The sequence below is a fragment of the Malaya genurostris genome, chromosome 2 (genome assembly GCF_030247185.1).
Source record: "Malaya genurostris strain Urasoe2022 chromosome 2, Malgen_1.1, whole genome shotgun sequence".
Lineage (NCBI taxonomy): Eukaryota > Metazoa > Arthropoda > Insecta > Diptera > Culicidae > Malaya > Malaya genurostris.
Genome location: NC_080571.1, coordinates 320,381,301 through 320,453,389, shown reverse-complemented (window position 1 = coordinate 320,453,389; position 72,089 = coordinate 320,381,301). Strand labels below are relative to the sequence as shown.

The 72,089-nt window shown below is 37.8% G+C and overlaps 3 protein-coding genes and 1 non-coding gene across 4 annotated transcripts; 3 read left to right on the top strand and 1 right to left on the bottom strand.

The window, feature by feature from the left end:
- The first annotated feature begins 6,929 nt into the window (after window positions 1-6,929).
- On the top strand, window positions 6,930-8,774 carry LOC131427659 (matrix metalloproteinase-19-like). Its single transcript, XM_058591049.1, has 2 exons — window positions 6,930-7,140; window positions 7,204-8,774. Exons 1-2 carry the CDS (start codon window positions 6,952-6,954, stop codon window positions 8,491-8,493), a joined length of 1,479 nt encoding a protein of 492 aa, XP_058447032.1. The 5' UTR covers window positions 6,930-6,951; the 3' UTR covers window positions 8,494-8,774.
- A 29,317-nt stretch (window positions 8,775-38,091) lies between these two features.
- Window positions 38,092-40,012, top strand: LOC131429316 (uncharacterized). The gene is made up of 3 exons (XM_058593380.1): window positions 38,092-38,829; window positions 38,876-39,387; window positions 39,838-40,012. Exons 1-3 carry the CDS (start codon window positions 38,092-38,094, stop codon window positions 40,010-40,012), a joined length of 1,425 nt encoding a protein of 474 aa, XP_058449363.1.
- Window positions 40,013-48,279: 8,267 nt separating this feature from the next.
- Window positions 48,280-49,909, bottom strand: LOC131427658 (stromelysin-1-like). Its single transcript, XM_058591048.1, has 2 exons — window positions 49,307-49,909; window positions 48,280-49,241 (listed from the first exon to the last, which is right to left on the bottom strand). Exons 1-2 carry the CDS (start codon window positions 49,907-49,909, stop codon window positions 48,570-48,572), a joined length of 1,275 nt encoding a protein of 424 aa, XP_058447031.1. The 3' UTR covers window positions 48,280-48,569.
- A 16,838-nt stretch (window positions 49,910-66,747) lies between these two features.
- Window positions 66,748-66,820, top strand: Trnaa-agc (transfer RNA alanine (anticodon AGC)). The gene has a single exon. It is a non-coding gene; the product is annotated as a tRNA-Ala (tRNA).
- Window positions 66,821-72,089: the final 5,269 nt, after the last annotated feature.

Sequence of the window (72,089 nt, the reverse complement as noted above, 5' to 3'; positions counted from 1 at the left end):
AATCCATCAGCTTTAAATATGAAATCTATTGATAAAGCCACAACTATCGGCAACCAAGTGTCGCTTGATCTTCCTGAACAGTTGATCATTTCTAATTCAAATCAGAATCGGTCATCGTGATTTTTGGCAGACTGTAACGCATTAGTTTCGAAACCGAACCTTGAACCTTGCGATCAATGGATATCGCTGTCGTCGATCGCTTACCGACGCAGGGAATTTCCAACAACAAAAAATAATACGTGCGAAATAGGAAATCCGCTCCGAGTATCAAACTGATAAGGATGAACGAAAATTTTGTTTATTATTGTAATGAGTAAGTTAGTTCATTTCAAAGTGGTTGAAATTTTGTTGTACATCAGTTTACTACCGTTTATCACAAGATTAGTAGTTTCTATCCTTGTCGGTTATAACACAGATATTCAACATTAGGACAAGAAATGTAATCATAAAACTCATATTTTAATTAATTCGGTGTTTTAAAGCTATCAGAAGACGTTTTTCAAAAGTAAAACTAGCAACACTCCAACATGATCATCGAATCCCGAACAGATAAGCGCAAGAAAGTTGTGACAATAATGCCAATATTGTGAATATTAAGACTCTAGCGCCAAAAATTTGGACAGGAACTTTTCACTCACACATTATTATCAGTACAAATGGCACAGGCCGTTCACATCAGGGATGCCTTTCAAATTTTTAGGCAGATCTTTGAAAAAGTAGTGCTATTAAACTGCATCAAAGGTAGTGGAATAAAATTGATTTTTTTTGGCCAGTACTCAAATGTCAAAAATGTTCATTTAACATTCGATAACTTCAGAAATCTTCAAAAATCTGCGGACCAATTGATATATGCAGCGTTAAATCCATGAGAAAAAGATCTCGAATTTGCTAGAAACATCAATGTAGAAAGCCGTAGATACACGGATAGACCGAATTCAGCATTTTGGCGAAAAAATTAGTTGATTTTCTGATTTTAGTTAGTTATTTTTTGAGACAACTAAAAAAATCTTACTTTTGCTAGTTTTGATTTTCTATTTCTGATTCCCTTAATAATAATAAAATATTTGTTGAAATGGCTATTTTTTTAGTTGAATTCACCAATTCAACGTGATATCATTTCTTAGCTAAGGCACACTTCATTTACATTCAACTAATTTTTTAGTTGAATTAGAGAATTAAAACGTTGTTTTCAACCAACATAAATGGTGGAATTGGCTTCTGCAATTTGCAGCTATGTGGCGCACTGTCACCGAAAAAAACGTTAACACCGTAATGACTACTAGCCACTAGATGGCACACTACTACCGAAAAATATTTCAGTCGCGGTAGTGTTTTCTATATTGGCAGGTATAAATACGATGTTGTATTGGAGAAAAAGACATAAGCGAAACATAAACTTCTTTTTGAAAATTTTTCTTCTAAATCGCTACTTTCTTCATTCGACTTCGCGAAATCGACTCTCTCACTGAAAACTTTGGGCACTCGGGAAACAAAAACCGAATACAAGTAATACACCGGACGGCGTAGCCCGGAAGGTTGGAAGATTCAAAAAACATCATTTGACATATACAATTAGAGTGCAACATTCGAAACTCACTTCACTGTTCCGCGTAAAAACATTATTTCGCACAATCGCTTCAAATGCGCAGAAATTCTGAATAAATAAAATACAAATTAAATACACTTTCCAATAAGAGTTTACGTCATTTTTACAAATCGAATCAGAAATTTATATATGGATTGCAAGCAGTTTCAGCAAGACTGTCCTTTTTAGCTTTTTAATGGATTGTTTGCTTTGACACTTCTCATGGGTTTTTGGCTAATAAACTTGTTAATTAAACCAATTTCATTTTTGTGTTCTTTGTGCTGTCCTTCAGTAATGATAGTGAGTGATAAATAGAAACAAATTTTCTGATTTTAATAACAAATTAGTTGTCAATGAGAATTTCGTGTTGGATTGAAATATTGCTGGTTATTGTCCAGGATATTCGCCAACTAAACAAATTCTCTAGAAGTAAGAGTTTTTTCCAGCAAAGTAAATTCTTAATTTTAACTAATTTCATAGTTATTTTGGAAATTTTGTTGTTAAAATCAACTAATTCAAAAACAGTAATACGAATTAGGCACAGAGCTAATTTCGGTCGTTCCGTGTATATTTCATACTTCTCATATTATAGGCCTATTGTATCATTGATCAATCCAGCGAATTAATGCTTTTTTTCATTGAAGGTTTGTAATCGGTTGTGAACGCTGTAGCTACGCCAACCATATCAGTATCTTATCCGCGGACAATAGGTCAGCTTGGAAATAGAATTCTTTTCAGAATTACCATTATTTTATTATAAAGAACTATAAAAAGTACTTCGTAATATTGAATTGTGTGTCAGAATGTAAGGATGGCTTTCATCGTATCAAAGAACGCTCTCTACCAACTCTTCACACGATTCAATCAGTACCGTCAAAGAGAGACGGATATCACCAGTGCGAGAGCGAATTTCTCTCGATGACCTGTCTGAGCATCACGAGTTAGCACGCTGATGTGGTGATTCTCTCTAAAGCAACAAACGATCGCTTATTATCGTTTCGCGATCCGATTCTATATGGGCAGTTGATAATTGCGATAGAATCATTTTACTATTGCCGCTTCCGCTGTTTTCCCAAAGGTGGCTGTACCTGCTGAGGCTGGTCAAAATACATAGATGATAATGCCTTTAAACTGAGTGTGTACAGTGCTTAACGAATTGTCATCGCCGTTTCAGTGACAGTTGTTCTTGTTTTCGTATTATTCACGCTCGAAAATGTCTGTTTATGTGCCCAATTCTCGCCATTTGCGGGAAGTTTTACTTTTTTGTTACAATTCGAAAAAAATGCAACTGAAGCGCATCGAATGCTCTCAGAAACTTACGGTGATGCTACTCTGAGTAAAAGAACGTGTCGGGAGTGGTTTCAACGTTTTAAAAATGGTGATTTCGATGTCGAAGACAAACATGGTTGTGGAAGAGAAAAAACCTTCAAAGATTCAAAGATCAGCTCGGTGTGATTTACTACGAGCTCTTAAAACCGGGTGAAACCATCACAGGAGATCGCTACCGAATGCGCCTTAGTCGCGCGCTAAAAGAAAAGCGGCCACAATATCAAGAGCGACAAGACAAAGTCATCCTCCAACACGACAATGCTCGGCCTCACGTCGCAAAGTGGTCAAAAAGTACCTGGAAACGCTGAAATGGGAAGTCTTGCCCCACCCGTCGTATTCCCCAGATGTCGCCCCTTCTGACTTCCACCTATTCCGTTCGATGGCACACGGCCTGGCAGATCAACATTTTCAATCCTTCTAGGAGTTGGAAAAATGGATTGCTTCATGGGTAGCGTCAAAAGAGAACTCCTTTTTCGATCCGGGATCCGAAAATTGCCGGTTTTTTTTCGATTATAGAGGTTTTGACCTTGAGGTCATTCGCCTCTTCGGATCAGAAAAACTTTCTGACCCTATGTGCGGGGTTGGGAATCGAACCCAGGCGGGCTGCGTGAAAGGCATGGACTTACCCATCACACTATACCCGTCCCCTAAAAAAAAAATTGCCGGCTGGGAGAAAGTTGTCGCTAGCGGACAATACTTTGAAAAAACATCTGTAGGCACTATTTCGCAATAAAGCTTTTAATTTTGAAAAAAACAAAAAAAAAAGGCGGAGGCAAAGTTGTACACCTGATAACTATGTGCATATAACCTTTGTATAAGTTGTGTCTATAAAAATGTATGTGAATGCTCCACACAAGGGTTTTGAAATATTGCAACCTAGATAATTGTCAACTTGCGATTCTCTCCTGGTAAATTCCATATAGCAATAGTCATTATCAGACTGTAATTGTTTTTAAGGGCCGTGAAATACTCAGAGTATGAAGTGGAGCGAAAAAATGTAGAAAAATTTTCTCACGGTTCATGCATTGAGAGACACTAGCTCTTGTAGCATCTTCTACTGGATTGAAAATGTTGTATACAATATAAAGAAATATTGAGCAGCTTCTGTCAAATTATCGGCAATTACCAACACTGTCAGAATGTTTAATGTAACTTATCCGTACTTTAATGTAGGTGCATCGTTTCAAATTCTACACACTTAAAAAATCCCTGTGATTTTAGACCTTATTAGATGCACATAAATGGAGCGTTGCAGTTCACGCAAATTCACGTGGAAGAACATTGAATATTGAAAGAATACTGATAGCAATCGCCGCGACTTGAACCGAGAATCGTTGAATCGCATGTACGTCTGTTAATCGACTGAGCCACAGAAGCACACATCTGCTTGGTTGGTAAAAGGTGCATTCAAATTCATACAGTCGCACCTGCTAGCATAATGTAAGTTACAGTCGAAACCAGTAAAATTCAAGCTAATCTAACTTAAGTCAATACAAATGAAATTTTCCGTCATTTGACGAATTAGGTCTTTAAGAATTAGATTAAGTCACCTGTAAAATTCAATTTTTTTTTTGGTGTGTACCGATTTGAAACATTTCGTTTTAAAGTTATAATTATTTGAAAATTTTATTTTATTTTTTGCATTTTTGTTTAAATTTTTGGATTCGTTCTGCAAAAATTTTCCAAAAAATATGAAAATAGAAAAAAGTTAGACTTTAGTGTTTAAGAACGCTAATTGTAAAAGTTTTTCACGGTTTGTGGATTGAAAGTGCTACATGTTTTCATATTTTTTGAATATCTAGACTTTTTAACATGATATACGAAAAAATTAGGCGAGCGAAATTTTTCGTTTTTGAATAATAATGTTTTGAAAATTTCAAGTTCAAGTTTAGTCGATAAATGCAAGACTTGAAATTTTCAAAAAATTGTAACTCTAACACGAAACTTTTTCGGTGTCGTTTTGAGTCCAATTTAGACATATTTTTACGTGTTGTGTTTCGCTGTTTTAAAAGGCGGTATAAAATCTTTTACACACTTTACCCTATAATTCCGGAACCGGAAGTAGGATCCAAGAAAAAAAAAAGTTTGTCAAAATTGATTCTGCCATTCCCGAGAAAACCTAGTGAGATTATTTGACATACACAGACATTACGAATTTCTGAGAGGTCCTGTATCTTTTTCTCGTGGAATTACAGTATAAATCAGCAAACGTGGCAGCACCTCTTGTTTTCGTATACTGAGCTTATTTGTATGCATGTAGTATGGAAAACGGGTTGTTCAAATAATTTTCTCGTCGGAGCCTAAACAGGTATTAAATGCGCAATAAATGATTTTTTTATTTTTTTAATAAAGCTATCTAGTTATAGGGTCATTCGCTTCTTCGGGCCAGAAAAACTTTCTGACCCTATGTGCGGGGTTGGGAATCGAACCCAGGTGGGCTGCGATGTTTTATAGTTTATAGTTCTTGCGGCTATCATTTCATTTCTCATTTTTTCTCTGTCATTTTTTCAGCGATTCACCCGCTTGCTTAAGAACTGATTTCATGCATTTCACAGCAGCTGCTTGTGTTAATTTAGTTTCTTATCCATTAAAATTTAAAAAAGCCCAAACGCGTGAGCCATAAGCAGGAGTCATTGCGAAAAATCTATGGAAGAGCGAATCTATGAGAAGATTGCAAAGATGAACAGTTAAGATTTATTCATTAATCAAAATTGCATTTCAATTCAAAGCAAAAAGTAAATGAATGACGACACTCAATGCAAATTCCCTAGCAGGTGGTCCAATTAAGGGGCGGGTAGGGTCTAACACTTTTGAAAAATCATTTCTTATTTTCTTTATATTGTCTTATAGTAAAACATTTGAAGAATTTTCTGTGAAATTTTCAAGCTTATTGGAACGAAACTCTGGAAGTTATGGACCTTTATCTATGGCTATCTTAATCTACGAAGAAGCAAGAGCTCGGCGCACAGGTCCAAGATTTCTACTTCGATTGACTTCAAAACTTGACAAAATATTCTTGAAATGTTTCGTTGTAATAAATTATGAAAGAAAAAAATGATTTTTTGAAAATGTTAGACCCATTTCCATTGATTTTATAGACAAAAAACTTTGAACGCGTTTTTTCTCGAAAGCAGGTTTTGAAAGTCCGTGTCCATCGTCATTCAAAAACTACTGCACCAATTGTTTTCAAATTTTGCACACACTTTCTACATATAAAAAACCAGACCCCAACGTTTTCCTTTTCGTTGTTTGTTACGTTGGGGAGGTTTAACAGCTACAAAATGGCGGATTTTTTCGTGAAAAATCGTAGTTTTCACTTTGAATAACCACCAAATATTGTAAAAATTAAAAAAAAAATCAAACAGAAACGTTGGGGTCTAGAAAAACTTCTACTCTAACAATGCTGCGTTCGTTTGTTCACTTCCGTTTAGTCTGCGCTGAGATACAGTGGACACCGCAAATCATGATTTTTAAGAAGCATTCTCGAAAATACCTCTTCACCGACTTATTTCTCAATATTTTTCCACGAAAAAATTACAAAATGTTCGAATGATGCATTTTATCATGCAAAACATTTGAATTTATTTTGTTGAACGATAATTCTGGGAAAAATTCGCAAAAATGATGATTGTTTTCATTGTTTAGACCCTAAATTGCTGGAAACTTGTTTCTGGATTGAATATCTTAATCAAAGACATCTTTAGGTAACACCAAAATTATAACCTCCTTTACTTATTCGCTAAAAATTGATGAACTATTTTTGAACTTACATGAGTTTTCTTTTTCTAAAAATACAACTATTTGTGTGATATTAAAATATCTGATATTCTGTACCAGATTTTGGAGCATTTTTACTTTAATGCCACAGGCGTGCGTATATTTTTGTTCTTACCAGGCGGGTAACGCAATAATGAATTGTCTTATCAAACCCGCAAAATGGCAACACTCGCTAACCACTGGAAGTTCGATGCTTCAGAACATAATAAATGGAGCATCAGTAACAGCGTACCGTCATTACTGTTATCATTGGAAAGTTCATGATGTTGCTCTTAATTTTGGTGTTGTTTGGAATTCCCGAATATCGCTACTGCGCACCAGCTTATATCGATCCTGACACTATCATAAAACCTGAACATATTCAACGGGATGTTTTCGAGCTGAAAGATGATGTCACAAGGGCTCTGGATCCTAGACCACCACCGGAAGTGTCCGATCAGGATGCACAGGTAAACAAAAAAAAATGCCATCTCCTTATTGTACATCATCTCAAATCATTACGATTCAACTAGGAATTTCTTAATGATCTTGGCTTTTTGAATGGAACCTACCCGTCAGATGAAATTTTGACGCGAGCTGATCACATTGATGGAGACGCGATCGCTACTGCGCTGAAACAGTTTCAGAAGCTTTATCAGCTGCCCGAATCCGGGTTACTGGATGACGACACCAGGCGTCTCATTGCGGCTCCTCGTTGTGGCCTAGCCGAGTTGAACATAGTACCTGACAGGTGGACAAAACAATTGCTAACGTACAAGATCAGAAGCTTTCCAGCGAACTTTGATCCGTCAACGGCACGGCACCTCATCAGGCAAGCGTTTCAGCAGTGGAGCCAGCATGCCAATTTGAACATTGTTGAAGTTTCGGGAGCTTCTGCCGATATCTATGTCAGTGATGAACCAGCCCTGCACCGCGATCGTTTGGGACAACAGTGCATTTTCAACCGGAACACTACGCTGGCACATGCCTTCTTTCCGGAGGTCGGTGATATTCACTTCAACCGAGATCGGATCTATTCGGAGGAAGAATTTCTCAGTGCTACCATGCACGAAATCGGTCACTCGTTGGGTCTCGATCACAGCATTTCCAAGTCGTCAATCATGTTTCCAATGCACATTAGGTATCACACGGAGATTCCCGAAGAGGATCGCGCAGCACTTCAAGCCTTGTATGGAACCCGGCGGATTTTCAAACAAAGTATTCCTTCCGCTACCACGAAAAACACATTGAAACCACCTAAACTATGTTCACTGGAAAAAATCGATACTATTTTGAACGACTATCATGGTCAGATATACATTTTCGCGGGGGAATATTACTTCGCGTTGGGCGAACGAAATCCAACGGGACGCCCAATTTCCACCAAATGGCCGAGACTTCCAGCAAACATCGACGCTGCCTTCACCTGCCGGAATAGGAAGACATTTTTCTTCAAAGGCAGTAAACTTTGGGTTTATGCAGACAATCAACTGGAGGCAGGTTATCCGAAGCTGATTGCGGATGAGCTACCCGGGCTGCCGAATCATCTGAATGCAGTGTACGTCACGAAAGCCGGTAGTATTCTGGCGATCCGGAAGAAGCATTACTGGTTCTACAACCCGAACAAGCGACCGCAAGTGAGCTCTCATTTTCCCCGGTTGATTTACGACTTCAAGAATATGCCACCGAACATGGATGCGGCATTGTTCCACACCGACGGAAGTGTTTATTTCTTTAAAAATCGGGAATATTTTACCATGGATATGACAAATTTTACTGTGAGTGCTGGTAGTCCACTTGAGGATAAGTGGTTCAACTGTTAAACATTGACAAACGCTGTGATTGTCAAACTCGATCAATTTAGTATGTGTTGCTAATGTAGGAGTCCAGTTTTTTTCGACATCTAGTATGGACGCTAAATAGAGTTGAATTTCAATTCAATTCAAACAATTGTTTCAATGCTCTTCAATTATTAATCTGATAAAATAAGCTCTTATGCGAATAAAATAAACCATAAGATACTTCACTATTCGACGTTCCTCTAAATTAAAACAATACGTTTAATTACCCAACCAGAAGATCTTTAAGGAAAATAAAGATTTTGCTTGCAGTTAAGTTTTCAATCCTACTATATAGCAAAGTTACAACTAACAACGTTTTCGTTTCCTTCACTGAAGTAACACTAGATCAAGGTGGAAAAAGAAGCTTTAACCATATCCAAATTCAACCAAGTGTAGTCAGTTCAGTCGTTCAGTTATTTTGTCGATTACGCAACTTGTCTACAAAACTTGAAGTGTTAGTCATACAATGCTCGTATTCGACCAACAGACCCAATTACCGGCTGCTCGGCCATCCATGGAAGTTGACCATCAATGTTAACTTCCCTCTCTGAGCAGCCTAGATAGCCGTGTAGTGTCGGTAGCGGTTTCCCAACTGGCTAAGAATAACGCTACGGTCCACCTGTACCGGTGGTATAAGTCCACCAAACAGGTAAGCCGTGTGGCATCCGGCGGAATTATGTTTTACCAAGAATTGATCCACTGGTTTCCTGTTCCATGTCGTAAAAGGCCACAAAAATAGGAACTCCTAAGTCAAGGTGTATTTCCGTGCCGATGGCTGAATGGCTGCAGGAGGTTAAACATTGCAGTCGTGAACGGAATATCTTGGGTTTTTCCTCAAGGTGGTGTACTATCCCCACTTTTATGGAACCTAGTCGCTGATGGTTTGTTAAGGAAACTTAATAATCTTGGATTTCCGACTTATGGTTTTGCCGACGATTATCATATATTGATGACCGGTATAAGCATTAACACTCTCTTTGATTTAATGCAGCAAGCCCTGCGATCTGTTGAACAATGGTGTTGTCAGGTTGGATTATCTGTAAATCCGGGCAAAACATCAATGGTGCTTTTCACTCATCGTAGGATAATTACAGGAGCTCGTCCGTTGCAGTTCTTTGGTTCAGAGGTCACTGTGGTCGATCAAGTTAAATACGTCGGGGTTATTCTTGACTCAAAACTGAATTGGTTTGCTCACATTGACTTCAGGATTGAAAGAGCTTGCATGGCTTTCGGCCAATGCAGACGAGCTTTTGGAAAATCATGGGGACTCAAACCCAGATATATTCATTGGATCTACACAACTATTGTTAGACCAATTTTAGCATATGGATGTCTTGTATGGTGGCAGAAAGGAGAAGTCGCGACAATTCAGTCAAAGCTAAATCATCTCCAAAGGATGGTCCTAATGGCGATGACAGGAGCATTCACGACAACTCCTAATGCTGCTCTAGAGGCGCTACTGTGTATTAAACCACTACATGTGTTCCTAAAACAAGAAGCATTATCTTGTGCATACCGTCTTAGGGTTACAGGGCTTTGGAACAGTAACCCATTAGATTATGCTACCAGCCACACTCGCTTGTGGTCTCAAATGGTTACGTGGGATGAGTATTTACTCGCTCCTAGTGACCTAACTCTCACATGCAGTTTTCCTTTTAAAACATTCAATGTGAGCTATCCTCTTCGTTAGGAATGGTTGTCTGGTTGTCTGGAACGACAACTTGATGAACACATAGTTTGTTTTACGGACGGTTCTCTGTTGAATGGTCGTGCTGGTGCTGGTGTCTACTGTCGTGAAATGAGGCTGGAGCAGTCTCATTCACTTGGTAAATACTGTACTGTGTTCCAAGCAGAAATCTACGCGATTCTGTGTGGAGTACAATCGGCACTTCAGCAGAGGATCTGTGGTAAACGAATTTATTTTCGTTCCGACAGTCAGGCAGCCTTAAAAGCACTCAGTTCGAATGACTCACGGTCGAATCTAGTGATCGCATGTCGAACTCAAATTGAAGACCTCAGCATTTCAAATGCTGTTTACTTCTTATGGGTACCCGGCCATTCTGGTATTACTGGAAATGAATGGGCTGATGAGTTGGCTAGAGCTGGTGCAACGAATGATTTCGTTGGTCCTGAACCAGCTTTACCACTTTCAACTAGTTGGATAAAGCACAAGATACGTTCTTGGGTTGCATCCAAACATGCCAGCTACTGGCGCAGCTTGCAAACTTGCGCTCAGACAAAAGCATTTCTACCAGATTTAAATCTGAAAATGTCAAAGTGTCTACTGCATTTCTCCAAGTATCATTGAAGTATTCTGGTCAGAGCTCTGACTGGACATTGCAAACTCAATTATCACATGGCTACTATTCAACGTGCTGAGTATTATTCGTGTAATTTGTGTAAATGCGATTATGGTACTTCATATCATCTGATATGTAACTATCCCGCATTGACGCAGCTACGTATCCGGGTTTTTGGTTCTCCATACATGGTTGAGTCTGTGTATGCGGAGCTAAAATTGAAGGATATTCTCTCGTTTCTCACCCAATGTGGTAGGGAGCTATAGTCAGAGGGGTTCATCGTTCTTCCTGGAGTGAATGAATCCCTTCTGTATTCACCTTAAATAGGGTTTAGCAGATTGTTTGGCATCCTTTGGGGGGTGCCGAATTTACTTCTGCTCGTACATACTGCGAGTCGTTCTGCATTCTTCCGGGAGTGCAGAATGGTGTCGCTTTTGTAAGATCTCTAAATCCTCTCGGGGGTTGGAGGTTTTATTAACAGCAGACTGTTCGGGACCTCGTAGAGGTTCAGAATTTCCTTCTGCTTCCACTAAATGTGATCCTCAGCAGATTGTTCAGCATCCCTTAGGGGTGCAGAATTTACTTCTGCTTTTATGTGTTTTTGTGTCGTCAATTTTTCCCATCCTCCTAGTCCAACCCTTACCATTTCCTTTCAATCCTTCCCTCTTATATATCGGGAAAATGATGCTAAACACAAATTGATGGCAAGGCACAAATCTCCAAATATCAAGGGGAACGTGCCATTTGAGCCAATTTGTTCTGATTCTTGATTCCCAGTTCAGTCGTTCAGTTATTTTGTCGATTACGCAACTTGTCTACAAAACTTGAAGTGTTAGTCATACAATGCTCGTATTCGACCAACAGACCCATTCTAGTCTCGAACGAGGCGAAAATTATGGACATAGGTTAATCCATATAGGGGTAGATGGGGTAAAACGTACCCTTTAAGGAAATGTAGCTATATCTTAACTATAGAGAATAACACGGAAGAGTTTCATGCATGACTATCTTCCCTAATCCTTATTTCTCAAAATTACGTACAAATACTCACTGAATGCATTGAAAATTACATGAAATATCTTATTTTTCAAAACCCTTAAAAATTCTCTATTGAAATATATGCGGGGCATGACGCCCGATCGTGGAAAACATGAAAAATATACATTTTAAATTACGCGAAGTGACGATTATCTGAACATAGAGACAGGATGATCTTAAGCAACGGGATCCATCATAATAACGGATTAAAGCTCATAACAACCACGGGGCAATATGCACCCTCATAAAGCTTCTTCTTCTTTTTTAAAGAAATCTTTAGAATTTTTCGTTGACGAAATATTTACCAGGTGGAAGATTGTTCACTATTATTTATTAAATTGATAACTTATGGATAATTTTTGTAAGCGAATTCTTGAGTATTTTGCCTCACACAATTCGGGTTGTTTTGTCCTTAAAAATATGAGACGATAAATTTGACGATTTTTCTATAAAATTGCAAATACATCGTCTGTATTAGAACTAAGTTTAGAAACCCGAATGATTGGCAAAGAAGTTCACTGGTTACATAATAAAAATCGTCTTCCTCACCCTAGAAAATAACTATGGAATGAACATCAAAAATTACTTATAACAGAGAAATAATTGTTTTTTCTAAAATTTTTCCAGACATGATTGAACCATCGCTACCAAAATTTCATATTAATCTGTTGTTATGGCGGACTTTCAGTTTAATTAAAATTTCAGTGAAAAAAATTGGTAACTTTTGAGGAAAGCAAAAGGTGCATTATGCCTCGGGGGTACATTATACCCCATCTTCCCCTACAGGGTCCGCCATGTAACTTTTGTTTTTAAGCACGCAATAAAACACAAACGGTTCATCCGATTTCAAAATTTATTTTTTCATATTAAAGTACAATCCTTCCGGTTAATTGTGGAATATAATTTCATTCAAATGGCTGCCTCGGCTGGCCTTGCAGTACGCCATACGGTCGGTCCAGTTTTTTAGTACATTTTCGATTGTATGCTGCTTTATTTCAACTATGGCTGCACGAATGTTGTCCTTCAAGGCTTGAATTGTCTCTGGCTTGTTCACATAACACTAATCTTTGACGACCCCCTAAAAAGAATAGTCTAACGGCGTCAAATCACAGCTCCGAGGCGGCCAAACGATATCCGAATTTTGACTGATAATTCGATTTTCGAAGACTGTGCGCAGAAGATCGATCGTAGCGTTGGCTGTATGGCACGAAGCGCCGTCTTGTTGGAACCAAATAGTGTCCAAGTCTTCCTCTTCAAGTAACGGAAAGAACCAATCGCTAATCATGGCGCGGTATTCACCTATTCGCCATTCACCTTGGCGGCGGCTTCTGCCTCATTTTTGAATAAAAATGGCCCAATGATGCCGCCAGACCAAAATCCGCACCAAACCGTCACTCTCTTAGGATGCATCGGTTTCTGCATGATAACGTGCGGGTTTCCCGTCCCCCAGATGCGACATTTTACATACCCGCCGAGATGAAAATGTGCATCATCCGAGAAGATGATTCTTCAAGCTTATACCCAACCATTTTCGTTCAGCGGAAGGATAAAACTATAGACCATGTCCGATGTACGTTCTACTGTGTCTGACTGGCGTTTTAGAGTGACTAAAACAAGATTCAGAGTGGCGAAATGGTAGCGTTTATGCACGGAATGTATAAGAACGCAGGTTCTCGAGTCCTGTCTCTGAGCGTATCTTTTTCCAATAAATCATCTTTCCTGTTTTCATGCATTTGGCTTCTCCAATATATGTTTCCGCTCAGTCTTTGCAAAACTGGATAAAACTAAGTTTCTGTCAAATCAGAAGTGACATTAATATTACCAATGCCGAAATAACCGGTAGTTAAAAAAATGTTAGATGGCGGACCGTACAAGTAAAATAAACGGTTATGAGTTTTGACGTTCACGACACTTATATCATTATATCACCGGAACGGTAAGTGTCTGACATTTGAACTTCAAACCCGTTTACTGAACTAATACTAGTTTTCAAACGAGCCTAACTTTGTTGAAATGGGTGCAGCCATCTCCGAGAAAATTGAACGGAGAAATAATAGTGCATTTTTTCGGTTACTATTTATACCATTATACCTTCGGAAACAGAAGTGATAGCCATTTGATCTCCGAACTTGATCAATGACTCAATAGTCGTTTTTGAATCTATATATATATATATATATATATATATATATATATATATATATATATATATATATATATATATATATATATATATATATATATATATATATATATATATATATATATATATATATATATATATATATATATATATATATATATAAAGGGTGATTTTTTAAGAGCTTGAGAACTTTTTTAAACAATAAAACGCATAAAATTTACAAAATCTCATCGGTTCTTTATTTTAAACGTTAGATTGGTACATGACATTTACTTTTTGAAGATAATTTCATTTAAATGTTGACCGCGGCTGCGTCTTAGGTGGTCCATTCGGAAAATCCGCTTTTTTATCGACAAATTTTGTTCAGCGATGAGGCTCATTTCTGGTTGAATGGCTACGTAAATAAGCAAAATTGCCGCATTTGGAGTGAAGAGCAACCAGAAGCCGTTCAAGAACTGCCCATGCATCCCGAAAAATGCACTGTTTGGTGTGGTTTGTACGCTGGTGGAATCATTGGACCGTATTTTTTCAAAGATGCTGTTGGACGCAACGTTACAGTGAATGGCGATCGCTATCGTTCGATGCTAACAAACTTTTTGTTGCCAAAAATGGAAGAACTGAACTTGGTTGACATGTGGTTTCAACAAAATGGCGCTACATGCCACACAGCTCGCGATTCTATGGCCATTTTGAGGGAAAACTTCGGAGAACAATTCATCTCAAGAAATGGACCGGTAAGTTGGCCACCAAGATCATGCGATTTGACGCCTTTAGACTATTTTTTGTGGGGCTACGTCAAGTCAAAAGTCTACAGAAATAAGCCAGTAACTATTCCAGCTTTGGAAGACAACATTTCCGAAGAAATTCGGGCTATTCCGGCCGAAATGCTCGAAAAAGTTGCCCAAAATTGGACTTTCCGAATGGACCACCTAAGACGCAGCCGCGGTCAACATTTAAATGAAATTATCTTCAAAAAGTAAATGTCATGTACCAATCTAACGTTTAAAATAAAGAACCGATGAGATTTTGCAAATTTTATGCGTTTTATTGTTTAAAAAAGTTCTCAAGCTCTTAAAAAATCACCCTTTATATATATATAAAAATGCAGGAATCATTCTTTGTAATCGCATCACGTAAGAACGGATGGACGGATTGAGATGCTTTTTTTTATTAGTTTTTACCCCCACCGGGTTCGTACATCAAAAAATTAGGAAAACTTACCGGAAAAGTGAGAAAAACCAATAAAGTTATTTTGTATGGACAATGGCATTTTCCACTGAAAAAGTCGCCAATGATTGCTAGATCTACGATTGATGTTTGGCGCGCCACGAGTAGCATAAATGCTTGTTCGTCGACAGAGAGAATACTATATCGTTGAAAGAATCTTTTGGCGCATAACGAGTTGTTTTGGGTGAAGTTTTCGCATGCGTACTTTATTCATGTTATTTGTCATTCCGAGCCACGTGCTTAATTGGGTATCAACATTATTGCTTACTAATGTCGTTTTCGCTTGAGAAAACTGAAACTGACCCAAGGTAGTTTTATCAAACACTTTTTAACGAAACTGTGTTGGGTTCGCACTTAGCAACGAGGATCTGAACAAACCTGATATAAATACCAGGTTCGAAACTGATTCGATTTTTAGTTCAACAATGTTGAAACTAGGTTCGAAACTAGCTTCAAACAAACGGTTTGACAGCAGTTAGGGAAGAAACTGGGATAAATTTAGAATTAAACGAAAACGAAATAAATGACTGGCGGAATGTATACTGTTCTAGAAATAGGCAGGAGAAAAGTACTGATATCGTTCACCAGTTGATGGATTATGTGTAATGGAGTCAGATGAATAATATTGGTCATTCTAAGTGTGAGTTTAACAAATCTGAAATTTTTTGAATTAATCAATGAAAATATTGAAGCGCAAAGGTCAAACTAAGAGATTTTCTCTGAATTTTGCTAATTAGATCAATTTTTTTTTTCAATTATATAATTTATTAAGGCACACTGCTTAAGCTCTAAGATGCCAAGGGCTTTTTCTAATTTTAATTAACAAATAACTTAAAACTAGGATAGTATATTAAGATAATGTAATGACTTTGGCAGATCCCGTCTTCAGCTGGCAATCGGCACCGGCCGGCGTACTGAATGTAACACGTTGGTAAGTATCTTGGTATTAGCCGCTTTTTCTGTCCGTGTGGGTTCGCGGGGAACACCCCCAGGCTACGAATACCAGGCGGGTGGCCCATATTCATCTCATAGACTACAGCGGCCGTCCGTGGGCAATGATGATGATGTTACGGAGGAAAATGAAAAAAAAAAAAATATACAGAGTAGTAAATATTACGGAGAACAGAGTAAAAAGGGGATATGGGAACAAAATGACTAAGAACGACAAAGATCTAATTAGTTGACATCGAGATGGTGAAAAAACGTGGGAGAATTAGATCAATGTCCAAGTAGATTACCATAAAGGATTGAGACTGACATTTTCTATGCATTATTCTGTGAAGAATGCTCAAACTTGTAAGATCAATATCAAATTAAAATTTAAGCGTCGTCTCACCAAGCAACAAAAAGTTCCACAGTACCTGAAAAATATCCACTTTAATAGAGCTATAGAGTACGCGTGGCACTTTTTGGCAACTTGAACGCATTTCTGAGAAAACTTTGTCGCTACTTAAAAGCTTTACAAGGAACTGTTCAAAGTTAGTTCTGTTGTGTTGGGTAAACATTCAAGTATGAGTGATTCCCTAAAAACGGACTGTTCAGAGTACTTCGTATGTTTATTAAGGCAAATCTTTTTTTACGAAATCTTCGTTACTTTGGCTAAATACAAATTGTGAATATATTCAACCAAATGAAGAACTCTAGAAAAAAAACTCTTCAACATATTGTTAAATTTGTCAATCCAAAACTCTGGTTAGTGAGCTTTTTCATCGATGACCGAAAGCAAGAATCACATCTGGAAGAGAAAACGTGGAACCGGTATCCTTCATGTCGAAGCCATTAGAGAGAGATCTCTGTTCAGTTCTTTGATACAAAGGATGAGATGATAATCTGTACCTTTGCTCAATTTTCGCTTAACAGAAGTATTTCACATTTTCACAATAATTTTTGGTTATATTTCTTTTTTGGGCTGGAGCGAATGTGTGTCGAATTACGTTGATTGTAGGTTAATCAGAAAAATAATATAGATAAACGTTAACCACTTAGTCGACAATTCTGCTGTCCGAAAACATAAATTCGAACAAATATTTTTTGGGCGAGACGAAGTTCGACGGGTCAGCTAGTTATACATGTTTTAAAAGTGTTGTGAGATACATACTGAATGTGTATAGTGACGTGATATACCTATAGTAGAATTCAATGAGGAAAAAAATTTTTATTCGATCACAAAAATCTCTTCCACAGCTCTACGATCACTGCCGATAATATCAATGTTGTCAGCAAAACCATGAAGCATGTTAGATTGTTTGATGATGGTAACGTTTCTCTGCTATCCGGTTCTTCATATTGCATCTTCGAGCGCTATATTGATCGACACATTAGATCCTACTTCGATCCATCTCGATCTTGACTCTTGATTTTGATCAACCAGTCAAACCAGCTTTGTCGGATCTTGTTGCGTAACCACTGTAAACACTTAATAGTGTTCTGTTTGTATTCAAATCTACTAACAGATGATGAATCCAAAAGGTGTATTCCTAAAACATTCCAAGCATTTGTCGCAAGGCAAAAATCTGGTTCATCGAAGAACGTTCTTCTCGAAATCCGGAATGCTGTGCTGGTTTCCAGTTGATTCATTATGTTACATCCTTTTAAGTTTGTCGGGTTTTGAGTTGTGATTCGGCGCCTAGTTGGGATAGGCAATCCATTCGAGTATATCGGAACGATTGCTGGTTTGAGAAATTAGGTAGAAGTGGCATATATTCGTGATCTTTGGAAACACATATAAAGGAGAAAGACAGATTCAATAATAGTGAGTACTTTTTGTACCAATAAAAAGTACTCACTATTATTGAATCTGTTTACCAAAAAATATAATTTGTTGTTCTCAAATTATTTTAGAAGGTGTAGAACTATCAAGTTCTGAGCGGTTCTATGAAATGACTGACTGACTGACGACACACCACACCGCTGAACTAACAGACTATGTAAATTGTGTTTTTTTTTTCTCTGTGTAAGATTGGACACCAATAAACCTGTGATGATATAGGCCCACCATTGGAAGTTGATTCACAAATGGGATCAAATTTCGATGTATTCAATCGCTTTCATGTTGAAAGTCAAATATAAATAGTCGCTCTGGGCGGCCTTTCCGGATTTGATTCTCAACCCCGGTCATAGATTCTGACCCAAGAGGCGAATTGCCAGGTTAAGACCTGTTTAAAACAAATTGTTTCGCAACGACAGAACGTGGCGACAAAAAAAATCACAGTTTTCTCGATAAACCGAACAATGGCAGCTTTTTAAAATTGCATTTCGGCCACGTCTCTACGACTGTCGGAGGACCTCGGATGCCGGTAAAACTGTTTAATCCAAAAGGACTAATTTTGAAGGTTGCGGTGAATTTTCGTCGTGTACTCAATAATTTAGCACGACAAGCGAAAGCGTATTCCGAAGCGACGGAATTGGTTCTTTTAGCCTTTCGTCAGCCTCGTGGAATCTGAGCCGAGAGCCAATTTTACGACGTGAAAATTCTTTTTTTATTTCACAGTAGCATATCATGAAACCAAATAGCGTTCATCTACATTCAACGATAGCGGTTTCCCACCAAGCACCGGTGAGCGAGTGTTGGGTACGGCATCTATAATTCAATCCGGGAAGCGACCCTTTAGTTGCGACTCCACTATGCTTGGGTCGTGAATTTTTTATTTGAGGTTGGAGTCGTGGGAGTTCCACGTTCATAGCTTCGATGACAAACGAATTCCAAAGCAGTAAAAAAACGGCTGACCGAGTTTTTGTTTTTATTTTGTTTCTAACACTAGCGAAATTGAAAAATACTGCTATTTTTTTTTACTTATCTCCTATAATGGATTCTGCCGTTTCTTCATTGTATCAACCAATCATGGAATAGTTGAGTAGCTTTGTGCTCGTTCCAACCGTCGATTAGGATATACTTTGTTCATGATTCATTATTCTGAACACTCGATTGCACCCAAAACTTTCCTCAACGACGACTTCGCAAAAAAAAATTCGCTGCTTTTAATTTAATTAGGAATCCGCCTCTTCTTGCTAGTGCCAACCGTTGAGCTCTGTCCGGAAGCAGCTTTGTTAATGCACAATAGAATAAAAATAACACCAACGGGAAGTTGAAACTTTTTATCAAGCACTGAGCAATTGCCTCTATGAACCAAACAAATCATTCGCTGAGGGCGAGAAAAGAACTAAAACAAAAGTAGCTGGCGTCGTGCGCCCCTTGTGCAGTATTTACAACTTTTTTTTATGTTCTTACCCATTCATTATGCTTCCTCTCGGTGATATCCGCTTGAGGAACTGACTTGCGATGCAACTCGGTGCACAACAACGAACTTTTCCGCCATCACCACTCACCGCCGGAGGACTCAAATTGCACAATGATACAACTTCAAAAGCTTGCACCGGAATATTTCTGCAGTCAGCTCAATTCAGTCCGATCTTCGCAACTCGTTCAGTCAGCTGGCAAATTGAACAAGTTTAATTTATAATACTTATTTAGAGATTTTCATGACCGGATTCCACTTCTTTGTTTCGCAACTTCCGCAAACACAGTTTTTTTTTATTATTCACTATTTACCTATCATCCCTCCCCCCCCGCAACTCACCTGCTCGAGTGGAATTTAGTTCCTCGCATTGTTGTCTCGTTTTCCGCTTTGATGCTCTATTCAGATCCTCTTCTCGGCGAGCAAAACTTACCTAGACACTGATAGAGTTAACGGGAAGCTCTTCCCTGATGGAAACGTCCATTAGTTAGGATTACGGATTCGCAGATGAACTAACCACCCTCCCCATGCACACGCATACATTGAATGTTTCACCGTGGAAATATGCAGGGGTCCGTTTGGAGCTCACTGGATAGTTTTGACGATGGAATGGAGATGGAGGATTTCTTTTACAATTAAAGCTTTTATTTTCCTACTTCACGTTATGGTTTGTTGTTATGCGTTCGTTTAACGACCGGAGCAACGCTAGAACTTTTGATCACAACGTTGTATTTCACAGTAAAAAGAACATTAATGATACTAAATTAGTAAAATTTTTGCTGGTGTTAGACAAATGTTGCGATTTTCATCACATTAAGGTTGTTGCCAGAGTGAGTGCGAAATGAACAGTGTTTGCGTGTCGCGTTAATTTACTCTGACACATTTCCCTTTAATCGAATGTGACATGCTCGTATGTGCGTGTTGTCGCTTCGTGGGATGTTTGCACTCTGACAGCAACCTTACAGTAAAGCCAGAGTGAGTGCGGAACGCAAAACGATTCGATGCGATGTACTGTAGGATGTACGATGTATGTAGAATGCAAGTGTCACGCGAAGCTTAAAGACGCATCTGCGAGCTAGTTAAACTTGATCAAAACAACCTGTCAGAGTGAATGCGATGCGCCAACAGTACACATGGCACAGTGATGCCAGGCCGACATATTTTTTATTCATATGTAGCAACAATGCTATTAAAATATTCAAGCAATCAAGAATCATTGTTCGAAATTTGAAAATTTTGTCATAAGAAATTCACTCTGAAGAAATTGTTTTGAATATTTTTTCCATTCCTTCCATAGAAAATGTATGGCGCAGAAACGATGTTGTGTATCTAGAGTTTCAAATGCGTATAAAACGTCCGCAACTATTCCAGTAATAATTTTGTTCTCTATTGTTCTAAAATATATGGGTCACTCTGGACATTACAATTTTTCACAATTTTTCGCGAGATCGAAAATTTCTGTATTTTTGGTCATTGATTAATTTTGCAAACTTTCAATACTTCACGTGCAGAATTCTAACAATATAAGACCGATTATCCCTTACACAACCCATTAAATGACATTAAAATGCAATGTTCAAATTTTAATTCATAAATTCATTTCAATTAGAAAAATCCACAACAAATTGGGATCTACATATGTTTTAAAACAAAAACTAATGAAGCAATCTGAATTCTTCTAGTTCAATTTGAAGTTGCAAATGTACCTGTGATGCAAAAACAAACAAATAGTTTTCGAGATATCATGGGAGTAGTGTGGCAAACAATTTGTTTTTTTTTTGCATGATTGTAGAATCTAATTGAACTCAAGGCTGACAATCAATACTCTGAATACCAAAAGTGTAAAAAGGTGGAAATTTTGACACTAATTTTGACTGACTATATCTCACTTGTTTTCGGTGCAGATTTTTTCAATTTTTTAGCAACTTTTTATCAATTTTCATCTGGAAATAATAGCTTGTATCAACAACAATTAATGAGAATTCAAAAGTATTTGGCTATTTGCTTAGCATTCCTCAAAATGTGTCGAGTATTTCTTATATTCTAAAACTTAGAAGCAAACATCTATTTCCGTGAGATCTTAAAAAAAAATTCAAAACATAATTCATTTCTTGTAGCTGGTGCCGAATGCAATATATTGGTATATAAAAATACTAGCGGACCCCTGCACACTTCGTAGCGCAATAATATTAGATCAAAACTACTTTTCAATTTCAATGACTATTGAAAAAAAAATCATTATAATGCTCTATGATAGTGGCCCCAACCTTTTGATATCGCGGACAACAGGACAAAATATATAAAACGGATTGTTTTCCGAAACGTGTAAAGGCAACATACAATTTACCATCTGAAAAAAAACTCTAAATTCACGCTACAGACTCATAACGAATATTGACGGTAATAGAAAAGTTAAACGGGTGAGAAAATGACGATCAAATTGAAATGACATATCAGTGGGCATCATTGGAATGCGAGGAATTCAAAATTGCTGCTTCGACAACATTTGCGATTACCTTTTGAACTTTAAACTTTTTTCTGTACTTGTTCCTCGATTTTCTGCACTTTATTTTGTACTTTGTGTGCTTGTTTCTGTAACTTGTGTGTTTGTTCCTGTACTTTCTGTACCTGTTCCAGTATTTTCTGTATTTGGTCCTGTAACTTCTGTACTTATATCTGTACCATCTGCACATGCTGTACCCTTTTCTGTACTCTCTGCACTTGTGCCAGTACTTCTTGTACTTATTTCTCTCATTTCTGTACTTGGTTTTGTATTTTCTGCACTTATTCCAGTACTTTTTTTCCTGAACTTTCCTTATGTACTTGTTCCTCTTATTTCTGTATCTTCTGAACTTCTCACAGCTCAAATATTATCTTTGGATGGAAATTATTTCGAATATTCTAAAGTCAAAATAATCGAACGATCCTCATGATTGTTCGGGATCAGTGAAGTGGAATAGTATTTTTCTCGCACAGTATTATCCTTCATGTTCCGTGAAAATGAATAATTTGACAATTGTTTTTGATTCGATCTCATCATACTCCCCCACAGGTACACACGTACACTTCGCACTTTAAAGCAATTTTTTCTTGCTCTTCTGGGTCGTTCAAATAGGTAAAACATGTCGATGAGTTACCAAATCTCGATTCCATCTATATTATTTAATAACAGGAGGCAAACGGGATGGTTCGAGTACATTGGACGAAACTGTTCTTAGCCCACTCAAACGCAAATAGTTTGAAACTTCGAAGTACTCTGGATTGATATAATTTGGATCGTGTTTGGGCCAATTGAAGACGTGGACTCAAATAAATAACCGAACTTGCAATTTGAAGCAATTGACGAAATTTTGAGGTCGTTTCAAGAAAACTTTACACAAAATCTCGTCCAAAGAATCCTTTAAAAATAGAACATGGGAAATGCTTATGAAGAATTTAAACCGAAAAAACAGAAAACATCATTCTAATTCGAATGGAATTGTTCCAAAAAGTAGAGAGCTGAACAGTTTCGGTGTTTGAGTTAACGTTGTTAATATGAAGTGGCAGCACACCTCAATCCTGTTGTCTCTGAACAAAATTTTCAGCGCATTGTGACAGCACTAATTATATCTATCGTGAAGATAGGATTCACATTTCTGAAGTCAGCAAGCATTTCACAACTTCATACATGCCAAAAAATCATCGGAGATCTAGCATGCATTGAGTGGAAAATTTCCAATTCCAAGCGAACTAATTTTCTAGTTTTTCTATACTTTCCCGAAGAATTTTCCTTATATACTATAGCCTAAAACCTCCGCATAAACGTCACCTTTCGAAAAAAAATCATTTGAAAATCGGTCCACGCATACCAGAGAACATTGGCAACACACACTTTTTCCGCTACTATTTTATAGATACGAGGTCTGTTCAAAAAGTTCCCGGAATTTTTTATTTGCGCGCGTCTGGAGAGTCCGGTGGTCAAAATTTTTTTTTATTGTGTTGGTACATATGTCCCTAATGTATGGTGAAATTTTCAGCTGTATTCATTGTTTACATTCTGTCTTGTAGCGGCTGGTGTAGACGTGTTTTTTTGAGCTCGGCGATTTTTGTTAGTTAAAACAATGGAAGAATTGAAGAGCCAAAGAGTTTGTATTAAATTTTGCGTGAAAAATGAAATAAAGTGTAACCAAGTGTGCGAAATGTTACAGAGAGCCTATGGTGAGTCTGCTATGAAAAAAACAAGTGTTTACGAGTGGTATAAGCGTTTCCAAGATTGCCGCGAAGACGTTGAAGACGACGAACGCTCCGGTCGACCCAGCACGTCAATAATCGATGAAAATGTGGGAAAAGTGGAAAAAATGATTATGGATGATCGCCGAATCACTATTAGAGAAGTTGCTGATGAAGTTGGCATATCAGTTGGCTCATGCCATCATATTTTTTCAAATGTTTTGGGCATGAAACGAGTGGCAGCAAAATTCGTTCCAAAACTGCTGAATTTTGATCAAAAAACAAACGCATTACCATCGCTAAGGAGCTGTTAAACGACGTCAACGACGATCCAAATTTACTTGAAAGGGTCATAACTGGTGATCCTGTTCCCAAAGTTGAAGAGACCCACGAAAGGACAGCGTTTTTCATCGATTGAAGAGATAAAGGCAGAATCGCTGAGAGTGCTACAGAGCATTACAAAAAGTGACTATCAGGAGTGTTTCGAAGACTGGAAAAAACGCTGGCATAAGTGTATTATATCTAGGGGGGATTACTTTGTAGGGGACCATATAGATGTAGACGAATAAATAAATATTTTTTTAGGAAAATGAGAATTCCGGGTACTTTTTGAACAGACCTCGTTTATATATATACACTGAGCCAAAATCTCCCATTGGATTTACGTGAAAAATCACATACTTATTGAAATAAGCCCACCACATTATATTTATATGCATCATGTAACATTTCTATGTTAATTTATAATATTTAATTGAAATCTCGATAACTTTTAAGTGTACAGCACTTACGCCTTATGTGTGAAGCACGTAGGTTGATTTCATGTGTGAAGCAAATATAAATTACATGATTGTCAGCTGTGAAAATAGTTTGAAATAAAAATTGCGGTAAGTAACGAAGAAGAGAGTGCTCGCAGATTTAGGATTAGAAATTGTTTGTTTGTGCTTCTACGTAAGTTTTTACGAGCTATCAAAAAATAATTCTAAAAATAATCATATTTAACATTTTTTAGAATGCGATATAGTTTCAACTGCGAACAATACGGTCGGACAACAGTGACTTTTTCGTTTCGTGTAGGCAACGGAATGATACTTTTATATGGACTCTACAGTGTGCCAGTTATTATAAGCATCAATTTAGCTTACATATTCGTTATTATAAAAATTAGAAAAACTCATTTTAAATATATAAAGAAAACGTAAAATCATTTTCATTCAATAAACATCAGCCATACAGCCAATAAATCAATAGACTAGCATTTGATTATCATTGGAAAAATTCATGGAAGTTAAACGAAATACAGATAAATAATATATGGATTTCAAATAAGACACATGTGATATACTAATAATAGGTAAGTGAAATTTACGTAAAACGTACGTGTTGCCAACATTGATTTTCATTATGTGGGACACATGGTTGTCATATATGGGAAAATGATTTTTACGTGAAAAGTATTATGGATAATAATCATATGTTCTTGCATTTGAATACTAAGTGATGTTTATTTTCAGTGTAGATACATGCCATCGCTTTGAATTTGAAGATATGTCTCAAACACGAAGTTTTCCGCTGTCTATGATTGGACTTTCGATTGATTTTTTAATTCGGTTGAGATGGTCGGGTAAGCTTTGTTTCAAACCCGAACCTGACCCGTACCCGATCGAAAATAAAATACTTTTACCCGTACTCGACCGAATCCAAGATTAATTTTTCTTCCAAGCCCGAACTGGACCCCTACCCGATAAAAAATAAAAATCTTTACCTGTATCCGACTCGAACCCACAAAAAGCCCGTAACCCGAAAACAACCCGAAACACGACCAATAATTGATAATGAAAAAATTTGGCACCCGTACCCGACCCGAATCCGACAAATGTATGTTTTTTGTACCCGAACCCGTCGGATTCGGGTCGGGTACAAAAAAAAAAACAATTTGAATGCATTTGCAAAATAGAGATGGGAGTTGGGTTTCTATACTTGTACCAGAAAATTCGAACAAAATGAGTACACTGAGGTCTTTTTTTATGCGGTTTTTTTTACGCGACTTTTTTTATGCGAATTTTCAGAGTTATGCGGTTTTTTTTATGCGAATTTTTAGAGTTATGCGGTTTTTTTTATGCGAATTTTCAGAGTTATGCGGTTTATCCTTTTGCGGTCTTTTTTATGCGAAGTTTCAGAGTTATGCAGTTTTTTTTATGCGAAGTTTCAGAGTTATGCGGTTTTTTTTATGCGAATTTTCAGAGTAATGCGGTTTTTTATGCGGTACGTAAATTCGCATAAAAAAAGACTTCAGTGTATTTGTCCGGTCCGAAGAAAAAGATGGGTTTGGGTACCAATTTGTTTCATTATCACGGGGACGGGCGGGTTCGGGTTAAAAAAATTGGTTTGGTTTCGATTTTTTTTCGGGTTTCGAGACTTTTTTCGAATTCGGATCGGGTACGGGTAAAGAATTTCATTTTTTTAATCGGGTAGGGGTCGGGTTCGGGTTTGGAAGAAAACTTAGTCTCGGGTTTGGGTCGGGGTTTTGTGACTTTTTCCGGTTCGGATCGGGTATGAGTAAAGATTTTTATTTTTTCTCGGGTGATATGTGCAAAAAATATGCACTCAATTTTATTTCAGATGCAAAGCAAAGTCTTGGCATTACATTCATCATATTGTGGAATTTGGCCATTCTGTTTCAACAGACTTTGCAGGCGATTCTTAGCGCACAGAATCATTGCATGGCTAGTACTACGATCCTACTGACACTATGAATCCTTCCAGGTCGGGACTCGAACATAAGACAATCATGGTTTGTAAGACCAGCGCCGTATGCATTGAATCGCCAACCCGGGTCAATTTGAGATGGCTTAACCGATTTCATAAAAATTAGATACAAATAATACCGTCTTACGATCACATAGAATTTTTTGAATTTTATTTCTGTATGATTTCCGATTCCGAGTTAGGAATTAGAAGAAAAAAAAAACAATTTTAAGAATGGCGATGTAAAACAAATAAAACTTTTGCATTAACCAAAAAAACTTTTGTATTTTAATTTTCTTGTTATTTGATTTTTGAAGTATCGGTTTGACTTCAGATGTATCGGCTCTCAAATCCCGGGTTCGGAAGTACCAAAAATAGTGGTCGAAAACTACCAAACGGAACTGACTTTATTTTCTCAGTGATGATCGATTTTCACAAGCTTAGGTTAAAATGAAAGGTCTTATAGACTGCTTATAATTTTGATCCGGATCGGACTTCTGGTTCCTTTATAATAGGGTGATACGTGCTTAAAATTTCAAACCGACCATACAACTGTGAAAACCGACCATACAACCGAGGCCGAGTTTCATATACCATTCGACTCAGTTCGTCGAGATCACAAAATGTCTGGGTGTGTGAGTGTGCGCGTGTGTGTATGCTTGCATGTGTGTATGTGACAAATAATGTCACTCAATTTTCTCATTCACTCGATTTTCACAAGATTAGATTTAAATTAAAGGTCTTAATGTCCCATACAAAGTTCCTGAATTTCATTTAGATCCGACTTCCGGTTCTGGAATTACAGGGTGATATGCACCAAAAATGGGAAAAAATAGTCACACACGTTTCTCAGAGATGGCTGAAACGATTTTTACACACTTAAATAATGAAAGGTCTTATGGTCTCATACAATTTTCCCTAATTTCATTGGGATCGGACTTCCGGTTCCGGATTACAAGCAAATATGAACAAATTTATTAAAGAATGCGCACTCAATTCTCTCGGAAATTTCTGAACCGATTTTCACAAATTGAGAAGCAAAGGTTTTGAAATTCTTTAATAAGTTTCCGAGGAAATGATCCAGATCCAACTTCCGGTTCCAGTATTATAATGCGATTAGTGAAAATTTACAATTTCATGAGTATTTTTTACAAGCGATGGCGAAACGAAGTGAACATTTTTATAAAACTTACTGCTAAATTCATCTAGTTGGCAGATCTTGTTAGTTAGTGAATACATAATAGTGATAGTGATAATAGTGCAGAAAATTTCCAAAAACGGAACTCACTTCGATTTCTCAGCAACGGTTAGGCCGATTTTCACGAATCATGTTTCAAATTGAAGCTCTCATTATTTTTAAATATACTGTGCAATTTCATCCTGATCCGACTTCCGGTTCCGAAGTTATCGCCCAATAAGTCAATAAGAGTGTCAAAACATTCAAATCGTCATTCAAAATGACGATGCAAAACTAGTACGCGACGGTACCTACGGCTTTGCTCCGTTCGCAACGTGTTCCATTTCGTATAGCGTGCAGGGTTGCCACATTCAAATTGATATTTCTCAGGTGAACAAAATGTTAATTTTTAATTATTTTATTCAATTTGTATCTACTTGTTAGTAACAATTTATTAATTTTAGTTAGTTTGACGTAAAGCCGGCATAACTAAGTTCAGTTTTTGCGATGACTGAGCGGAAACATATATTGGACAAGCCAAATGAATGAAAAACTAACAGAAAAGATGATTTATTGGAAATAGATACTGTGTCTCTATTCGTGCAAAATTGATTGAAGACGAGTTTCATCAAAATCGAAACATGACGAACTCCAAAGGTTATTCCAAAGGATTTTATCCTTGGATATCGTAGCTTGTACAAATATTTCTTCCGACGCATAGTTAGCCATCTATTTGTGATCCCTATGGCTTTGCTTGTGTTAACAGAACTATTCAATGAATTCCAATACTCTTCTTCACGATCCAGTTCCCTGACATACGTGCATTACTCAGTTTCATCCCTGACATATGGTACATTACTCGGTTAGTTGATTTCAAATCAATGTTTTGCATAAATAATGTCGATGGTTTTTTTTTACAATTTGCGGTGAAGTCAATTAATCTTTTTATTTACACAGTCATCGATACGAACGCTTTTTATTCGGTGTCCTGATTACTACCGAAAGCAAATTTCATTGAAAATTTCCGCACGTTGGTCGCATTAATTCGGTTTGTCATTATTTCATTCTTTATTCCTGATTGTCGGGCGTGCAATAAATCAGAACTCGTCCAGATTTACTTTCATCATTACCATTATCAGAAATGCAAGGAACAAGCTCGATAATGACATATGGTTGGGTGAGTTTGTTACAATGTCAGTGAGATACTCAGTTGTGATTTAGATGCTGTGACATTTTTTTTAGCAATAGTTTCGTTTCTACAATGTAGGAACGTTAAAAACGGTTTTAGTGTCGATGTCAGCATTTCCAAAGCACTTTAGCTGTCAGTTGTCCAGTGGCCGGAACAAATGTGCGGAAAATAAGACCCCGATCGGAAAAATATGAACGCGTAACACACTGCTGACATGTGTGATTGATAAATTCGTTCCCAATCGGATGGGCGTGCAGCAATAAAAAGCAATTAAAAATATTCAATAATTCATGGCTGACTGGACACCGGATCGGATCTGTTGTCCGCGATCATCAGCCCCTGTCCGAATCCGGATACATCCGGCAGATGGGAAGCCCTCTATCGCTGTCCGTTCCAGTGGCCATATCTGATTAATGGGAAAATGAGTTAATTTTCATTTCACGCTGACATGGTCAATCTTCTTTTTGCCGTTGGAACGGAGTGGTTTTTGCTTCGAGCTGAAGCGAACTACCGAACGAATAAACGCGGCCCGGTCTGGAGTGGTTACAAACACCACCTGTCACCTGATGCCAACGCTACCGACCAATGTGGGAAGCGTATTTCAACTGATAACTCGAATTTCATCCCGCCGGCTACCATCTTCGGAGCTTCGCCGCCCGAAATTCCCGGCAATGGAAACGGCGGATATTTGAAGCGAAAATCGTTATGTTTATCCCGATTTTCCTTTTATAATTGGCTTTTTAATCTAGTGCTTTGTGGAAATATTAAATATCGTTATTCATTCATGCCTATGTAGTGATGTGAGAACGAACGATGATTGAGGCACCAGCTGACTGTAGTAAAAATAAAGAAAAATAAAGATTACTTTGATTGCATTCTGTTCGTTCAAAATGTTTGAGGGAAATGAAGAACAAAGTCGAACATTTTTTTCGAGTACGTTTTTAAAAAGGCACCATCAGTAACAAGCGTCGTTAACAAGCGTCGACTAGTTCCGACAAAATGCCATGGAAACAATACTAGTTATAAAGGAAGCAAACATATGTTTACATTCAGTCCATAATGATTTCTTGCCACAACTGACTTTAAGGGCTGATGACAGTACCGTAAAGTGGTAGGTTTTGTGCTATTTTCCCGTTTCAAATTAAATTTTCTTGAAAACGGTGCAGAATATAGAAAAACCCACCTGACAATGTCTTCGAAATTTAGTTGAGAATATTCTGTGAAATTTTCAGAATGATTCATTGAGTTTAGCGGTCGTGTTGTATTTTTTTCTGACTGAAGAACTGCTGAAAATTGGAACACTCGGAAATGCATACCTCTACTTGTTCATCGAATATCTCGGCTTTGAAGGCTTATATCATAAATCTAACGTGACAAAGTCTAGATAATTTAGTTTAGATGCGATTAGTACATAAAAACATATATGTTATCGCGATAAAAATAAAGTGTTGTATTTTTCTGTGAAACAAAGTCAGTTTCAATGCATCCACCATTTTTTTTTTCGCTTTGGTTTCCTGATAGCATTCTGAGAAAGGAGAGAGAAATAAAATTGGCTCGACAAGGCTGCCAAACACACAAACATTCAATCTTTGTGAAAATTGAATATTTTTTCATTGTTCATTGGAATCCATGTAATGTCCAACCCATACGATAGATTAATGTGATAAAACTTCTCATCAAAATAATAAAATGTATGCTGGCAACCCGGTACAGTTTGCTCATATACGAGAGAGTACAAGAGAAATACGATGCGCAAAGGGAATTGAGCGAGCCACGTAGTCGATTTAAGGTCTGAGGACAGAGGGTCGCGTGTTGAGTTTTAAATCGACCACGTGGTTCGCTCAATTCTCTTTGCGCATCGTATTTCTCTTGTACTCTCTCGTATATGATTCCTATGAACAATGAAAAAATATTCAACTTCACAAAGATTGAATGTCTGTGTGTTTGGCAGCCGTGTCGAACCAATTTTATTTCTCTCTACTTTTTCAGAATGCTATCAGGAAACCAAAGCAAAAAAAAAGGCGGATGCATTGAAACTGACTTAGTTTAACAGAAAAATACAACACTTTATTTTTATCGCGATAACATATATGTTTTTATGTACTAATCGCATCTAAACTAAATTATCTAGACTTTGTCACGATAGATTTATGATACAAGCCTTCAAAGCCGAGATATTCGATGAACAAGCAGAGGTATGCATTTCCGAGTGTTCCAATTTTCAGCAGTTCTTCAGTCAGAAAAAATACAACACGACCGCTAAACTCAATGAATCATTCTGAAAATTTCACAGAATATTCTCAACTAAATTTCGAAGACATTGTCAGGTGGGTTTTTCTATATTCTGCACCGTTTCCAAGAAAATTTAATTTGAAACGGGAAAATAGTAAAAAACATATCACTTTACGGTACTGTCCTCAGCTCTTAATTCTTCATGGGATGAGGCAATAACAAACTTAATAAATTATAGGCAATGATTCTAAGTAGTTTTTACTTTCTTATTGTAGGAATGGCTTGATATAAGGAAAAAATTGCTCAATATCGTTCATACTGTAACTTTATATTTTTCCAAACATATACAATCATTGGCAACGCAGTAATATAATTAGGTATTTCAAAAATGCGCTCATTGAAAACATTGGACGTCACATTACAACAACCCTCCCCCCTTCCCTCTGTCTGGTCACGTTTTGTGAAACACCTCCCTTCCCCTTGCGGTGTGACATCTTTTATGGACAGCCCCAAAACCTCAATTTTTTAACGTTTCATCGCCATTGTAAAGTGGGCCCAAACTTTTGACCGGTAGTCCATCCATTTAAAAATAAATTTCGGCCTTTTTCGCTGTTTTATTTGGCGCGAAATTCATCAATATTCGATTTAGACTAGTTTTCGATAAAAATAACTAGAAAATAATCAGTTTGGACAAATTTTATATTAGAAAAACTTTTTTCTTTTAAAGCACTTATCTTGCAATGTATAAACGGTTCATAGGAAACATAATTACCTATCTTGGGATCATCACTTCAATAAACTTTTAAATTCGATTTTTTTCGGTGCAAGAATAAAATAAATTTGTTCAACATTTTCATTGCAAAATTTGACTAATTTTGTGCAAAATACTTATAAAACAATTACTTGTAGGTCACGTAATTTTTGGATCAGGGTCATTTCGCCGAAAGCCGTTTCGCCGAAAGCCGTTTGGCCGAAAGTCATTTCGCCGAATGACATTTCGCCGAATACTGAAATCGTCTTGAAATCGTAATTAGAATTAAATTAAAATAAAGACAAATGAAAGATGATAGCGTTAACGCCCGTTTTGTTGACCTACAATTGTACTTCTTGAATAAAGATTGGTCCTTGTGCTATTGAATAAAAATCGATTCATGAACCTCAGAACGGAGTTCCCAATAAAACTAAGCTACTAAGCATCAAAGCAATTGCATAGGTGTATCTAACAGGCAAAAGTATGTGGTAATTTCCGTTTATTAGGTGAAAATGAAAAAAAATTCTAATGCGGCTCGCTACGGGATCGCTACCGCTCGTTCGGACCTAACTAAAGCAAAAAAAACTAGCTTTGAGTAGACCAGACCAGCGAGGCGGTTACAGGTTTGTATACAAGAGGCCGCCGCTTCCGATGGCGGGTCGGCGGCTGACTCAGCTGACGTCGGCTCGGCGGCTTTGTGCCTTGGCTTCGGTTATGTGGCTGTGCCACATCAGTTATATAGGAGACCTTTTGGCGAAATAACCCTTTTGGCGAAATTACTCTTTAAAACGACCCTTTCGGCGAAATGACCCTTTCGGCGAAACGACTTTCGGCGAAATGGCATTTGGCGAAACGACTTTTGGCGAAATAACATTCGGTGAAACGACTTTCGCCGAAATGACATTCGGCGAAACGACTTTCGGCGAAATGGCTTTCGGCGAAATTACCCGCTCCCGTATTTTTTCGATTACAACCATTTGACAAAAATGCCACATCAGTTATACAGGAGACCTTTTGGCGAAATAACCCTTTTGGCGAAATTACCCTTTCGGCAAAATGACCCTTTCAGCGAAATGACCCTTTCGGCGAAACGACTTTCGGCGAAATGGCTTTCGGCGAAATTACCCGCTCCCGTAATTTTTCGATTACAACCATTTGGTTGCTTGTTTAATGAAAAAAAGGATGTTTGAACACAATATAAAAATAAATTAAAAAATCTCCTCGTCATTTTCTCAATTAATATTCTGGAAAAGATTCTTTAAAATATGTAAACAAACAAAAAAATCGTTTGCCTCAATTTCAAGTACAATAAAAATGACCTGTTTTTGAACTAGTTTTCCCAATAACTTCAGTTCGAAAATTGCTATCTGAATGCATCAGTCACGAAAAAAATTGTATTCAATTAGCTCTGTAAAATGTTCGAAGACACCAAACACGAGAAGCCAAACCACTGGAGATTCCAAAGCAAAGCTGTTTAATATAAGTTGTTCTTTAATTTTGCAAAAGAAAGCAAACCTCTATCTAAACACGTTTTTACATAAAATAATTATTGTTACTCTTTGGTTACATTACTGTATGATGTTACATGTTAAGTTATGTAGTAACACATGGGCTGAAAAGTCCTGGGTCCAACACATAGATGGCGCTAGTTTTATTGCAGTCACCTTTTTTCAGTTAATACTAACCTTTAAACGACAAATGTTAAAATTTCATGATATTATATTCATTAGTTTGTGAGTTATTGTGCTAAGAGTGGCGCTACTTTTGTTATTATCAGAACAAGGGATCAAAAACAATTTCGTGTTTTAATTTTATACTGCGTCTTCATGGGAAAAATTACCGTTCAAACGAAGCAATGACTTGAAAAATGTTGTGGGGCCTCCGGCTGGAAAGGTTATGGCCTCGATATTTTGGGATGTGCGTGTTGTAATATTTATCGACTATCTTGAGGAAGGAAATACGCAGCGTGTCACAAGTCAATCAAAACAATGGCAAAACTACATGAATTCCACTTTAAATTACTTCCACATCCACCGTATTAACCAGATTTGGCTCCCAGCGACTACTGGCTGTTCGCAGACCTGGAAAAAATGCTCGCCGGCAAGAAATTTCGCACGAATGTAGAGATTGTCGCTGAAACTGAGGCCTATTTTGAGGTAAAAGTTAAGTGTGGTACTGATATGTTATAGCTACGCTGGAATGATTGCGTCGCTTTTGATGGAGATTACGTTGATGAATAAAGTTAATTTTGAACCAAAAAAAAAATCATGTTCTCTTTGCTAGGCCCGGGACTTTTCAGTTCATGTGTTAATATGATAATTTTTATCTTTGAATTTACGGTTATTCATCTAGTTAAAAAGTTTTAATTAAATTTCTTTCGAAAATTTCAACTGAGACACAGTTTGATTGAAGATTGCTTCAGATAGAATTGGAACAAAGACTATTGCCTGTATTTCAGTTATTTATTATTGAATTCAAGATCTTTTTTATACAAATGTAGCGTTTTCTTCATACTTTTAAGAAAAAATACGGTTAAAAATATTCGTCACGGTTTTGAGGGAATTCTCGAATTTTTCCTGTAACACGGTTCATTAGGCGGCGCACACCTTTTTCGTCCATCTTTTAAGCTATCTTATTCCACCAGGTCGTCATCTGATTGATGTCTTTGACAACCTTTCCCTTTACCTTGAGTTTCCTCTTCATGATTGCCCAGTATTTCTGAATAGGGCGAAGCTGGGGGCAGTTGGGTGGGTTAAGGTTTTTCGGAACAAACTGGACCCCTTTCTCTGCATACCATTCCTGAATGACTTTGCTGTAATGACAGCTTGTCAAATTTGGCCAAAACATTACGGGATGGTCGTGTGATCGAATGAACGGCAAAATTTGTTTTTGATGACACTCTTTTTGATATAGTTCCGATGTCATTGTCTTATTTGTAACGAAAACTTTCGTTTTTTTTGCCACAGCTGCAAATGCCCTACCAAATCTTAAGTGATTTGAAAAATACACATCTTGAAATTCAATGAAATAAAAAACAAAATAAAAAATTGATAAGAGACCGCGCGGCTTGAACTGAAAATCATTAGATCACAAAGTGCATCTGTTAATCGATTGAACCACAGAAGCACACATCCGCTTTGCAGATAAATGGTTCAGATAAATTATTAGCCGAGAGCAAATTACTGTCTGAATCACTCAAATTAGACACAAAGTCGTTATGAATGTAATTATTCATCATTTGAAGAGTTAGATTTCATGAATTCCATCCGTACAATCCGTGCTTATTCTCCTAGTATTTTGATAGCGCAAAAACTGAATTATTCATCAAACGACCACTTCAGAGTCAATAAAGCCGGTAAAGGATCTTTCATTGTGCTGCATCAAATCCGAAAAACAAATTATGTACGACTCAATCGCCAATATGCCTCCTATCAATATTTTCCACTGCATCGAAGCAGTGGGTCACCAGCAAATACGTTTTCCTGTTTCCATCGACGGCCATTGTTTCGTTTATTTTTTTATTCTGTTTGTTATCTCCATTCAATTCCTTCTGTATCAATAGAAGCGTTTGTATGGAGCACCTATACTACATCAAAAAGCAACCGAACAAACCTCAACTTGTCGGCATCTGTGCTGCGTCGGATCAAACCGTACACAACCGGATCCGTTACAGTGGCGCACTCATGGATGAATAGTTTGTGCATTGTAAGGGAAATAAAATGATGACTATCTACGGTATTGGATGTCACTCGGTTCGGTTGGATCCTGGTGGCGGCCACACACGTGGTCCTTCCTATCTGGCCCCGAACGGATGGTCATACGGCGGATGCGCTACAATCCAACCGATACACGGTGCCTAGCCAGCCAGCGGTGCCAAGGAGTGAAAAATTGCGAAAATAGTTGTAATAGTTTATTGAGTGTTATACGATACGGACGATAAGAGTACCGATTCCAGTTCCTGCACTATGGTCCCAGTGTGGACTCCAGGGTAGTGTACGGTCTTGCGTGGGACGCGACGGTGGGTTTGGTTGTGCCTGAAGCCAGCAGCCAGAGTGTTTGCTAGTACTTTGTTTCAGGATGATGCTAGTGATGATGATGATGATGATGATGATGATGATGATGATGATGATGATGATGATGATGTTGATGATGATACCGCTACTGTAGAGACGACACACCACTCGAAGGGAATTGACTCACATGGGAACAAAGAAGAGCAGGATTAGTATGATACCGAGAGGGAGTTTTCAGCAGCCAGCGGCGGATGGAAATATTGGGAATATGAAAATAAATCAGTGATATCACACACATCGCTTGGTTTGATGAACGATAAATCCCTTGTTTTTTTTTTATTTCCACCAACAGCATGCTCAATTCAGGCGCGGGAATAAAAATTGGATTTGATGAAGCGTGTTAATTGAGTTTTCAGCTATAAAGCCATAGTCTTATGGAATTGTGGGTGAAATTTTCTGGTGATTGTTTGTGTGGCAATGCGAGGGTCAGGCACTCGTCAATTTTTGACGGGTGGCACAAAGAAAATCAATACATGTGGTTCGAAAGGAAACGGAATGGCATGGAATAGCAACTAACAAATTTGCATGGAAGATCTGCTAGACAACGTCTCAATAACATCCATTTAAATCAGAAATTAAACACATGTTCCACTGCACAGTCCGGATCGGAACAGGGGTAATTTCGCATTCCTGAATTCTCATCCCATTCAAATCAGGTGGTTGTAGCATGTATCGATGAGACAGATATTGGCCGAGGTGTTATTGATCGTAGCTCATATGTGACCGGCATCTCATCTACATACTAAATAGCAAGAATTCGATTCGATTCGACATTCATGGGTCAAACCGAAACCGCCGGTCACCGCTGTTGGATGTCTACTGGAGAATAACCGCATCGGCGGAGCTATCATTCGAAACTCAAATATCCGGCACCCATCCAAACAGATCCGAATCCATTCGGTTCCGCATCGCAGAGGGCGCTACGTAATCAATCCTAAATGTGGCAGAAAATGGAATAAAATGTGTACCAATCTAATTTTGATTTGCTTCTGGCAGTTCGGGATGTGGCTGTTTCCTAGAAACCACAGCTCGTTGATCCTTCAATTGGATGGCCCCTGTCTGTAGCGAGTAGGATTCAGCTGCTAGAAGGGTGATTAAATCCGATAAATAGTTTAGAGAGACAGTATCTCTCTCTCTGGTGGTTTCGGAGCAGAAAATGCAACCTCCGTACCTGGAATGCATGTTCGCATCAATGAGTTGATCAATTGGTTGCGAATTGCAAATGACAAATCAGTCCCGGGCTTGTGATGTGACATGCGAACTGTATACTATATAAATATGCATATGCATGCCTTCATTTATGAGTGGATTTGGAAATTGGTGCATCGTTCCGGTAAGTTCGAGTTTTATTAATTGCGTTTTCATTCTGGAAATAAACGATTGGTAATAACATTCGTTTACACTTCAAATAGTGTCAAAAAAAACAGTCCATAGACCATAGGAAGGGAACTCGCAAGGTGGTTAGACTTTTCCGATACTCGAAAAAAATACCACAAAGCTATATATACTACATGGAATCAGAAGTCCCGGGCCTAACAAAGGAAAAATTGATTTTCCCGTGAAAACTTTTTTATTCTTCAGTATAATCTCCATCTGGTTGGTAAAGCGCAACACAGACCCCATTGAGGTCATCAGCCTCTTCCCAGTAACTCCTATACCTACCTCCCCGCGGAACTGGCTGGGCTGCGAGCAACCTCAGGGAAGATCGGGTAACCAACCCCGGTGGGAACTTTGGTCGTAGGCTGACAGGGAAGACGTAGGCTGACAGGGAGCGTCTGTTCTCCAGGTTAGGAGCGGCTCGCAACAGCGTCGGTTCCCCATGTAAGGGGTGGCTGATCGACGTCCGAGTGCCAGTGAAGGACTCTAAGCTCAACTGTGCACTATGGTCCTCCGGAAATTACGGCGGCCCTGCGAGCCAGCCGTAAATAACTATTGCATCGGAAAATCAGCAAGAGAGTAATACGAATCGAGACCAATGGCAACGACCCCTGCGACGAAAAAGACTTGCGATTGGAAGCTCGGTATGTGGAACTGCCGATCTCTCAACTTCATCGGGAGCACCCGCATACTCGCCGATCTACTGAAGGACCGCGGGTTCGGCATCGTAGCGCTGCAGGAGGTGTGTTGGACAGGATCTATGGTGCGAACGTTTAGAGGTGATCATACCATCTACCAGAGCTGCGGCAAAACACGCGAGCTGGGAACAGCTTTCTACGAGATGAATGATATGTAGAGGCGAGTTATCGGTCGACGAAAGAATGTGCAGGTTGAGGATCAAGGGCCGTTTCTTCAACTTTAGCATAATCAACGTGCACAGCATTTACTCCGGAAGCACTGATGATGACATGGACGCATTTTACGTGCAGCTCGAACGTGAGTACGACTGTTGCCCAAGCCACAATGTCAAGATCATCATAGGAGATCTAAACGCTCAGGTAGGCCAGAAGGAGGAGTTCAGACCGACGATTCGAAAGTTCAGCGCCCACCAGCTGACAAACGAAAACAGCTTACGACTCATCGAATTTGTCGTCTCCAAGAACATGACCATTCGTAGCACCTTCTTCCAACATAGCCTCCCTTATCGTTATACCTGGAGATCATCACAGCAGACGGAATCACAAATCGACCTCGACGTTCTGATTGATGGAAGGCACTTCTCCGACACTATCGACGTCAGGACCTATTGTGGCGCTAACGTCGACTCTGACCACTATCTGGTAATGGTGAAACTGCGATCAAAACTCTCCGTCATCAACAATGCACGGTACCAACAGCCGCCACGGTACAACATAGAGCGATTGAAGCAACCGGATGTCGCCTCAGCATCCGCGCAGAATTTCAAGGCAGCGTTGCCAGACGAGGGCGAGCTCGATGTGGCTCCCCTAGATGACTGCTGGAGTACAGTAAAAGCAGCCATAAACAACGCAGCCGAGTGCACCGTCGGGTACGTGGAACGGAGTCGACGAATGGTTCGACGAAGAGTGGAGAGTGATTTTGTAGGAGAAGAACGCAGCTGTAAAGCTGCAGCATGGAACCCGGCAGAACGTGGAACGATACAAACAGAAGCGGAAACAGCAGACCCGTATCTTTCGGGAGAAAAAACGCCACCTGGAAGAAGCGGAGTGCGAGGAAATGGAACTGCTGTACTGCTCTCAAGAAACACGGAAATTCTCCCGCAACGGCCCAATGCCGCGAGCCGAAATGTGCAGGGATCAGGACGGGAGCCTCTTAACGGATGGACGTGAGGTGATTAAAAGGTGGAAGCAGCACTTCGATGAGCACCTGAACGGCGCGGAGAACGTAGGCATGAAGGTTCAAGATGACGGGAGAAACGACTACGTCAGTGCAGCAAAAGACGGAAATGATCGAGCTCCCACATTGAGGGAAGTTAAGCATGCCATGCACCAGCTCAGAACCAACAAAGCAGCTGGTAAGGATGGCATCGCAACTGAACTCATCGAGATGGGCCCAGAAAAGTTGGCCACGTGTTTGCACCGATTAATAGTCAGGATCTGGGAAACCGAACAGCTACCGGAGGTGGGGAAGGAAGAGGGGTAATTTGCCCCATTCACAAGAGAGGCGATCATTTGGAATGAGAGAACTTCCGAGCGATTACAATTCTGAATGCCGCCTACAAAGTGTTATCCCAGATCATCTTCCGTCGTCTATCACCTAAAACGAATGAGTTCGTGGGAAGTTATCAAGTCGACATCAGACCAGATCTTCACCGTGCGGCAAATCCTCCAAAAATGCCGTGAATACCAGGTCCCAACGCATCACATGTTCATGGACTTCAAGGCAGCATACGATAGTATCGACCGCATAAAGCTATGTAAAATTATGAACAAGAACAGCTTTCCTGGGAAGTTGACTAGAATGATCAAAGCGACGATGGACGGTGTGTAAAACTGCGTAAGAATCTCGGGTGAACTATCCAGTTCATTCGGATCTTGCCGAGGACTGCGACAAGGTGACGGACTCTCATGCCTACTATTCAAATCCAGTCAATTTGTGTGCTTTGCGGATGACATGGACATTATCGCGAGAAACTTTGGAATGGTGGAAGAGTTGTACACACGCCTGAAACGCGAAGCAGCAAAGGTTGGACTGGTGGTGAATGCGTCGAAAACAAAGTACATGCTAGTAGGCGGAACCGAGCACGATTCGTCTAGGAAGTAATGTCACGATAGACGGGGATACCTTCGAGGTAGTGGAAGAATTTGCTTACTTCGGATCCTTACTAACGGCTGACAACAATGTGAGTCGTGAAATACGAAGACGCATCATCAGTGGAAGTCGTGCCTACGACGGGCTCCAAAAGAATCTGCGGTCAAAAAAGATTCACCCCCACACGAAATCTACCATGTACAAAACGCTTATAAGACCGGTGATCCTCTACGGACACGAAGCATGGATCATGCTCGAGGAGGACCTGCAAGCACTTGGAGTGCTAAGGATGATCTTCGGCGGTGTGCAGGAGACCGGCGTGTGGCGGCGAAGGATGAACCACGAGCTCGCTTCACTCTACGGCGAACCCAGCATCCATAAGGTGGCCAAAGCCGGAAGAATGCGATGGGCAGGGCATGTTGCAAGAATACCGGACAACAACCCTGCTAAACTGGTGTTTGCCACAAATCCGTTTGGAACAAGAAGGCAGGGAGCGCAGCGGGCAAGATTGGTGGGCCAGGTAGAACGTGATCTGGCGAGTATTGGGCGTGATCGAGGATGGAGAGAGGCAGCCACAAACCGAGTATTGTGGCGTACTATTGTTGATTATGTGTTTTCTTAAATGTGATGTAGTGCAAATAAATGTATGTATAATATCCATCTAGAGCAATACACATTACCCATCGGTCCTCCAACATTTTATTACCATTTGCAAAAAAAAAAAAAGATTTGTCAAAAGGCCTTCAAAATAGGCTTCCGTTTCTGTAATGACCTCAGTATTTGACGAAAACTTCTTTCCATGGAGACACCTTTTCAGGTTATGGATAATAGTCGATGGGGGTCAGGTCTGGAGAATATGGGGGATGGTGGATGAATCCGTACCGCAGGTCATTAAATTTCACCGTTGCTTTTGTGCATGAATGCGCTGGTGCATCTTTTTCCATAGCTTGGTGAAAACAAGAACTCGTCTGATACAATCAGCTGTTATTCAAACACTAGTGAATAGATTGTCATGAAATTTAGTATTGGGTCATCTAAAGGTTTGTTCTCAACAAAAATATACACGGTTCACGTCTTTTCTGTGAGAGGCTCGGGACTTTTCATTCCATGTTGTATTATTATGCATAAAATTTCGAGATGTCGAGTCCTCTCGAAAAAAATTTTTCAATGCAAAATTCTCGTTTGCAATTAATTTTGAGTTTAAAGTCAGATAATTTGACGCTGTCTGTCACCATCACCGTAGAAAAACAGCACAAAACAAAAATGCAATAGGGTAAGGGCTCCCTATTTCATCTCATTTGTAAGGACGTTACCTTAAAATCCTGATTTAGCAACTAAAATCACTTTGATTTTCTCATATTGCTGCTTAGTTTGCCTTGCTCCACATCGAGAATTGATTCATGTTACTTGGAAATTAAAATAATAATCAAAAAACAGCTAAAAACACTTCTGATATGCTCACTACTCTGCGCCTAATTTCATCTCAAAGGATTTTTATTCAACGTTGGTCTTTTATTCATCCTATTAATTAGCAATGGCGACAGCAATCAAAAACATAACATTGTACTACACCCAAACCTCCGTTTACGAACACTTTTTATACGTAACCTCTTTTTACGTACCTCTTTTTACGAACCAAATCCCAAATAACGTAAACTTTTTTTACGAACCAAATCCCAAATAACGTAAACTTTTTTTACCGGTTGATTGATATTCCTTGAAAACCCATACAATATGGGTATTTTCGGAACGGAATTGATGAGTAGATGTCGGAAAATGATGTTTGAGGTGGTTCTGAAATCCAAGATGTCGACTTCCGGTTTATCGATATTCCTTGAAAATCCTTGCAATATGGGTATTTTCGGAACGGAATTGATGAGAAGATGTCGGAAAACTATGTTTGAAGTGGCTCTCAAATCCAAGATGGCGACTTCCGGTGTGTTGATATTCCTTGAAAACCCATACAATATGGATATTTTCGGAACGGAATTGATGAGTAGATGTCAGAAAACGATGTTTGAGGTAGTTTTGAAATTCAAGATGGCGACTTCCGATTTGCTAATATTCCTTGAAAACCCGTACAATATGGGTATTTTCGAAACGGGGTTAATGAGTAGATGTCGGAAAATTATGTTTGAAGTGGTTCTGGAATCCAAGATGGCGACTTCCGGTTTGTGGATATTCCTTGAAAACCCATACAATATGGGTATTTTCGAAACGGGGTTAATGAGTAGATGCCCGAAAATGATGTTTGAGGTGGTTCTGAAACCCAATATGGCGACTTCCGGTTTGTTGATATTCCTTGAAAACCCATACAATATAGGTATTTTCGGAACGGAATTGATGAGTAGATGTCGGAAAATTATGTTTGAAGTGGTTCTCAAATCCAAGATGGCGACTTCCGGTGTGTTGATATTCCTTGAAAACCCTTACGATATGGGTGTTTTCAAAACGGGGTTAATGAGTAGATGTCGGAAAATGATGTTTGAAGTGGTTCTGAAATCCAAGATGTCGACTTCCGGTTTATCGATATTCCTTGAAAACCCATACAATATAGGTATTTTCGGAACGGAATTGATTAGTAGATGTCAGAAAATAATGTTTGAGGTAGTTTTGAAATTCAAGATGGCGACTTCCGGTTTGTTGATATTCCTTGAAAACCCATACAATATGGGTATTTTCGGAACCGTATAGTGTTTTAAAGGAATAAATAGTTAAAAGAGAATGGCAAAAACTTTCAAAAGATAATAATCAACCGGAAGTCACTGTTTAGTATTTCAAGACCACCTCAAATATAATTTTCCGACGTCTACTTTTAAATCTCTTTCCGAAAGTACCCATATTGTAAGGGGTTTCAAGGAATATCAACAAATCGGAAGTTACCATCTTGGATTCAAGAACCACCTCAAACATCGTGTTCTGACAAATAATCATCAATCCTGTTCCGAAAATACTTATATTGTAAGGGTTTTCAAGGAATATCAAGAAACCGGAAGTTGCCATCTTGGAACTAAGAACCACCTCAAACATTGTTTTCTGACATCTACTCATCAATCCCGTTCCGAAAATACCCAAATTGTAAGGGTTTTCAAGGAATATCAAGAAACCGGATGACACCATATTGGATGCCAGAACCACCTCAAACATCGTTTTCTGATATCTACTCATCAATCCCGTTCCGAAAATATCCATATTGTAAGGGTTTTCAAGGAATATCAACAAACCGGAAGTAGCCATCTTGGATTTCAGAACCACTTCAAACATCATTTTCCGACATCTACTCATTAACCCCGTTTCAAAAATACCCATATTGTAAGGGTTTTCAGAGAATATCCACAAACCGGAAGTCGCCATCTTGAATTTCAAAACTACCTCAAAAATCGTTTTCTGATATCTACTCATTAACCCCGTTCCGAAAATACCCATATTGCAAGAGTTTTCAAGGAATATCAACAAACCGGAAGTCGCCATCTTGAATTTCAAAACTACCTCAAACATCGTTTTCTGATACCTACTCATTAACCCCGTTCCGAAAATACCCATATTGCAAGGGTTTTCAAGGAATATCAATAAACCGGAAGTCGCCATCTTGAATTTCAAAACTACCTCAAACAACGTTTTCTGACATCTACTCATCAATCCCGTTCCGAAAATATCCAAATTGTAAGGGTTTTCAAGGAATATCAAGAAACCGGATGACACCATATTGGATGCCAGAACCACCTCAAACATCGTTTTCTGATATCTACTCATCAATCCCGTTCCGAAAATATCCATATTGTAAGGGTTTTCAAGGAATATCAACAAACCGGAAGTAGCCATCTTGGATTTCAGAACCACCTCAAACATCATTTTCCGACATCTACTCATTAACCCCGTTTCAAAAATACCCATATTGTAAGGGTTTTCAGAGAATATCCACAAACCGGAAGTCGCCATCTTGAATTTCAAAACTACCTCAAAAATCGTTTTCTGATATCTACTCATTAACCCCGTTCCGAAAATACCCATATTGCAAGAGTTTTCAAGGAATATCAACAAACCGGAAGTCGCCATCTTGAATTTCACAACTACCTCAAACATCGTTTTCTGATACCTACTCATTAACCCCGTTCCGAAAATACCCATATTGCAAGGGTTTTCAAGAAATATCAACAAACCGGAAGTCGCCATCTTGAATTTCAAAACTACCTCAAACATCGTTTTCTAACATCTACTGATCAATTCCGTTCCGAAAATATCCATATTGTAAGGGTTTTCAAGGAATATCAAGAAACCGGAAGTCGCCATCTTGGATTTCAGAACCACTTCAAACATAGTTTTCCGACATCTACTCATCAATTCCGTTCCGAAGATACCCATATTGTTAGGGGTTTTAGGCAATCTCAATAAACCGGAAGCCGCCATCTTGGATTTTGAAACGAACCCAAACATCATTTTCTTGCACTTACTCTTCACATCCGTTCCGAAAATAAACATATGATGCGCGGTTTCCACAATAATCAGACAAAACTTTTTTTACGAAGTAAATTCCAAATAACGTAAACTTTTTTTACGAACCAAATCCCAAATAACGTAAACTTTTTTTACGAACTACCTCTTTTTACGAACCCCCGTTTAGTTCGTAAATGGAGGTTTCGGTGTATTACACTCTTAAGTTCAAAATGTCAGAATTCTTCTTAAAAAGGGCCTAATGCCAACTATAACACAACACACGATTACAACCAGTTTTGAATCATTTCGACGTTTAAAAATTTTTGGGTCGTTTTCGTTACCTTTCGTTTTAAATTTAAAATTTTACTGTGCAGTTAATTTGGTAAACATAAAAAAGGTACTATTTAGGTGTTAGCCCTTCTAAAAACAAAATGCAGAGCCAGAGAAGCCATTTATACGGATTTATCTGTATTGTATAGATTTTTGCGTTCGCATACTGATTTAAGTCAGTGTATAGATTTTATACAGATTTCCTAAATTTAATACAGATTCGCACAGGTTCATAAAAAGTAAGAAGTAAAAAAATAGACTTTTCTCTCTGAGTATCTATTAGTATTTGATTGCAGTCAAGGATGGCTTTTATCGTATCAAAGAATGCTCACTAGCAACTCTTCACACAATTCAATTAGTGCCATTAAAGAGAGACGGATATCATCGCAGCAACATAAACCTGGCATGGCTCATTTAACATAGAATAGACTCCAGTGCGAGAGCGAATTTCTTTCGATGACATTTCTGAGAATCAAAGGTTAGCACGCTGCTGTGGGGATCCTCTCTGAAGCAACAAACGGTCGCTTATTCTCGTTTCGCGATCCGATTCTATACAGGCAGTTGACAATTGCGATAGAATCATTTTACTATTGCCGCTTATTCTAACTATTTGCATATAAACTTTGTATAAGTTGTGTCTGTGAATGCTCCATTCAAGGGTTTTGAAATATTGCAATCTAGTATGAGAGTCATCAAGTCGAATCATCGATTCGATTTTCTGCGATAATTGTCAACTTGCGATTCTTTCTTGGTAAATTCCACATAGCAATAATCATTATCAGACTGTAAATTTTTTTAAGGGTCGTGAAATACTCAGAGTATGAAGTGGAGCAAAGAAATGTAGAAAAATTCTTTCGACGTTTCATGCATTGAGAGACACGATTTCTGGTAGCATCATCTACCGGATTGAAAATGTTATATAGAATATAGATAAATATCGAGCAGTTTCTGTCAAATTTTCGGCAATCACCAACACTGATTGCAGTCAAGTGACAGTTTCCCTTTGTTTGCTTTCTCTTCTATTAATTATTAAGCGGTTTCCACGTTTATCACTCAACTCTTTGCGTAAATAGTACCCGAAACTTTCGACTTTCAAACAGAGTAGTGAAATCAAAGAAAATCTTTTTAATCACATCACAATAATCGAAAGAGAGAGTGATTAAAGAGAAACTGTCACTTGCTTATACGCCCTAATGAAAAATCAACGAGATACAGCGGAAAGAAACCACTGCTCCTAGATTTGTCACAACGGTTATTTAATTAGTATTTAACACGCTCTTTCTAGTAATATTCGAAGCCGAAACAGTTTTTTGAAATATTAATATCAATAACATAATTAAATTAATGTCACGGATACCAAAAAAAAACTTGTTGATGATAATTTGAAGAAGAAAAACAATTGTTAATGTTACAATATGAGAAAACCTGGCAACTTTGCGAAACCAAATGAGATGAAAACAAAGCGCTATCAAGTGAACTGAATGAAAAATTTTCATCTCATATTTTTGAAGATTTTTATTGCTTGTTGGGTAATTTTTTAAGTTTTTAATCGTTAATTAAACAAGTGACAAATGAACATTACTAATTTTGAAGTCATTCAATAGTAGTGTAATTGTGCCAAATAATGATCATGCTTTGCGACGAATCGATTAGTAGATCTTCAGAAACATGGCGAACTGTAAATTTTCAGACGAAAATGTGACCTAAATTGAAAAGTGAGTTTGTTCTAAATAAAAAAAAAACGATCACCGAAGAATTTAAAACTATTTCTTCCAATGGAAAAGTGTGACAATAGCTTAAATATTCATCTTTAAACATTCCACAGTTTGGTTCAGGTACGTTGTAAGATATTATTCATGTTCAAAGTAATGAGGTGAAGGGATGAGATGGAAATAGGAGCTCAAATGAAATGGGGAGCAGTCACCCTACGTTTTATTAACAAGTTTATTGGCCAAAAACTCAGAAGAAGTGCCAAAGTTTTTGTACGGTTTCTAACACAACAATTTCTCGAAATAAGTGAGATAATCCCAAGAGAAGTATTTTGTATTATGTAGTATGTTTAAGTTAAGTATATCTCATTGGAGTTTTTATTCGCGGGACGGACGGACATTTTTCATTTACTTTCGAGTTACTTTTGCGACGCACGAAAACTATTTCAATGGATTCGAAACAATCAGGATAGATTTAAAATGTATTTCTCCAAAATATATGCTATTATAATAAATAGTAATAATGAAAAGTTTAGTAATGTAAACATCAATTTAAAAATAATAATAAAACAAAAGAGATAATATCAAAATGACAATTTGAAATGAGAACTTATTTATGAATGCACTCTTTTTAACTCTCTCGCTGACGGTCAATGTTGTCAGAAAAAGTTTACATGACTGCAAGTGAAAAAGTGGGAATGAATGTGATGAATGGAAAATGGACTGTAATCGTGGGCTGTGCAAAATGATTCTTCTTTTTTTGGAAAATATTTCGACGAAAAAAGTCGTGTTTTAAGCGAAAGTTAGTTCATTCCAATTTACTCCAATTGCCCTCCAGTTTTGCAATCAACTAAAATTATTGATAAAATCCACTATCTATATCAAAAGAAATCAACAAAAATATTATTTAATTCATGAATATTTTAAATTTCGGTTTTTGATTATTTTTTGATTTTAGAAAAACCGTTCAATTTCTCTTTTCAGTCTATATTATTTATGGGGAGTGGTCAAGATGAACCTTGTTTTATATAAATTTTTACTTCATCTTGGATGTAATATTTTGCCTTGTTGAATTGTAACAATCTAAAGAAATACGGTGTCAAATTTGAGTACTAAATAGTAAGGTGAATTGTCTTTATAACATTCAACGGACCTAAATGATATAGTTTAAAAAGGTCCCTGGATAATAATAAAAAATGCAATTCTAAATATTTACAGAATAACTAAATATTGAAAGGTTGCCGAATCTCATTATGCTATTTGAAATACTTATTTTGTTTATCCAGAACAAGAAGTTTTGAAAACAGTGATAAATTGTTTAAGCTGTAACTTAATTGTATTCAAAATAGCACTCACGGAATTGACGTCAAATATCGTTTATTAATAAGTTCAGAATAAAAATATTGCTTCAAAAAACAACTATGCCTTTTGTAAATATATTTTTTCGGTTAATTTTCCAACGACATCTAGAGCATTCAGCCTTTCTAGAATACCCAATCTATTTCAAAATTTCTCTCTGCAATCACTTTTAATACAAGTGTAGGTCTCGATGTTACATCTGTTACCTGTTTAACTTCACCTAGTGGTGTAATATTGCCTTTCTCATATAACTCATATTTTCTTTAATATTACATAGGGATTCTTTAAACTTTTCAATTTGTAAAGAAATTGTAAAGAAAAAGAGAAATTTTCAGATATCATAGAATTAAAAAAAATCTCTGTCGGGTTTACCGTGAAAGGATTCAGGAACTGCATAATTTATGCGTTAATTTCGAGTACAGAATATATCATTTGTTGTGGAGCTACTCCTCTTTTATAAGACTGCCTACTGCCACTAAGAAACTAACAATTTTTGAAAGAAAAATCAAGTGATTTAATGTGATTTAGAGCATTATAATAAATTCTTACCCTCTAGTATAAATAAATTGAAACATTCGTTGAAGCTATCCTAAATAATTCACATTAATAATTTTCGAAACTATGAAAACCTTAATCATACTTAGTCATAGATATCGACATACGACATAATTCCTGAGTAACACTGAAATACTAAGCGATAACGATTAGGCTGCTAAATTCGTTTCACAGAAACGAATTCAGCAATTGAACCAATCTCTCCGCACGTTCCCCTCTCGTCCGATTACGTTGCTGTTATCGTCGATTTCCCAGTACCGCAGTCCACTGAATATGAATCTTCGGCCTTCCGGTGTGACCAGCGCTGCATCCAGCCGTTCGGGGAAGCCCGCGAATTCACTTCGGGTTGACTTCGGGTAGTACCACTCGACTGGTTTCGCTTTTCGCGTATCGTAAAACCAGTACTGCTGATCTTTGAAAGCGAGAAATCCCCCGCCTTTGACGAGCAGCATTGCGTCGAGGTTCGGCGGTACCCCCGGGAATCCAACAGCAGTTGGGCGTGGGTAGCGCTCCTCCAGCTGCCGTCGATCATATTTCCAGTACTGTTGACCTTTGAAAAAGTACGTCTTCTGATCACGGTAGGTCACGGCAGCGTCCACCTTCGGAGGCAGCTTGGGCCATTTGGCGGAAAGTTTCCGTGCCGGCGGGTTGGTTTCGTTCAGGTTGTAGTAAAATCGATCGGCCAGTACGCAAATGTCCCCTCGATGGTCGATGACAATGGTGTCGAAGGATTGTAGAGAGCAAAGCTTGGTGGTCGTCCGTGGTTTGGGTGTTTTCGACGTTGGACGTGTAGTCGGAGGTGTTGGTGTCGTTGGTCGTGTTTCTGAACGAACTCCGTATATTGCTTGGATGGCCTAAATGATACAAGGAAATCTGTAATTATGATAAGATTTTCCTTTCACGACGAAACTGAACATACCTGAATGTCTTCCGGCTGAGGTTTGGAAAGAAAGTTATTCAACTGTGCACCGTACATGATCGAATCTCTCGATGAGGAATGTAGGAGACCAAGCGAATGTCCGATCTCGTGAACGGCTGTGTTCAAAAACTGCTCAATCGAAGTATCATCGGTGAAAAAATACTTGGTGTTGAAGTGAATGTCACCGGCTTCCGGAAAAAAGGCATGAGCTAGTGTAATTTCCTGACTAAATTGACATGGTACACCTCTGCGATAGTGATTCATGCCTTCGAAACTGACCTGAATGTCCACCCGACCAGCATCGGCATCTTCCATAAAGTCCAAATTGGTGACTGCGCTCCATGCATCGAAAGCTTGTCGAATTGTACTCCCGATCACTTCCCGTGGAACGACAGCAGGATAGTTGATTATGTTGTAGGTCAGCAGGGATTTGCTCCATTTCAAGCCAGCTGATAGCTCCCGATACTTGGAAGAATTAGCTCCATCCAAATCGGTCGGATAGTACGGTTCATCATGGTAGGGACGACCTTCCAGAATGGCAGCACTTCGAACTACTCCAAAACTCCACACCGAAATTATCACTAAACTGATGAGACGAAACATTTCACACGATCAAACCCCGATGGGATATCGAACCGACTGAGCCGGCCGAGACGATGCGTAGCATTTTTTAAACTGTCAATTGGACTGCACACACGTGGTTCTTAGTCATCTAAAAGGTGGATTCTCCGTTAATTATCGTGTCCGAACGGCAGGAGTGGTGAACGATGGGATTGACATGGCAGTGTGAAATCACTAGTCGATGTGTTGGCATCGAATGATGTGATTATTCTGTCGATTGTAAATACCTAAAGCCAAGCTCCACAATTAGTGTGCCACATAAAGTAGCAACATTTATCGGTCGGTTTTCAGTAGGTCATTTTGACTAATATATGTATGAGAGATATGATAAGCCAGACATGATGACGTTCCTGACTGTGATTTGCGACGGTGCGTAACTGTGCTAAGTGATTATGATGACTAATAGGATATACGTTGTAAACGTTGTGATAATCAATCAGTAAATCAGAGTAGCATATGGTGAGCACCTTAAGAACTTACACGCTCATTGAATGAATTTTATCTATATGGATTTTAACTATGATCAACTATAAATACGTGGTTTTCTTTATTCATTTTAGTGATACATAGTGAGTTTTTTATCTTAATTTAAAAAATCCATATACCCGAGAGACTATTAAAGAGAATTCTGATTGACACCATTCTCGATCATTCTTGCTTCTGTTTTATAGCTTGGCGATGGCAATAAATCAGTAGGAAAAGTGGGAGTAAGCCAGGGTTACCAGATGTACGGTATTTTCAGTATTCTACTGATTTTCAAAGACATTGGTAAAATTCACTGATTTTTATAAGGATTTATTTGTTTTTCTATAACATAATGATAGAGGAGCGTGATAAATTGGTTGGACAATCGGGGCGATTCCGGCCAACAAATTTCACTGGGTTAAATCATTGAAAACATGCGCAAGTTAAACTCAGTAGAACTAATTAACTCTTGAACTTCCAGAATGCACCCAAAGTTTGTAGTACATGTTACGATAATAACTCAGTCATTTGTTTCGAGATTGATACGGAAATTGGAAAATTGGTTTGAATTGACCTGTGCTTTCACGAGCCAATCACAGCATGCCACAGTGATGTCATCCTTTAGTCACTTTTGTCACTGGCTGCCTGCGAACGAAACATGCAGCTTGTCCAGTGAATGGATGACAAAACAGAATTACATCCATTCGCACGCTGGATAGTCACTTTTACACGGTGTATTGATGCCATTTTTTGTCTGCTGCATAGCGTGTTCGCTTGAGTATATTGAATACCGATCAGCTGTTGATTCTTCAGTATTTTCTCCAGATTTTTCGTACCTAATTTAAAGCGTTTGTATCTCGATGATTTGTTGATGGATTAGCCACATTTAACTTGATTCGAAAGCAATACTGAATATTGTAACTTAAAAATTTTGTCGATGGGGTCGTGCGTATGCGAGAAACTCAAATTACGAATTTTGGATTCAGTTAAAAGTTGTGTTATAAAGATAATCATAGATACTTCTTTTTCATAAAAATGTGCAATTGACGATGATATATAAAGTAACTGAAAGCTCTAACTTCCTAAAATTAGCTGTAGCTCAATATCATTTAGTAGAAAAACCATGTCCCCTTCTATTGATATATATTTATGTATCAGGTTGCGAAAAAGTGCTTGAAGATGTATTATTCAAAGTATTGTCCGTCGCTAGCGACAACTTTCTCCCATATTTCCGCAATTTCCGGATCCCGGCTCGAAAAAAGGAGTCCTCTTTTGACGCTATCCATTTTTCCTACTCTTCGAAGAATTGAAAATGTTGAACTGCCAGGCCGTGTGCCATCGAACGGAATAGGTGGAAGTCAGAAGGGGCGACATCTGGGGAATATCCACAATATTTACTTTTTTTTTCATTCTCTTCCGCAACATCACCATCATCGTCCACGGAAGACCGCTCCAGTCAAAAACCAGCATGCGGGCCACCCGCCGGGCCTTCGTAGCCTGGGGGTGTTTCTCGCGGACTCACACGGACCGAAGGATGTGGCCAACATGGATAGTCGCCTGCTGAAAGCTGAATACTCGAGAATCCGCTACCCCGATACTACATTACATAATATTATAATATTGAATAAAAAAAACGTTATTTTTTTTGGAAATAAAATGTATTTGGGAATTATATTCCACATATACACAGATGTTGCAGTGCGCTGGTATTAGAGTCTTCATGAAGCATAGAAGTCGTGAATATAATTTCCCTCTCGTGGTCTGAACGTCGTTCCTCCCACAAAATAATCCATAGTAAGCAACTATCTTCACGAGGCTGGATAGTGCTGAAGATTGAATATTCAGTTTTCACCAATAGACTGTTGACTGGTTCTTAACTGTCGAATGTTTCTGCGAATTCCGATCACTAACTGCTGTTAATGGTGGCTTTATGCCACAAAAACTGTTGCATGTCACTTATTTAATTCGGACCAAGTTAATAGAGAGTTAGAATTCATAGTTATACTTGAATATTACGAGCAGAAGCAAATTCTGCGAACAAACAAGCTCTGCGTCTGCTGGCTGCTAGAGAAAAACTAACTCCTGCTCTCCTGTTACTTTTATAAAATGAATTCATGTAAAATAGAAGTCATCAACCAGCTGGATCAAAAATAAGTCTTGTAATCAATATTCAGCATGGAATAATTTTTCATTGAATTTTCATCGCGTATTGCTATGGCTTGTTGAGTGCTGTAAAAAACACATGTACCCATTATCGCAAAACTTCATTCAAATAATATTTGACAGATAAGAGCTAGTCATCAGTCTACTGGTGAAAGCTGAATATATAATCTTCAGTTCTATCTAGTCCAGTGAAGATAGTTGCTTGCTATGAATTATGGGGTTAGACATTCTCTCTTTCCGAGAGAAGGAGAAACAGTGTTGAGGGAGAACATTTTTTCCTCTCTTCCATTCTCGTGCATGGACAGCCAATGAAACACACGCTTCCTCAAAATCGATATAGTTCATAAAGCAGATATATTCGTGAATATCACACACCGTCATCCACCAGGTTAAGGTCCAATGTAGGCTCTCTCAATTCTCTCTCTCTCTCTTTCTCTCTCTCTGAAAATACCGTGTCAACTTACGTTTTCTAGAACCGACATATACGAGCGTCAAAAATGATTCATTTTTACTGTAGATCTAACACATATTAAGTGCATTCTGACATATTTTTAAGTGTTGAAGTATGTAGATTTACTCATCAACACACTTGTAAATTGATGATTTGATTTGTGGATTTACGTCACGGATTTACGGATTAGATAAACTATTCATCGAAGGCGGCTCTGATTAAATTTTAGACTAAACGACGATTCATGATTAAATTGCAGACCAAGCTAAACAAGTGTGATAATGACGTTAGACACGATTCACGCGTGATCTGTCAAAAACAGTGTTGCCAAAAAAATACCAGCAAAAAAATCACCCTTCAGTAATATTCGAAGCCGAAACGGTTATATTGAAATATTAATATCAATAATATAATTGAATAAATTAATTAATTAAAGTAATTTAAAGAAGAAAACAGTTTTTTTTTCATAACATTATGAGAAAACTTGGTGAACTTGCGGGCCCGAAATAAGATGAAAACAAGGCGCAAAATTTTCATCTCATATTTTTAAAGTTTTTTTTTGCTAAGTGGGGCAATTTAAGAAGTTCTCAATCGTTGATTAGACACGAGAAAAGTGAACATTACTAATTATGAAGTCATCCAACATTGAATAGTGGTGAAATTATATGAAATAGTGAAATGTTTTGAAACAAAGCAATTAGTAAATGTTCAGCAACATGACGAACTGAAAAACTTGAGACGAAAAAATATAAAGTGAATTTTTTCAATGAAGAAAAAAATCGATGCTCATCTGGGTGCATTTTCAAAATTTCACAACACGAAAGTGTAACGAAACTACTCCTGATTTGATTTCCTAATAACTTTTCCATTATTTGAGTATTTTCACTAATTCTTTCACGAAACGATTGGAAGAAGGTGTAAGATTGTTGTTAATGCCATGTTCAATACGAAAAAATTGTTTAAATAGTGAAAAATAGATCCAAACACGAAACTTCAAAATCAACCCAATCTGTAAATAGACCCTTTTGCACGTTTGCTAGCTTCAGTCTATTATAATCCATGAACGGAGACACATCGACTGCGCAGACCGCCATCTACGTCAAGACAGTGGAACTACACTCGGCATTATTCAACTGGTGCTTCAGTCAATGGTAAATATGAGGCTCTATTTCTCAAGTCTAAACGCAGAAAAACAACTAGCTCTTCTGTTAGAATATCTGCTGTGGGACGTTCGTAGTGTGAGTTTCGATTCTAATTGTGAGAGAGATTGCGTCATCCTGCGGCTGGTCGTTTGCATTGCAGAAAAGTGAACAACGATGGGGAACGTTATACAAAGTCAGCTCTTCTAATGCCTCTAAATGTTATCTAAGAGATCTATAAATAAGGTAAAAATCATCAGTTTTGTGCTAGTCTAGAATAATTTGATTAGCCCTGTGCATTTTTCGCTTCCAAACGATCGCAAATAAAACTATCATTTGGCTGTATCGCATTCGTGAAAAATGTTCCGAACAGTGTTTAATATCGTAGAGAATGCCACAATTTAGCCCTTGTAAAAAAATGGAAGTGAATCCCGTACAGCATTTTGATAGTTTCTTTCAATGAAATATGCAAATCCGAAATTAAATATTCGATATCATAATTATGTATGTTCGTGGTATAATTTGTGATTTGAGATGAATTGAAGAGATCGTTGAGATCGATGAAGAGATCAAGACTCGGACTGGAACATCGATGGAAATGCCATTTATTTCATTCGTCTAAGCTACCCAAACAAGGTGATGAATCCGATCCTAGTGGCCACGATTTGGAGCGAAGGGTGTTCGAGCCGGTTCTCTCAACGTACACAAGATGCCTCTTTAAGGGTGACGAATCCTGAGTCAGGGTAGATTTGAGGTAAGTATCTGTAAAAAAACATCTGGTTATATTCTTGATGTTTTCAAATTCAAGGGTTGTTCATTGGAAAAAAAAATCCCGGAAACCTCTGTTTTAACAAGGGATTTACAACTTAGGGCAGAAAACCATTGTTTAAAAACCAAAGTTTTTCTGAGATTTCGAGCCCCAACAGGTTGTTGGTAATATGCGTAAACAATAATTGCTTCCTTTCCTTTTATTATACATAATTTATAGTATCATACGTAGTTCTGAATTATTACAATTTCGACTTCAATTAACGTGATACTTTTTTAACCAAATAGTTTCGATAATAGTCAATATTTGACTGTGCCGACCTGCACAGGGTCAACAACCGCTCTCCAGACTGATTATTTGAGAGCACTTAAAGGTATTCAAGCAAGCCAAACCACAAAGCCGCGGTTAGTCTTTCTAGTTTGCCATGTCTGCTTGCGATAAACTGCGGTCAAGCTGGGTAACTTCTTCGTTCCGTACAGCAGAAACCGTTTGGTGAATCCCCTTTTGTAGAAATACTTAAATTCGCTGTTTTTTTTTGCTGAACATTGGCTAAATTTTTACCGAACATAGGTGTGAGTCAGTGTGACAGAGTCAAAATGCATAATTCTATTTTCGGCTGTGTTTCGATTCGATTCTCATTTGCCAAAAAACAACAGCAAATCCGTGCTGCATCCACTCTGCACCCGCACAATGTTACGCTTTGGAAAAGGTAAATTGTTTCATAAGGCAAATGGAAAGATTGGAACCGATTAGAGTTTCCACGTTGTGTTTAAGCTGTTCTTTTCCTACTCCCATCTACCTTTGCCGTCAGTCGGTTGAAGATCCTGGCACAACGAGGCAGCTCGGGAAATGTTTTGCATGCTTTGTTTCAAGTGTGTACACAGATTTGTGTTGGTGCATAAACGAGTCGGATTACGAATTGGAAGAGATTAAAGTATCAGAGGGAATTTCGCTCCATTATGACTGGGAAAAATCGGTCTGCATGAAAGTCGAATCGATGGGTCGCAACGCAATACAATGCCCCCATATTCCGGCTGACTAGTTGCAGTGGGTGGTTGAGAGGTTTTATTTTTGAGGATTGGAGCAGTTTTTTGCACCGTTCACTCTGTAATATCATCGGAATACTATTTGGTGTTTTTTCAGGGTACGGTTGATAATTGGGAAATCAACAGGAAAGTCGCTTTATATTATTATTATTACTTCAATTAGGCCAGTAGAAGATGTTTCTGTGAGTGTAAAAGCCACATTCGATAAATGATTGAATGTAAAATTTGAAAGTCTTTTAATGCGCCTCTTAAAGTGTATATCCTTCAAATTTTGAATTTGTATAAATACGTTCATAAAAATAACTGTTACATAATTGAGATAACATTTCATTAGTCATGTTAATTCTACTCTTCCCTGATACAGTGATGGCATTTCACTAGATTGATATACAAGTGCGTAAGTTTCATTTCTACACTGCGGATACATTTGGTGTGCTCCACACAAAGAGGAAGTCGGACTTTTTCTCAGTGTCCATTAGACACACTTTGAATGTGAGCTTGTGTTGAAAGAAGCTGGTGCGAAAGAACCACATTCTCTTCGCATGAATGGCTCTCACGAGCTCTCGCCTAAATACACCCAAAATGATCACTGGCGCGTGATGGTGTGCGAACACTTCTGTGAACTTCAATTAATAGAGAGTAGATCTGGTCTTGCTATAAAAAACTTGTAAGGAAAAACGAAAATTCAACGATAAATTGTTTTATTTTGCTGATTTTGCGTGCCCCTCGCTTCTTTTACGTAAACCATACACCAGAGTGTTCACCTGCGTGTACACCTTTGTGAAAGTATCTGCATCCACCTCAGAGAATTTGATAGTTCTGCTCTAGCACTTTGGTGCGGTTCAGTGCTAGAGGTAAAAGAAACTCATGATGTGTGCACACTTTGTACAACAGTGGTGTATACCTTATGATCAAAAAAAGAACCGGTATTTTCATTTTAAAATTCCCGCGCTTGTCCAATCGGTAAACTTTTATTCTCTCAACGTTGGCAACACTTTTATACACATTCTGTCAAATTTTGACGCATATCGTACGATTAGTTTTTGTTTGGCGTCTATACAAAGAAGTTGAAAAATTTTCGTGTGGCGATTTTTATAATGGATGAAAATTTAGAACAACGTGCGTGCATCAAATTTTGTGTTGCAAATGGATTTAAGTGTTCCGAAACGTTGAAAATGTTAGAAAAGGCCTTTGGTGAATCGTGTCTAGGAAAAACACCGGCATACGAGTGGTATAAACGCTTCAAAGGTGGTCGTACAAGCTTGAATCATGATGAGATCTCTGGCCGCCCAACAACATCTGTTACTGAAGAAAACATTGAATCGGCGAAGCAAATCGTGTTGCAAAATCGTTCTGTACCGATTAGAGAGATTGCTGTGCTGTTGGGCATCTCTTATGGATCAGCCGAACACATTTTAACTGATGTTTTGGGTTTCAAACGCGTCGCTTCTCGGCTGGTGCCAAAAAAGCTGAATTTCATTCAAAAACAGCGTCGTGTTGATGTGGCCAAAGAGATGATTTCCAACGCAGATAGTGACCCCACATTCATCGAATGCATCATAACTGGTGATGAGGTGTGGATCTATGAATATGACGTCGAAACCGCACAACAATCGACCGAATGGCGCTTCGAAGGCGAGCCGAAACCATCCATTATAAAAATCGCCACACGAAAATTTTCCAACTTCTTTGTATAGACGCCAAACAAAAACTAATCGTACGATATGCGTCAAAATTTGACAGAATGTGTATAAAAGTGTTGCCAACGTTGAGAGAATAAAAGTTTACCGATTGGACAAGCGCGGGAATTTTAAAATGAAAATTCCGTTTCTTTCTTGATCATAAGGTATATGTGAAAGAGAAGAGCTCTCGTTGAAGTTGTCAGTGCGAGGGGAGAAATTTTGCTTGCTCTTCGTCACACAGAGGAGATGGACATCTCTGCTGAGAAGTAGTTTAGGTGGTGGACAGTTGAATTTGTCCGCGCCCCCTATCGTTAATTCTTTTTTGTGATTCGTAAGCAAATCTATCATTGAAAACGTCCCAATAGGACAGTGTGTGTTGTTTCAGATCTCTAATTTTATTTTTAAATTCTTTTCAGATGCTCTTGAAAGTCGTCCGGAGAATAGTTCCACGAGCGATTCTATTCTGGATTACATAAATATAACTTCGTACACGGAGAACCCTTCGATCATAAAATTGCGATATCGCAGTTTTTGATTTTTGCGATAGTTGATTCAACTAATTTCTTTTTGATTCAACCAATATGGTTTTTGATTTGCATATATTCAAGTAGTTGAAAAATATGTTGTTTTGAATGCTGTCAAATGCCGGAGACAGTTGCAAGCAAAACAATAACCGCTATGCAAAATCAACAACTTTTTTAGTTGAAATCTGTTCGCGTTTGGTGAAATTGTGTTCATTCGATTTGAGAAATTTATGATAACAAGTGTTTATCTAACAGCGGTGTTGTGATAAAGTTAACCTTGTTTAAGATGAAAAAGTTTTGGTGACAAATTAGAAAATGTTTATGAATGATCATCTCGTAATCTTTCAGGCAAGCGCAAAAATTTTTTGCTTCAAATTCGATCATTGATTTACTTCCAGCAGACTGTTTTACTTCCAGCTTTTTGATACCGATGATGATGTTCATGCATTCGCAATAAAACGCTTTTTGACATGAATTTAATTTATAAAAGTAACAGGAGCGAAGGGTTTCAAACACACAGAACGCGCTGCGATGGAATGGCGCATTTGAATTGCGTAGCAAAATTCCAATTCCCAGCGGTTGATGCACCCAAGCTCATATAAATTGACTAAAATTATCAGTGCATAACTTAAGTTCAACCGAATGAAGGCATCATCTTTCAATACTCATTTTTTTTCACTTTCAATACTCATGTCTAAAACAAATAAAACCGATTTTTTTTTTCAACTAACAGAATTTTGTTTCAATAACAACACCGGTTATTTCAACTAAAATATTTGTTGAAATTGAAAGGTATGTGTCCTCACTAATTTACAGCATTTTTTTCAAACAGTTAAATTAGTTGTTTCAACCATCGTTTCTGCTAATCGAAAAACAAAAATGACAGTTTAGTTGAAAAACAACAATCGATTAGTTGTACCAAATTTTAACCAATCGAATTCAGAAAAACAACTAATATTCTGGTTGAAATGGGATCGCGGGTGGTTCCGTGTACTAGATACATTGAATTGAATGTCTAGTGTTTATATTACTTGTCCCGTGGAGAGTTCATGATGCGGAGAAACACTCATCATTAAGGCTGAGTTCGTACATGATATTTTGTAATGAGTTCTCATCGGTTCAGATGTGTTTTGCTTTGTTATTTTTTTTCTATAGAAAGGTAATAGAATTGCAGGAAAAAATTACTTTCGAACGGAGCCTCGGAGATCCATAGTGTTATATACCATTCGATTCAGTTCGACGAGATATAAGTGACGAGCCGACAAAACGCGTTTTTTTATCGCTCAATTTTCTCTCTGATTTTAGCAAGCTTAGGTTCGTTTGAATGCTGTTATTGAATTCTGGATCAAGTTCCAAGATCTGACTTCTGACTATTACTTCTGGACAGTGCGGTAAAATTTCATTTCCAATCGAACGATATCAGATGAAAATGGAATTAATGGCCACTGACGTCAGCATATCGATACTAATTCATATGACTTTTGCTGCCATTTTCAAGTAAAGCTCCCCGAATTCTTCGTCAGTTGAATAATCGTATCTAGTCATTTGAAGTTTTGCTTGCTCAGTTTCCTAGTGCCTAGTAGTCTAGCTGCTTCATTGTCTTCGCTGTTGGTAGTGAGCAAGTTCGAATGAAAAGAATTATAAATGGAGGAAAGTATGAAAAATGAAAACTGAAGGAGGAAACTAAAAGGTGATTTTTTTGAGGTTAGGATTTTCATGCATTAGTATTTGCTCAGATTTTTTGAGGTTATGATTTTCATGCATTATTATTTGCTCAGTATGCTCTGACATTTCATCATGAATAGACTTACTAACGAGCAACGCTTGCAAATCAGTGAAAAATGCACTGTTTGGTGTGGTTTGTACGCTGGTGGAATCATTGGACCGTATTTTTTCAAAGATGCTGTTGGACGCAACGTTACAGTGAATGGCGATCGCTATCGTTCGATGCTAACAAACTTTTTGTTGCCAAAAATGGAAGAACTGAACTTGGTTGACATGTGGTTTCAACAAGATGGCGCTACATGCCACACAGCTCGCGATTCTATGGCCATTTTGAGGGAAAACTTCGGAGAACAATTCATCTCAAGAAATGGACCGGTAAGTTGGCCACCAAGATCATGCGATTTGACGCCTTTAGACTATTTTTTGTGGGGCTACGCCAAGTCTAAAGTCTACAGAAATAAGCCAGTAACTATTCCAGCTTTGGAAGACAACATTTCCGAAGAAATTCGGGCTATTCCGGCCGAAATGCTCGAAAAAGTTGCCCAAAATTGGACTTTCCGAATGGACCACCTAAGACGCAGCCGCGGTCAACATTTAAATGAAATTATCTTCAAAAAGTAAATGTCATGTACCAATCTAACGTTTAAAATAAAGAACCGATGAGATTTTGCAAATTTTATGCGTTTTATTGTTTAAAAAAGTTCTCAAGCTCTTAAAAAATCACCCTGTATAAGTTTATGTGTATTCTGTAAATGATATTTCAGGTACCTGGTTTGTCTTTCATCTATTTTCTTAAACCAACTCGAATGTTTACATAAACCTCATTTGACTTATTTTTTTCAAGACATCAACTGAAAGTGGTTAAAATGAGCTTTGATTTGAAGAGAATCGATTTATGAACTTAATGCTGCCGGTTCGGTACGTCAGCGAACTTTGTGTGTGTCAGAATATGAAGTTTACTGCAGTAGAGACATCATCTGTGTGCTTCACGTTCCGTGTCAATTGAATTGAATGAAGTTTTACTGCACTGCTCCTGGACATATTGGTATAAGTGACATAAGCGACAAAACACGTTGTTTTTTTTTGACGCTCAATATTTTTCAGAGATGGCTTAGCCAATTTCGATTTTGCATTTCTCATAAAGAAAAACTATGTAATCACTGTGAAAATGTCCATAAGTGTGAGAGGGAATATATGCGTGTGTATGTGATAAAAATGTGAGTACACGAAATTGCTCAACCGATTAAAAAAAAAAAACTTGGGCTCAACTTAGAGGCACTATTGCTCCATAGTATTTTTGCCTTCCGGTTTCGAAATTAAGGACAAATGAGTGAAATATTACAAATTTAATTGTTTGCCTATATAAAAGAAGATTTAAGGATGAGATAATTTCTCAAAAATAGTAAATAAATTCCTCTAGTTCACTGGACTTGTAAGGAAAGAATAACATTGAAGTCTGCATATCTGCCGTTTTTTAGAAATTTTAAACTTTATTGTCAATAAAACGGTTACAAATTCAATATTCAATGTAGTTAAAAGGTCCTTAATAAACTTAATAAAAAAAAAAAAATATTCAATGTATTGTCCATCGCTAGTCACTAGTTTTTTTCCATCTTTCAAGCAATTCGCGGATACCCTTTTTTAAAAAAAAAACTGGGTTGGCCGCACTTCACGAATCAACCCAGTTTTTGACTTAATCATAATTGGAGAAGTACTGGTCGTTCGTTTGAATTCACCTAATAGTGTAACGATTAGGGTTGCCACATATACAGATGAGTACAGATTTTTCATACAAATTTGTGACCAAGATTCTGTATGTACAGATTAAAGATGTTTGGCACTATGAAGAATTTCAACTATTTCGTTATAATACAGATAGATTTTGAATGCTTTTTGCTCTTTCTCGGTGTATCAGTTTAGAAGTCTGTTTGAAAAAAATTTGCTGTGTTGTTTCTTTTATAGTAGTGTAAGTAGATTAAATCAGGTAACTTACAGTCTGTTACATAAGAGCATGGTCACGATTAGTCGCGATCGATAAAGTGGAATGGTGCAATTTTTTTTAACACAGAGGGCAGTACTGTACTTCATGCAATGCAAGAATAAATCAGCTGACTATAGTTTCCAATACGATCTCAGCATTTTTTTTCTGCTCGCACCTGAAAGCAGCGGTGCCAACCCTACGGATTTGCTCAAACTGTGTAGCTTCTGATAAGCGTGTGAAATTGCTGATGTTCCCACCTTCAAATCAACCATAATATATTTTTTGTTTACACAATTGCTGGGTGCATTGGTTTGCTGCTAACAAATTTTGAATTACAATGATCCGAATTATGCGAGGTTTCCTGAATCGAGGAGTATTAAAAACGAAACAAGGTAAGTTAATGGTACATGTAAACATAATATTGTGAAAGTACGAAAAAAACGCATATTTTAGATTCTGATATTGTTCCACCGCCACTCAAACAAGTTAAAAGATCTGATGAAGAGGATCTCTCTGACAGTGAGAAGGAAGAAGAAGCAAAGCAAATCCGTTGAGTCTGTTTGCGTTGGAAGACAGCGACAGTGTCAGCAACGATGAAAACAGTACGGAAAATGGCAAAAATTGTCTGTCGAAAGGTTAGTTGAATCAATTACAAAGTGATCTACTTTTGACGAACTCAAGAATATCAATGTATCTATCAGAGCGTAGAGGGATTGTTTCTCTCACAAAATGAAATAATGAACTGTAAAAACCTTACAGTTCATTATTTCATTTTATGAGAAATATATAATAATTCGCAAAATGGTTCACGGCAGATTTGTTCTTTCTAATTGTTATTTTTCTTTACATATTGTGGGTTCAAAACGTTATGAACAAAGGTTCAAAGATTCTTGGAAGAAGGAACTCCCTTGGCTTAAAAAATATAAACAAAAAGCGTATTGTGAGGTGTGTGAAGTATTTTTAAAGTACGAAAATGGAGGTTTAAAAGATCTGAAAAACCACGCAAACTTAGAGGCACTATTGCTCCATAGTATTTTTGCCTTCCGGTTTCGAAATTAAGGACAAATGAGTGAAATATTACAAATTTAATTGTTTGCCTATATAAAAGAAGATTTAAGGATGAGATAATTTCTCAAAAATAGTAAATAAATTCCTCTAGTTCACTGGACTTGTAAGGAAAGAATAACATTGAAGTCTGCATATCTGCCGTTTTTTAGAAATTTTAAACTTTATTGTCAAAAAAACGGTTACAAATTCAATATTCAATGTAGTTAAAAGGTCCTTAATAAACTTAATAAAAAAAAAAAAATATTCAATGTATTGTCCATCGCTAGTCACTAGTTTTTTTCCATCTTTCAAGCAATTCGCGGATACCCTTTTTTAAAAAAAAAACTGGGTTGGCCGCACTTCACGAATCAACCCAGTTTTTGACTTAATCATAATTGGAGAAGTACTGGTCGTTCGTTTGAATTCACCTAATAGTGTAACGATTAGGGTTGCCACATATACAGATGAGTACAGATTTTTCATACAAATTTGTGACCAAGATTCTGTATGTACAGATTAAAGATGTTTGGCACTATGAAGAATTTCAACTATTTCGTTATAATACAGATAGATTTTGAATGCTTTTTGCTCTTTCTCGGTGTATCAGTTTAGAAGTCTGTTTGAAAAAAATTTGCTGTGTTGTTTCTTTTATAGTAGTGTAAGTAGATTAAATCAGGTAACTTACAGTCTGTTACATAAGAGCATGGTCACGATTAGTCGCGATCGATAAAGTGGAATGGTGCAATTTTTTTTAACACAGAGGGCAGTACTGTACTTCATGCAATGCAAGAATAAATCAGCTGACTATAGTTTCCAATACGATCTCAGCATTTTTTTTCTGCTCGCACCTGAAAGCAGCGGTGCCAACCCTACGGATTTGCTCAAACTGTGTAGCTTCTGATAAGCGTGTGAAATTGCTGATGTTCCCACCTTCAAATCAACCATAATATATTTTTTGTTTACACAATTGCTGGGTGCATTGGTTTGCTGCTAACAAATTTTGAATTACAATGATCCGAATTATGCGAGGTTTCCTGAATCGAGGAGTATTAAAAACGAAACAAGGTAAGTTAATGGTACATGTAAACATAATATTGTGAAAGTACGAAAAAAACGCATATTTTAGATTCTGATATTGTTCCACCGCCACTCAAACAAGTTAAAAGATCTGATGAAGAGGATCTCTCTGACAGTGAGAAGGAAGAAGAAGCAAAGCAAATCCGTTGAGTCTGTTTGCGTTGGAAGACAGCGACAGTGTCAGCAACGATGAAAACAGTACGGAAAATGGCAAAAATTGTCTGTCGAAAGGTTAGTTGAATCAATTACAAAGTGATCTACTTTTGACGAACTCAAGAATATCAATGTATCTATCAGAGCGTAGAGGGATTGTTTCTCTCACAAAATGAAATAATGAACTGTAAAAACCTTACAGTTCATTATTTCATTTTATGAGAAATATATAATAATTCGCAAAATGGTTCACGGCAGATTTGTTCTTTCTAATTGTTATTTTTCTTTACATATTGTGGGTTCAAAACGTTATGAACAAAGGTTCAAAGATTCTTGGAAGAAGGAACTCCCTTGGCTTAAAAAATATAAACAAAAAGCGTATTGTGAGGTGTGTGAAGTATTTTTAAAGTACGAAAATGGAGGTTTAAAAGATCTGAAAAACCACGCAAACAAAGAGTGTCACAAACAGAACGCCCTTAAAACATTTCTTAAACCCTCTGCAAAAATATCTAATTTTATGGTATCAGAAAATAAAAACATCGATGCCTGCATAAGATTATGCTTGTACGCTGTGGATAAAAATATATCTTCCAAGGCTGATGAGTCATTAGTTCCAGTTATAAAAACAACATTTCCGAATTTTCAAATAGTTTCTTCGTTGAGAATGGGTCGCACGAAAGCTACAAAAATCATTGTAGCTGTAACAGGAGAAACTCAAAAAGAACGGCTCATCAGAATTATACGAAAAGCTTTCTTCAGTATTATCGTTGACGAGTCTACTGATATATCCGCGGAAAAGGTACTTTGTGTTACTGTACGTTATTTCGATGAAGATGTCAACAGCATCCGTGATGCATTCCTGGATTTGATACCAGTGGAATCAGCAAACGCAAGATTTTTATGCAGTGCTATACGAGAAATATTTTGCAAGAATAATATTTCCTATAAAATCAATTTGATTGGGAATGGTAGTGACAACGCGGCTGTGATGGTCGGCGATAATCTTTCTGTGGCATCGTTATTACGAAAAGATTGTCCGCATTTGATTTATGTACGATGTATGTATATGCCACTCTATAGCGCTTTGTGCCTCATATGCAACAAAAAAACTTCCAGATCATTTGGAACAATTGTTGAAGGATATTTACAGCTACATATCAGCAAATGTAGACAATTTATCCAACGCCATGAAAATTCACAATAAATTTTTGGATCCAATAACTGAGTTGTATATCGAATTTCTGAATTTTATTATTCCAATTATCGATGGAATCAACGAACTATTTCAATCAGAAAAACCTGAAGTTAACAAGAAAAGTTAGACAAATTTTGTGATATTTTGTTAGGCCAGAGATAATGAAATCTGTTCCAAATTTGCATGACTAAATTGCTGAATATTTAAAGGATTGTACTGAAATATATTTCGGCGTGCGAGTGACAGCGGTATTGAGCTCAAGAAAAATGGATCCCGTGAATCTTGAACACTTTTGTAAAAGGTGTCAAGACTTCTATATCGAGCTATCGACACAAATGATTGCAAGATTTCCATTCCAGAATCGACTGGTCTAACACTTGTGAATTATTTACAGCGAAATCGAAGTGCGTCCATACTTTCTGGGACAGCTTTGTATTTCCTGAATAAAATATTATCCATGAAATGGTCTGTTATTTTATTATACTGTGAGTTTCAGAAAGACAAAACCGATTACGCAACCATGAAAACAGCTAAACCGTACTGTAATCAATAGCCGGACAAAGTTTGAAACGAAATACAATCTGCTGTATCGGGTGTTTCTGGCTCCGTGAGGTAGCAGCAGCTGTTTCCGAACGGTGCCGTACCACCTTCGGAACATCTAAATCATGTTTGGGACAACGTTGAAGCCCGCTGGAATTCAGTTGCATGTATCAAAGTTACAAAAATTACTCAATTTTCTCCACAACAAAGTAATACTTTTCATGTAGCATAATGTTTTTTCGTTCTTTTTAGTGTATGCAAACCAGGAAACCATGGAGACCAGGGGACCATGGTTGCACCGCATCAATAGAAGTTGAATTTTCTTTTTGTGGTTGCTCCTGGCAAGCTGCAGGCAAATTTCATTGTATGGTGAAAATGATCGTTCACTTCACTTGATTATTGGAAACACTTTTGCACTTCTGGTCGAGCCAAACCGAGACAAGGCTGAAGGTGGCAAGACAATTTTATAAATTACTCTTTATCGCATACAGTCAGGGTCCAGGTTGAAGACATGTCGAGCACATACAAACATACCTATGAAGTTTTAACCATCGGCATCTGATGACGGAGTCACCTCAGAATTGCTTTCGGTGCTAGTTTTCCTGTTATTGGCTTATTTGTAAATATATATTCGGAGTTTTGTCTGAATGAGAAGCCGAATGAATTCAGAGCGTGTAGCAAATTCCGATAACCGGACTGGTTATTAATACTATTTATGCTCACACTTATTGCATACGCCTTATGTTAAACCAGTTCGAATACCTTTCACTTGTCGATCAATGAAATCGGAGCGGTGTTCGGGTGTGTCGTTTGATTGGGCGACGGCCGAACATTTTGTCTTCGTATGTCCTGCTAAGTGTACTGGGGATGTAGCTCAGATGGTAGAGCGCTCGCTTAGCATGTGAGAGGTACGGGGATCGATGCCCCGCATCTCCAAGAAACTTTTTTTTTAACTTTTTCTACAGGAACCTGCTATTACTGTTTTTGACCACCCGGCCGGTGTATTTATTCGATTTAGAATAAGTAAGATTTATTGCCGCATTCAGCCTTATTCAGCTCAGTAAAAATATCTTGCCGGCACTCAACTTAAAACACAACAACCAGTCAATCTGGACAATGATATTTCCTTTGTTTTTCCAAGCAATTTATCAACACCGAACAGCTTTTATTATTGAAATTCTTCCCATTCTTCTCGGATCATAACTCAAGCTTTCGGTGCTTGCAGCGTTTCGGTGGAAATAGGAACGAAGATGATTGGAAATATGAGTCCTGTCCTTGTTTTACTGTTCGGTGTGTCCGACTAGCCACGTGCAATTGTTTTATACCTAGCCCGGTCGGGACCGGACAAGGAGGGAAATTTCCCGAACAACGACCGGAACCGTCCTTAAAGATCACATTTTTCGATTGACGTAGAACGAAAAAGTGCGATTTTTACGTCGTTGATGTTCTCCGTTCGTGGGCGGTAGCGTTGTAGGTGGATTTTATCGAACTGGCAGAGTAAGGATTTTCTTCCAAGAATTGCTCATTGAAATCATGTCAGTTGCTGTACTCAGCCAAGTGTGAAATGATGCTACTGGCGCAGGAAGTTTTGAAAATATCATTATTTTTGACTAGCCAACTGTTACGTGGTTGAAAATTGTAATAGAATTTGGCGCTCATCGATGTTTGAATTTTGAAAGTTTCAGAAGCGAAGAAGTATTTGGAGTAACTGTAATTGTCAACGCAGAAAACCGTCGGGATGGGCACACTGCCTAAGTGAAGGTTACAAAAACAAGGATGCCAGGTTCACAGATTAATCTGTGTTTCACAGACTTACAATTTTCTGCACAGATTTTGAACAGATTTTCACAGATTCTGGAATAAATCACAGATTTAGCACCAGCACAGTTTAGCACCAAAAAGTACAGAGCGGTTGAGGAAAAAGGTACAGAGCGTGTTGGTTGTGAGACCTTTTTTTTTGCTCACCAAATTGATTTTGATCTGCTATTATGGTACGGAAAACGGGCACAGATTTTCACGGATAGGTTTTTGGTTTGAGATTTTCGAAAAAATGACCTGGCATCCCTGGACACAAAGGGGCCTTTAGCAACGCACCAAATCGACGGCAGAGGGGAAAACGTCATCGGCAAAACCACGTTTTTGCGAAGATAATTTCTTTTCCAATCGTACGTTGAAGTGACCGGTCGTGTTTTAAAGTTGCTGAAACTAGAAGCTGAATAGTGAAATATTTACCGATATACTTAATTTTATACTTACCCGTATACTTATCTGTAAATACCTGAATAGGACATGTAAGATTACCTGAAAAAAAATTATTCGAATTATTGAAATTTTGTATATAGTTTGCAGAAAGCAGTTTCGATAGGACGCGCAGAAGAAGTATTGTCGCGACTAGAAAACCAAAATTGTAAGTAAAAACCGCTGATGTAATGAAAAAGTTAATTAACTAATTGTAAAGCTCTTTTAGTTGAAGCGTTAAACAAACAGCTATAAAAACGGTTTGTGCGCCTGCGAAATTTATCTCTTTATCAGAAAAAATCTGGAGGTGGAGTCCTCATAGCCAATAACTCTTGCTCTACTTCTGCAGAAACTATTACTTCTAAATATAAAGAATTTGAACATGTATGGGCCAAAGCCTCAATTTCGGATGAAGTTCTTTTTTTCTGCTCCGTCTACTCTCCCCCCCACCGAAAATTCAAACAAATCATCTTTTGAATTATTCTTTCAATCTTTAGATGCACCCATTTCGAATATGGAACCTGAAGTAAAGCTTGATATTTTCGTCATCTTCAACCAATGGATGGAAAGGTCTCACGGTCCCATAACAAGTTCCTGAATTTCATTTGAATCCGACTTCCGGTTCCGGAATTGCAGGGTGATATGCACCAAAAAAGAGAAAACAATTTCATCAAAAATGTGAAAATAATGTCACTCACTTTTCTCGGAGATGGAAGTTCTTAAGATGCCATAAGAATATCCCAATTTTCATTCAGATCAAACCCCTGGCTCCGGAGATAGGGTGCGTCAATCTTCAATTTCAGGAATACTTTGTTCATAAACTGAGACTCTGTAACCAAATAAACCATTGATACACCCATAAATGATTTGCTGAATTCTATTCAAGTCCGACTACCTGTACATTTTTTTTTTCCAAAATTCAAATCGTCATAGAGAACCGTAAATAAATTTGTAGTTCATGTTAGTGTATAGTTAAATGAACCGAATGTTGTATGATATTACCCTGCATTGCATTATATCATATTATATTGTAATATATTAAATTATATTATATAATATTATGAGTATATGTATTGTGTTATATTGTATTATATTACATTATATTATATTATATTATATTGTGCTATATTATATTTTATTATATTATTTTATATTATGTTATATCACATAGAACAGATATCCAACAGACATTCATGCGTGCAAAGTTGTGTGCAACGGTGTTTTTAATGGATTTCACTTGTATGCTATACACAGCTTTTAGAAAAAGTTTGTACTAGCTTGGATGTCTATTTTCTGTAGTTATTATTATATTATATCGTATTATATTGAATCATATTATATTACATTATATTATATTGTAGTATACTGCATTGCATTATATAATGTTATATTGAATTGTATTATATTAAATTATGTACATTGTATTGTATTATATTATATTATATGATATTGTATTATTCCTAATTATATCGACAACGGGGAGGGGCAGGGAGTGCATCAGGGTGTCTTACATGTTAATGACTGGATGATGGAGTGGATTGTCAACTTGAGTCATGTGGGGGAAGCTTTGGTTTCTCCCTGAAGGTCTGAAATGAGTAAGACGCACCCTTCTAACAAACAAACTATCAGGCGGTTTTAATCTGGTACAACGAATTTCTTTATTATATGGCTGGATGTTCTTGCTGGAAGGCGCCGGGTCCTCAAAACCCAGTTCAGCCTTCTTAACAGCAGTTATTTTTTTATTTTTTTATTTAAAAGATATTTTATTCAGACCTATTTGCGAACAAGCTTTATGTGGCCGATTTAGCTGAGTTTTAGATAAACATTTTTTTGTATTGGATCTCGTTGTCACCCTTTTTCTAGGGGGAGAGGAGCTTCCATTTTCCTCCTGCGAGGATTGAGGGGCAGTTTGTTCGTGGTTCGTCTCGTCATCCATTCCCTTGGTATTGTTGTTGATTTCGTTGCTAGTTGCTGTAGATGCGTCTTGTTGTACATTGTTTGCAGTTGCTGGTTGGTTGGATGGTAAGCTGTTAACTGCAGCTATAGGGGTTACGTTGGATGGTTTCGTTGAAGAAGGGATACTTCCCTGTTGTTGGCGACTGTCACAGGTGTACTGGGGTTGCTTGGGGTTGATGTGAAGGAAGCACCGTTGTCCTTTGGTATAGTTGTCTCCTTGTCCGGTTTATCACATGTCTTAGAATTCCATGAAACATCGAGATTTAGTGTCAGATCATCGAAAAAAAATTAGAAAAATCGACTTTCTGGGACTTTGAGCTTGGAAATTGGAATTTCTAAGTCCCAGAAAGTCGATTTTTTTCAAAAAAAAATTTTTTTTTTCGAGAGGACACTAAATCTTGACGTTTCATGTAAAAATATTTTTTCGGTTTTTGCATTCAAAAATACGGGTTTTACATTCTAAAATACTTAAACAGGTTTTTAAAACTAAGTTGCACTTAAGCGGTTTTTGCATTCCGCCGTTCGATTTGAAATGATTTCTTATTTTTAGATATGACAGGAAGACCATGATAGCATCAATAACTTTGAAGTTATATCCACCAATGTAATGTTCGTTACGCTCCAGTTTCAACCAAAAATACCAAATAGTTCATGATCCGAGAACTTTTGATCTTGGTGTATAATCATTACATGAAAATATACCCTTTTACTGAAACCTTGACTCACTTTTATCATGTGCAGAATCGAAATTCTACCCGTGTATCCGTTCGTAGAGATCGCAATAAGTGTGAGTGTATGTGTGTATGTTTGTGTATGGCAAGAAATATACACTCGATTTTCGTTTCCAGTTCCGAAAGTACATACCAGAAACTGGGGTAAAAAAGGCGGGTGGGTAATGTCAGAGACATAACTGGATGTCGTGAATACAAATGCAAACAACTGGCAGCTGTGACGTAATCGTTCTTGTCGGAAGCGAAGCTAGCTTTGCTAACGACACAAAATACATCTGCTCGCAGTGGTGATAGAATCCAAACTGATCCAATTATTGTTAAGAGGTTTCTTTTTACGTGATTTCGTCTGCAGCTTTTTTAATAATGGGCGGTCCTAACGGCTATAAAATAGCAGCATATTGAAGTTTAATTTCGATTATTTCATTTCATTGAAAAAAACTATCAGAATGCTGTACGGGATTCATTCCTGCCTTTCAGAAGGACCAAATTGTGGAATTCACTACGATATTAAACACTGTTCGGAACATTTTCCTCGATCGATTTGTTGTACAGCAGCAGATATTTTGTTCTCTTCCTCAGAACGCGTTCTGATTGGCTGGTGTTGACATGGGTCAAATGAGACAGGTTTTTCAATAGTGTACTATTGAAATACTTCAATGCTTTTGCTATGCACGTTTAAGTTGAAAAATTTCGATTCTATTGGTAGTTAGATTATATAATTCCTTTCACAGATCACTGAGCTATGAGCTTTAAAAATACGAGAAAGGCAAACGCGCCTTATGAATTATCCTCTTTGATACTCGTTTATACCAAACATTTCAGAACAGTTTAATTTTGAATTATTTGAGATAATGTCACACAACTGAAAATTTTATCATAAAATTGTGATCATATTTCCAATGGCATGTAGCAAAAATTATGTTGATTCGTTAGATACAACAAGAGATATTCACGATCAAAAACTTATCATTCTCACAGAGGGTGAATTTTGAAAAGGCACCCCATAGTAAAGTAAGTCGTATTCACGACAAAACTTCAAAAGGAAACTGACTTCATTTTCTAAGAGATTTCTAAATCAATTTTTTCAAATCGTCCTGCTATCCATTTGGAACCCCAAGCATTCGAGTAACCACTTGAATCTCCAAAAGATAGTGAATCAATCTTTAAATTCTATAAGATACGTGGCGTGGCACTATTCGCGTTTAAAAAATGCGAAAAAGTTCGGATTTGGACCAACCGCAAATAAAACGCTACATCTAGTAGGCGTGGTTTTGCTGATA

What these genes read in the sequence shown, in the direction of transcription:
- LOC131427659 (XM_058591049.1), top strand. Translation starts at nt 6,952, where the DNA reads ATGATGTTGCTCTTAATTTTGGTGTTGTTTGGAATTCCCGAATATCGC. An exon ending in TGTCCGATCAGGATGCACAG is followed by an intron (nt 7,141 to 7,203) that starts GTAAACAAAAAA and finishes CGATTCAACTAG; the next exon opens with GAATTTCTTAATGATCTTGG.
- LOC131429316 (XM_058593380.1), top strand. Translation starts at nt 38,092, where the DNA reads ATGTGCAGGTTGAGGATCAAGGGCCGTTTCTTCAACTTTAGCATAATC. An exon ending in GAAGAGTGGAGAGTGATTTT is followed by an intron (nt 38,830 to 38,875) that starts GTAGGAGAAGAA and finishes GGAACCCGGCAG; the next exon opens with AACGTGGAACGATACAAACA. An exon ending in GAGGTGGGGAAGGAAGAGGG is followed by an intron (nt 39,388 to 39,837) that starts GTAATTTGCCCC and finishes ATTCAAATCCAG; the next exon opens with TCAATTTGTGTGCTTTGCGG.
- LOC131427658 (XM_058591048.1), bottom strand. Translation starts at nt 49,909, where the DNA reads ATGTTTCGTCTCATCAGTTTAGTGATAATTTCGGTGTGGAGTTTTGGA. An exon ending in CTCAGCCGGAAGACATTCAG is followed by an intron (nt 49,242 to 49,306) that starts GTATGTTCAGTT and finishes TGTATCATTTAG; the next exon opens with GCCATCCAAGCAATATACGG.